The 58,601-nt window shown below is 36.2% G+C and overlaps 4 protein-coding genes across 11 annotated transcripts; 1 reads left to right on the top strand and 3 right to left on the bottom strand.

Moving 5' to 3' along the window:
* Positions 1 to 18,628: 18,628 nt before the first annotated feature.
* Positions 18,629 to 24,197, bottom strand: LOC121213570 (uncharacterized). Its single transcript, XM_041086360.1, has 7 exons — positions 23,960 to 24,197; positions 23,172 to 23,503; positions 22,973 to 23,108; positions 22,381 to 22,924; positions 18,968 to 19,043; positions 18,769 to 18,840; positions 18,629 to 18,676 (listed from the first exon to the last, which is right to left on the bottom strand). Exons 1-7 carry the CDS (start codon positions 24,195 to 24,197, stop codon positions 18,629 to 18,631), a joined length of 1,446 nt encoding a protein of 481 aa, XP_040942294.1.
* Positions 24,198 to 26,919: 2,722 nt separating this feature from the next.
* On the top strand, positions 26,920 to 29,647 carry LOC107921960 (uncharacterized). Of its 6 annotated transcripts, XR_001691160.2 has the most exons (8): positions 27,181 to 27,433; positions 27,539 to 27,785; positions 27,884 to 28,036; positions 28,337 to 28,442; positions 28,546 to 28,660; positions 29,000 to 29,159; positions 29,287 to 29,359; positions 29,441 to 29,647. XR_001691160.2 is itself a non-coding variant. In XM_016851753.2 (7 exons), the coding sequence occupies exons 1-7, from the start codon at positions 27,386 to 27,388 to the stop codon at positions 29,301 to 29,303; spliced, it is 846 nt and encodes a 281-aa protein (XP_016707242.1). In that variant the 5' UTR covers positions 26,920 to 27,385; the 3' UTR covers positions 29,304 to 29,647. The 6 variants fall into 6 exon arrangements, 5 of the variants coding, with proteins under 5 accessions (XP_016707242.1, XP_016707244.1, XP_016707243.1 ...); XM_016851753.2 differs by having other exon boundaries at positions 26,920 to 27,433; positions 29,287 to 29,647; XM_016851754.2 differs by having other exon boundaries at positions 27,178 to 27,433; positions 27,884 to 28,021; positions 29,287 to 29,647.
* A 732-nt stretch (positions 29,648 to 30,379) lies between these two features.
* Positions 30,380 to 32,808, bottom strand: LOC107921959 (5'-adenylylsulfate reductase-like 4). The gene is made up of 4 exons (XM_016851752.2): positions 32,611 to 32,808; positions 31,856 to 32,043; positions 31,650 to 31,774; positions 30,380 to 30,828 (listed from the first exon to the last, which is right to left on the bottom strand). The coding sequence occupies exons 1-4, from the start codon at positions 32,806 to 32,808 to the stop codon at positions 30,380 to 30,382; spliced, it is 960 nt and encodes a 319-aa protein (XP_016707241.1).
* A 1,520-nt stretch (positions 32,809 to 34,328) lies between these two features.
* On the bottom strand, positions 34,329 to 43,797 carry LOC107921958 (uncharacterized). Of its 3 annotated transcripts, none has more exons than XM_041086447.1 (7): positions 42,695 to 43,797; positions 39,033 to 39,174; positions 36,864 to 38,945; positions 36,434 to 36,571; positions 35,922 to 36,333; positions 34,791 to 34,886; positions 34,329 to 34,598 (listed from the first exon to the last, which is right to left on the bottom strand). In XM_041086447.1, the coding sequence occupies exons 1-5, from the start codon at positions 43,696 to 43,698 to the stop codon at positions 35,977 to 35,979; spliced, it is 3,723 nt and encodes a 1,240-aa protein (XP_040942381.1). In that variant the 5' UTR covers positions 43,699 to 43,797; the 3' UTR covers positions 34,329 to 34,598; positions 34,791 to 34,886; positions 35,922 to 35,976. The 3 variants fall into 3 exon arrangements, with proteins under 3 accessions (XP_040942381.1, XP_016707240.2, XP_040942380.1); XM_016851751.2 differs by having other exon boundaries at positions 34,329 to 34,886; positions 36,864 to 37,087; positions 37,166 to 38,945; XM_041086446.1 differs by having other exon boundaries at positions 34,329 to 34,886.
* Positions 43,798 to 58,601: the final 14,804 nt, after the last annotated feature.

Below are 58,601 nucleotides of genomic sequence, written 5' to 3'. Positions count from 1 at the left end.
TTCACAAGTAAATTTAAATAGTTCAGTTCAAGAATTACTATTACCTAAATGTACATTTTATTTTCCAAGGAAACTAAAAGAAATCATTATTTTCTCATTACTAACATACTTCCATAGCCACCTCACTTCCAACCGCCCCTCTAATCCGAATGCAATTTCTTAGCATTAAAGAATATTTAATTACTTCACACGGATGTTGATAATTTCGATCAACTTAATTGATTTATTGAGATTGCTTGTATAAATGTTATAATTTGATATGCATAAATATAAATTCAGAATCACTGAAATAAATGCTAAAATTCTAACATGTTGGGTCTGCTCAGATAGTAAATTAAGATCTAATAAGCACTTATGTAAGTGCTGAAATTTTAACATATATAGGTTGCTTCAGATAGCACTGAATAAGGCACATTAAACTTATGATCCTTTGACAACAACTCTCCATGTACAACTATTTCGAGCAGCATAAATAGGCCAATTTGTGACATTTAACATGCTAACGTTACCATGAATTGCCAAAAATTTTCATAGGACTTAATGTGGCACACACTAAATTTGTTATGTAACACCCGAACCCGAGACGACACCGGGTCGGACACGAGATGTTAACAAACTTTGAAAATTTTTCCAGACACTGCCAGTCTGAGTACTAGTCGCTTCAAAAATCATATCTTGAGTTTCACAACTCAAAAATCAGTTTTGTGATTTTTCCCTGAAACTAGACTCATGTCCCCACCTATGGATTTTTTTCTAGAATTTTTGGTCGGGCCAATTCGTACGTTTATTAGTCAAATCTCCCATGTTACAGGGGTCGACTACACTGACCTTTTCCCATTACGACTGGGATATCTCTCTGCACAGAGCTTCAATACTGATGCCGTTTGTTTCTATGGAAACTAGACTCAGAGAGGAATCCATACATATATGGTATGACCCCTAATTATCTCTGGTCAATTTATAGTGAATTTCCAAAGGCGGAACAGTGAATCCAGAAACTGTTCTGGCCTGTTCCCAAGACCCGATATCTCTTTCTGTACTGTTCCTATAATTTTTGTTACTTCATATGAAAGTAGATTCATCAAGGTTCGATTACATAATTTATTCACTATTTAATTCCACTCCTACGAATTCTTGTGATTTTTCCAATCCAACCACTGCTGCTATCAGCTTCTGTTTTCAAAGTGAACCTTACTAATTTGGGTTTCATGGACCAACTAGGGCCTTGTCATACATAAGCCCACATATGATCATACTTAGCCATTCTAGTGGCTGATCATTTGCTCAACATTCCATTCCAACATAGTTACATCATGAAACCATCTATACATTCATAAATACGAATGGTCTAATGCCATACTCCACTTCTACAAGCCATTTTCGCATGGCTGTACACTTATACATTTCATAAAGTACTCGAAAGACAACAATGGGTAGTCCTATACATGCCATAACAAATTCACCAAATAGTACCCAAAAGAGCCTTTGATAGTGTGGGCGACTTCGACTTCAAGATCCCGAGTCCGATAGCTGGAGAACCAAAATCTATAAACAGAGGAGCAATGTAACGAGTAAGCATTTATGCTTAGTAAGTTTGAGCAAGGAATTCCCAGCATAAACAATGAATATCACACATTTAGCTAAACGGAATATTTCATAATACGCAATTTATCGATATTAAACTTGCTTCACAACATTAACAACCCTTATGCACATACACAATAGACTAACTTAGCCGAAGGCCGATAGCTCGTTTATCAACTGAGCGAACATTTATTTGTAAGGGCTCGATTTAATTCAACACATACGTAACATATCCCCATATTGGGATGTTTTTTCGAGTATTCGCTGGAATTTTACAGCAAGCTCATTCGTTACCAATTCACGTACCTTCGGGATTTAACCGGATATAGCTCCTCGTTCAATGCCTTCGGGACATAGCCCGGTTTTAGTAACTCACCCATGCCTTCGGGACGTAACCCGGATTTAACAACTCGCCGAATGCCTTCGGGACTTAACCGCTTAATAACTCGCACGAATGCCCTCGGGACTTAACCCGGATTTGATCTCGCACAAAGGCTTCGGATCTTAGTCCGGATATATTCGCTTAGCACAAGCCTTCGGGACTTAGCCGGACAGCTTCAATTAATCATCACATTAACAATATTCATGGTACATTCATATTTCATTTTCGTTACGAAACCAAACAAGGCACATATTGTCTTGCACATTCGGCTCAATAGCCACACATAGAGCATGATTTAATCACATCGAAATTTAGCTCTCTTACTCAAGAACTTACCTCGGGTGTTGTCGAACGATTCCGCTAGCTATTCAACCACTTTTTCCTTCCCTTTATCGGTTTTATTTCCCCTTTGCTCTTGAGCTTAATCAAACAAATAATTGATTTCATCATTTAGGCATCAAAAGATGAACACAAGGCACTTAGCCCTATTTATACATTAGACATTAAGTCTACATGCAAAATCATGCATCAACACAAATATTAGCTAATTTCTTTGCCCTTGGCCGAATATGCATGTCCATTTTGGGTCGATTTCAACACTTAATACACATATACACACTAGTAAAGCATCCTCCCCTTTTCATCAATTTAACACATGCATTGCTCATTAACATGCAAAGTTACATTCGGCCTTAGCACACATCTTGCTAGCGATTCTTCTCCATTTAGCAACCAATGCACATATGTGCTCACACAAAAAAATGCTAAAAGGAGGTTCAAGAATCATCAAGCCATCATCACATGCATCATAACAAGCTTCATATTTTGCATGCAATGGCATTACACAACCTCCACCTAGGCCGAATCTTAACTCATCCTCATGCCTCATCACCACAACATCAAACATCAACCAAGAATGATTCATCCATGGTCAAGTGCCATTTCCATCACATAGCAAGATTTAGACCATGGGTTAGGTAGAACTCAAGCTAACAACTAAACATGCATGCCTCTCATGGAACATCATCAACATACCTTAGCCTAGCTACATGCATGGCCGAATCTCTTCACCTTCTTCTTCTTTCCTCCTTAAATTTTTGGCCAAGGATGAACCAAAGGATGAGAAATTTTTCTTTGTTTTCTTTCTAGTTTTTGGCAAGCATGAAGATGAGAAAGGATGAACAAAATTCCCCCTTTCTCTTCTTTAGCTCAGGCAATGGGGGGACAAACACTACACACACATTTTTTTTTCTTTTGTTTTCCATTTCTTTATTACCCATACTCCTTATTTATTCTTCCACTAACAAAACATGTTCATGACATGTTTTACCCATCCTTCCTTGTCATGGCCGGCCACTACTCATTAGGGGAGGGAATTTGACATGCAAGTCCCCCTTTGTCCACATGCACTAATAGGTCCTCACACATTGACCTATCACATTTTAGAATTTTCTCACATAAGTCCTATTGACTAAATTCACATGAAATCAACCAAATTGAAGCTTGAAATTTTCACACATTCATAATTACATATTCTACACATAAGTATCACATTCAAACATTTCGGTGACTCGGTTTAGCGGTCCCGAAACCACTTCCCGACTAGGGTCAACTTTGGGCTGTCACAACTCTCCCCACTTAAGAAATTTCGTCCCCGAAATCTTACCAGTAAATAGGTTTGGGTATCGTTCTTTCATCGAGCTCTCGGTCTCCCAAGTTGCTTCCTCGATCCCATGTTTGAGCCATAACACCTTTACTAGCGGAACTCTTTTGTTTCGCAACTCCTTCACTTCACGAGCTAGGATACGCATCGGTTCTTCTTCATAGCTCATGTCGACTTGAATTTCAACCTCTGATGGGCTAATTATATGCGATGGATCAGATCGATAGCGTCGAAGCATCGAAACATGAAAGACGTCATGAATCTTTCAAGCTCCGGGGGCAAAATCAATCTATACGCAACCGGACCAACTCGTTCGGAGATTTTGTACGGCCCAATGAATCTTGGGCTCAACTTGCCCTTACGGCCGAACCTGAGTATCTTTTTCCAAGGTGAAACCTTAAGGAACACTTTGTCTCCCACCTGATACTCGATGTCTTTTCGTTTCAAATCTGCGTACGATTTCTGACGATCCGTGGCTACCTTCAGACTTTCACGGATTACCTTTACTTTCTGTTCAGCATCTCTAATCAAATCAACTCCGAAAATTTTGCTTTCACCGAGCTCGGTCCAAAACAATGGTGTACGGCATTTACGACCGTACAAAGCCTCGTAAGGTGCCATCTTAATACTTGATTGAAAACTATTGTTGTAAGCGAATTCAATCAAAGGTAAATACCGTTCCCATGAACTACTGAACTCGAGGATGCAACATCTCAACATATCCTCAAGTATCTGAATTATCCTCTCGGATTGACCATCGGTTTGGGGGTGAAAAGCAGTGCTAAAATGCAGCTTGGTACCCAGAGCTTCTTGCAATTTCTTCCAAATCGTGAGGTGAATCTCGGATCTCTATCCGACACGATAGAAATAGGTACCCCGTGTAATCTCACAATTTGATAAACGTACAATTCAGCTAGTTTCTCCAATGAAAAATCCGTACGTACGGGGATGAAATGAGCCGACTTAGTCAGTCTATCAACAATAACCCATATCGCATCCTTCTTACTTGCTGACAAGGGCAGTCCGGACACAAAGTCCATTGTGACTCGATCCCATTTCCACTCGGGTATCATGATCGGCTGGAGTAATCCTGAAGGCACTTGATGTTCCGCTTTCACTTGTTGACATATTAAACATCTCGAAACAAAGTCAGAGATGTCCCGTTTCATACCATGCCACCAAAATTGACGTTTCAAATCATTGTACATTTTCGTACTCCCCGGGTGAATTGACATTCGGCTACAATGGGCTTCGTTCAGAATCATCGAAATGAGTTCCGAATTCCTTGGAACACACAAACGATTTCTGAACCTCAAACAATCATCATCATCAATTTGAAACTCCGATTCCTCGTTCGGAAAACACTTAGCCCGTTTTGCAACCAATTCATCATCGACTTTCTGAGCTTCACGAATTTGGTGAGTCAACAATGGTTTAGCTTTTAATTCAGCTACTAACACACTGTCTGGTAGAACAGACAAATGCACGTTCATCGCTCATAAAGCAAACAATGACTTCCGGCTTAAGGCGTCCGCAACCACGTTAGCCTTTCCCGGTGGTAATCAATGACAAGCTCGTAATCTTTCAACAACTCAAGCCAACGTCTTTGTCGCAGATTCAAGTCTCGTTGAGTCATCAAATATTTGAGACTTTTGTGATCCGAAAATACATGGCACTTCTCACCAAACAGATAATGTCGCCATATTTTTAAAGCAAACACGATGGCAGCTAGTTCGAGATCATGGGTCGGATAATTCCTCTCGTGTGGCTTCAATTGTCTCGACGCATAGGCCACGACTCGACCTTCTTGCATCAATACGCAACCCAACCCAAGTAGGGATGCGTCACTATAAATGACAAACTCTTTACCTGATTCGGGTTGCACCAAAATTGGAGCTTCAGTCAAATGAGTTTTCAGTTGGTCGAAACTTTTCTGACATTTCTCCGTCCACTCGAACTTAACATCCTTTTGAAGTAGCTTCGTCATTGGTGTGGCTATCATCGAGAAACCTTTCACAAATCGTCGGTAATAACCGGCGAGCCCCAAAAAGCTCCGAACTTCAGTAACATTTCTCGGAGGTTTCCAGTCAAGTATGGCTGAAATTTTATTCGGGTCAACTCGAATACCCGACGCGGATACCACATGACCCAAGAAGCTAACCTCTCTTAACCAGAACTCACACTTACTGAACTTAGCATATAACTGATTATCCCGCAAAATTTGCAGCACTAGCCTCAGATGCTCAGCATGTTCGGTCTCGTCTCTTGAATAGACCAAAATGTCATCAATGAACACCACTACGAACCGATCCAAATACGGTCTGAAGATCCGATTCATCAAATCCATAAATACTGCAGGGGCATTAGTGAGCCCAAACGGCATCACTAAGAATTCGTAGTGACCATATCTCGTTCTGAAGGCAGTTTTGGGAATATCTGAATCTCGGATTCGCAACTGATAATAGCCCGATCTCAAATCTATTTTTGAGAACACTGAGGCTCCCTTCAGTTGGTCGAACAAATCATCGATGCGCGGCAACGGATATTTGTTCTTTATCGTCACTTTATTCAGCTGACGATAGTCAATGCACAACCTCATGGTTCCGTCCTTCTTTTTCACGAACAATACTGGTGCACCCCAAGGTGAGAAACTTGGTCGAGCGAAACCTCTATCCGTCAGTTCTTGCAACTGAGCTTTCAACTCCTTTAACTCGGTTGGTGCCATACGATACGGAGCTATCGAAATCGGCGTAGTCCCAGGTACAAGCTCAATACCAAACTCTACCTCCCGAACAGGTGGTAAACCCGGTAATTCTTCCGGAAAAACATCCGGGTATTCACAAACCACCGGCACAGATTCGGGTTTCTTTTCTAATTCTTTGTCACCAAGTACATACGCAAGGTATGCTTCGCACCCTTTTCTTACATATTTCTATGCCAACATTGCTGATATTACAGCTGGCATCCCCTCTAAGTCCGCAGACTCAATTCGGACTACTTCGTTATTTGCGCATCTCAAATCAATAGTCTTGCTCTTGCAATTCACAATCGCATCATGCGCGGTCAACCAATCCAAACCAAGGATAACATCAAATTCATCAAACGGCAAGAGCATCAAGTTCGCCGGGAAAGCACTTTGTCGACAAGCACGTAACGACCCAAGGGATTTGACACCCGAATTACGAACTCAGTAGACTCAATAGGTAAAGTCTTACTGGATGCTAAGGTTTCACATATGTAAGAATGAGTAGAACCGGGGTCAATCAAAGCAATTACATTAGTATCAAAGAGGGTGAATGTACCGGTAATAACATCAGGCGAAGAAGCATCCTCGCGGGCACGTATAGCATAAGCTCTAGCAGGCGCACGGGCTTCGGATCTGGTTATATCATCTCTAGATCCTCTCTGACCACCACCAGCATTGCCCATATTTCCAGATGGTCTACCTCGAGCAGTGGTAGCACCCGGTCTCCCACTCTGATTTGCATTCTGCCCCGACAACCTCGGGCAATCTTTAATGAAGTGGTCCACTGATCCGCATTTGTAACAGGAGCGGTCAGGAAATCTACAACTCCCCGAATGCCATTTACCGCAATATCGGCATTTCGTCCTGTCTCGACGTTCATTCCCAACACTGGCGACCGAAGTGCCTCGTGTACCCACAGGGGGTCGATCACGATCTCGTCCAAAAAGGCCCGAAGTGCCTCTAAACTGGCCCGCATCATCTCGAAATCTCTTCGATGTCTGTTGAAGAGACCTCCCCGAGGATCTTTTACGAAACTCTCCAGTTCCCTCATCAACTCTTTGCTTTTCTTTTCTAAGCTCTTCGGCTTTACAAGCTCGTTCAACAAGTACCACGAACTCTTGTATTTCAAGAACGCCAACGAACATTTTTATATCTTCATTCAGCCCATCCTCGAAGCGTTTACACATAATAGCTTCGGACGAAACACATTCCCGAGCGTATTTGCTAAGTCTAACAAATTTTCGCTCGTAATCAGTAACCGACATGGAGCCTTGCTTAAGCTCAAGAAATTCCTTCCGTTTTTGATCAACAAATCTCTGACTGATATACTTTTTCCGAAACTCAGTTTGGAAAAACTCCCAAGTTACTTGCTCTCGGGGCACAATAGAAGTCAGAGTACTCCACCAATAGTAGGCAGAATCACGTAGCAAGGAGATAGCACACTTTAGGCATTCATCGGGTGTACAAGATAGCTCATCGAGTACCCGGATAGTGTTGTCCAGCCAAAATTCAGCTTGCTCGGCATCATCGCTATCCATAGCCTTAAATTCAGTAGCCCCATGTTTTCGGATTCTGTCAACTGGGGGCTTATTTGACCTTATTTGGTCCGTTACCAGTGGTATTGTAGGTGCGGGGGTAGTATTTGTCGGGAATGGAGGTTGTGGAACAGCCATATTAGTTCGAATGTATTGGTTAAACCAATCATTCATCACGCTATAGAATGCTTGTCTAGCTTCATCATTCTGATTACTAGCATTAGGTTGAGAGTCCGCCGGCACTGTCCCTTGTGCGGGAGCAGGCGCTACACTCTCAAGATCATCAGCTACTTCTCGGTCACGATCGGGATCCATTACCAAAATAAACACATTTACGATTGTCAGAAATCACCACACTATCAAGTAATCACATAAAATGGCATGTATAGCTAGACCCAAAACATTACGGTAGTCCTAGAATCGACTAAACCGTAGCTCTGATACCAATAAAATGTAACACCCCGAACCCGAGACCGACACCGGAGTCGGACACGAGATGTTAACAAACTTTGAAAAATTTTTCCAGACACTGCCCAGTCTGAGTACTAGTCGCTTCAAAAATCATATCTTGAGTTTCACAACTCAAAAATCAGTTTTGTGATTTTTCCCTGAAACTAGACTCATGTCCCCACCTATGGATTTTTTCTAGAATTTTTGGTCGGGCCAATTCGTACAGTTTATTAGTCAAATTCTCCCATGTTACAGGGGTCGACTACACTGACCTTTTCCCATTACGACTGGGATATCTCTCTGCACAGAGCTTCAATACTGATGCCGTTTGTTTCTATGGAAACTAGACTCAGAGAGGAATCCATACATATATGGTATGACCCCTAATTATCTCTGGTCAATTTATAGTGAATTTCCAAAGGCGGAACAGTGAATCCAGAAACTGTTCTGGCCCTGTTCCACAAGAACCCGAATATCTCTTTCTGTACTGTTCCTATAATTGTTTTGTTACTTCCATATGAAAGTAGATTCATCAAGGTTCGATTACATAATTTATTCACTATTTAATTCCACTCCTACGAATTCTTGTGATTTTTCCAATCCACACCACTGCTGCTATCAGCTTCTGTTTTCAAAGTGAACCTTACCTAATTTGGGGTTTCATGGACCAACTAGGGCCTTGTCATACATAAGCCCACATATGATCATACTTAGCCATTCTAGTGGCTGATCATTTGCTCAACACTTCCATTCCAACATAGTTACATCATGAAACCATCTATACATTCATAAATACGAATGGTCTAATGCCATACTCCACTTCTACAAGCCATTTTCGCATGGCTGTACACTTATACATTTCATAAAGTACTCGAAAGACAACAATGGGTAGTCCTATACATGCCATAACAAAATTCAACCAAAATAGTACCCAAAAGAGCCTTTGATAGTGTGGGCGACTTCGACTTCAAGATCCCGAGTCCGATAGCTGGAGAACCAAAAATCTATAAAACAGAGGAGCAATGTAACGAGTAAGCAATTTATGCTTAGTAAGTTTGAGCAAGGAATTCCAGCATAAACAATGAATATCACACATTTAGCTAAACGGAATATTTCATAATACGCAATTTATCGATATTAAACTTGCTTCACAACATTAACAACCCTTATGCACATACACAATAGACTAACTTAGCCGAAGGTCGATAGCTCGTTTATCAACTGAGCGAACATTTATTTGTAAGGGCTCGATTTAATTCAACACATACGTAACATATCCCCATATTGGGATGTTTTTCGAGTATTCGCTGGAATTTTACAGCAAGCTCATTCGTTACCAATTCACGTACCTTCGGGATTTAACCGGATATAGCTCCTCGTTCAAATGCCTTCGGGACATAGCCCGGTTTTAGTAACTCACACCATGCCTTCGGGACGTAACCCGGATTTAACAACTCGCACGAATGCCTTCGGGACTTAACCCGGCTTTAATAACTCGCACGAATGCCCTCGGGACTTAACCCGGATTTAGTATCTCGCACAAAGGCCTTCGGATCTTAGTCCGGATATATTCGCTTAGCACAAAGCCTTCGGGACTTAGCCCGGACAGCATTCAATTAATCATACACATCTAACAATAATTCATGGTACATTCATATTTCATTTTCGTTTACGAAACTCAAACACAAGGCACATATTGTCCTTGCACATTCGGCTCAATAGCCACACATAGAGCATGATTTAATCACATCGAAATTTAAGCTCTCTTACTCAAGAACTTACCTCGGGTGTTGTCGAACGATTCCGCTAGCTATTCAACCACTTTTTCCTTCCCTTTATCGGTTTTATTTCCCCTTTGCTCTTGAGCTTAATCAAACAAATAAATTGATTTCATCATTTAGGCATCAAAAGATGAACACAAGGCACTTAGCCCATATTTATACATTAGACATTAAAGTCTCATACATGCAAAAATCATGCATCAACACAACATATTAGCTAATTTCTTTGCCCTTGGCCGAATATGCATGTCCATTTTTGGGGTCGATTTCAACACTTAATACACACATATACACACTAGTAAAGCATCCTCCCCCTTTTCATCAATTTAACACATGCATTGCTCATTAACATGCAAAGTTACATTCGGCCTTAGCACACATCTTGCTAGCCGATTCTTCTCCATTTAGCAACCAATGCACATATGTGCTCACACAAAAAAAATGCTAAAAAGGAGGTTCAAGAATCATCAAGCCATCATCACATGCATCATTAACAAGCTTCATATTTTGCATGCAATGGCATTAACACAACCTCCACCTAGGCCGAATCTTAACTCATCCTCATGCCTCATCACCACAACATCAAACATCAACCAAGAATGATTCATCCATGGTCAAGTGCCATTTCCATCACATAGCAAGATTTAGACCATGGGTTAGGTAGAACTCAAGCTAACAACTAAAACATGCATGCCTCTCATGGAACATCATCAAACATACCTTAGCCTAGCTACATGCATGGCCGAATCTCTTCACCTTTCTTCTTCTTTCCTCCTTAAAATTTTTGGCCAAGGATGAACCAAAGGATGAGAAAATTTTTCTTTGTTTTTCTTTCTAGTTTTTGGCAAGCATGAAGATGAGAAAAGGATGAACAAAATTCCCCCCTTTCTCTTCTTTAGCTCACGGCAATGGGGGGACAAACACTACACACACATTTTTTTTTCTTTTGTTTTCCATTTCTTTATTACCCATACTCCTTATTTTATTCTTCCACTAACAAAACATGTTTCATGACATGTTTTACCCATCCTTCCTTGTCATGGCCGGCCACTACTCATTAGGGGAGGGAATTTGACATGCAAGTCCCCCCCTTTGTCCACATGCACTAATAGGTCCTCACACATTGACCTATCACATTTTAGAATTTTCTCACATAAGTCCTATTGACTAAATTCACATGAAATCAACCAAATTGAAGCTTGAAATTTTCACACATTCATAATTACATATTCTACACAATAAGTATCACATTCAAACATTTCGGTGACTCGGTTTAGCGGTCCCGAAACCACTTCCCGACTAGGGTCAACTTTGGGCTGTCACATGTTAAGCTGATACACATTCAATATATCTAAATTTGGACAACATTAAATCCAGAAATCATTCATGCAATACATATTTAATCTGTCCAAAACTCAGACAACATAGTGCAGTTGTTATTCAAGTCAAACCACATTCAATTCATTCAAATTTGGACAACATAAATGCAGTAGAAATTTATATTAGTTCATGAAGTTATGAAACATAAAAGAAAATCTCAAAGACTTACCAAAATTTACCCCTAAATCGATTCTAGCCTAATGTAATTTCCTTCATTTCTTGTTGCCACTTCCCTCTTCTCCCTTAGCGATTGGTTTCAAGGATTTGGCAACATCAAGTTTTTATCCCCTACATACTACCATGACCAATTTTTCTCCTCCCCATATTTTTTTGGATGATGAAGTGAAAGAAGATGAAGAGAAAATGAAATTGTTTTTGTGTCCCCCTTTTTCTTTTTTTTTTCTTTTACTATATTTATTTTCCATGTCAACACTCCCCATGCTTCATAATAATTATCATCATGTCATGCAAACCACCCTCATCTTAAATAACATTTTAAAATTTAAGGATATAATCATTATGTCTTCCACCATCTAACTGTGTAGTCTCAATTCAAGTATATAGTTGTAATCTAATTATTTTCCCCAACCGGCCACACAAAAATCCATCAATTAACTATAATACCCAATCCAACCCAAGTTTTTATAAATCGGTACACAATAAATGTCATAGGAGTAAATTCAAAATTTAAATCAATTAAGGTGGCTTCAGTTCAAAATTGAACAGACTCTATATAAAAAAATTCGAGCGTGACTTGATTTCGTTCCAAATTAAAATTTTAACTACTAAAAAAACTTAAACATGCTCAACAATGACTTTTAGAAACTCGTTAGGTCAAAATTCATGGGTTCGTTTTTTATTTGTTGAAAATGATGTCCCGATACCTCACTTTCCGACACTACCAACCTTAAGGTCTATACACTATACCTTAATTAATTTTCAATTCAATATAATCTTTTAAACCAAAATTCAATATAATTCAAAATAAACTCGTAAATATTAAATAGTATTATTCAATGTCTTACTGGTCAGAAATGGGTTCTAAAACCACCATTTTTGACACCACTAAAAATTGGGTTGTTACACCTTCGCTTTCTGTTAGCTTTAATTTTCAATTGTTTTAATATAGTAAACTTAATTACAAAATTCCTTAATGAAATTTGTATAAATTATTTCAATCTTATTCAAATATATTTTCAAGTGTTACAAACTCAAAAAAAAAAGTTTCTAAATGAATTAAACATTCTACAAAAGTTTTTAAGAACTTTCAAGTCCTTTAAAATGTTTCTAAGCCACATTTTTTAAGGTTCCGAGTCTTTCCTCAATACACAAGCATGTCTATCTTGAGATAGACCAACACCGAAGCTAAAAATTCTTTAAAGGAACCTGTCTCAAGACCAACCAACATCAAAGCTAAGGCAAATTATAGGGGAACCTTGTGTAACGCCCCAAACCCAACCCGATTCATTCGGTCCAGATTCAGGTGTTACTACACAAAACTCAATCATTAACAAAAACAATTTACAATTACTTATTTCTTTAAACATATTCTGTGGCATTTTATTTAAATTCTTATTACAAGAAAACAAGGGAAGTATTTAAAATATATTTGATTACATTTTCTCGATACATATTTTTATAAGGTAGGACTTCATTTAAGACAGATTCTAAGGGCATATTCCTAGAATACACCACAACTCCACTGTATACATAATAGCATACCCCGCCACAAACTTGGTGTGCTTTTGGCCTAGTCCCTCCAGGCAAAGTCTCCTCACTGATGCTTGAAAAGCAATAACAAACCCTATAAGTACAGAAGTACTTAGTGAGCTCATTATAGCAGTATCCTGATGGGTAGTTTGCAATCTAGTGTGAACCACTAAGAGCCAATTAATTCTACATCATTTATTTGATAGATACCACCACAGTTTGCCATTCTCTTAAGCATCATCTATCTTACTCTTGTCATACTCCATTTTCCTTATCTAACTAATTGAAGAATCCTTCCAAATGTTTCATAAATCTCTTGTCTCATAATAATCTCTTAACAATACATACCCTCAGAAACCACTTCCGATAATCCTTGCCTTAACTCATACTCTTGTCTTAAATAGTTGTTCACTGACATTTATCATAGGCGGATACATATATCTTTGGCGAATACTTACGCAGAATATAATATCATCAATTCATACCTAGACATACCCTGATTCGGTACCACACATATACGTATGGATAAATCACTGCATATACCACTCTAAGGTATTCCAAATTGTGATATATTAGAATCCCATAATTCAAGATTATATTATCTTAGATTCAGAATAGTTCTGAAAGAAGATACAATACCCCTCACTTTCCATATTCTCAGATCCTCATAACAGATACCCTTCTTAACATAAAGATACACATCTCTCTTTCGTAGAAACCTTTAAGATTTATTCACTCTTAACCTAAAACATATCTATGACTCGTCTTAGCCTTACTTAATACAAAACTAAGAGAATTTCATAATATATTACAATAGAGACAGATGTTCAGATCCATATCTTACAAGACATTCCTGACAGTTCACACTACATAGGCCTAACAGAACACGCCATATGAGCAATCACATAGAGTATCATTTTTACTGTCCCGGTGGACTTCACAAAGCACATCGGAGGCAAACAAATGATATATCGTACACGCAATAGTCTTTATTACAGAATACGCCACAAAGGTGAACCATACAGTGTACGTCACAAAGGCTATATATATACAGAGTATGCCACAAAGGCGATTCATCCAAAGTACAGCACAAAAGCTGTCAGAATGTCACATAGGCATCCCAAAAATGTTGTGTTTGCAATATGGATTTGCCTAAACTCATATTGAGTGAGGTTTTCCCATCATCACCCTAGTACACACAGAGAACCCTATTAGATAAACTGTCATTCATCAGTTCTTTTTCAAAATATGTCATGACCATTGACTTTTTCTTTTAGAGTTCCACAATAGAGTTCGTGTTTACAGTCCCAAAAGACTTCCTTATTTACCATCGCGGTAACTCGACTCACCTTACAACCTCTACGAACCAGATACATCCCAGACCTAAGATTTCATAAGTTCATGACACTCTTAATACATCCCATAGAACGTATTTTCAAAAAGACTAACTTATATCTTAATCTAATCATAACTGTATTCCTATAATTGTATAAGTATAATTTTCATACTATACTATCCATGATTTCCATATTTCAGATTGCTCACTTTCATATGGATATACTTCAGTATGAACAATATACATGCAAGAGTTAAAGTAAAGACTTACTTGATTCCTACTAACGACAATTCAAAACTCCAGATCTAGATATCCATTTCGAACCTGCAACAACCAGTACTTTCAGAACATCAAAACATGATTAAGAATTTAGCATGCAGAATAGTAGTACTTGCCCTTGAATGAAATAATCACTGATCATAACATAACCATAGCTTCTAGATTATCGATACAGAGATACATCTAGACTTAAGGAAGGTATCAGTAAATACCACTTAAGGAAAAGGAAAAGGAAAAGGAAGAAGAAGAAGAAAGAAGAATCCCTTTCAGAATACACTCTCACGTATATATTTGACTCAACTTGCTTAGTGGAATTTAACAAGTGATGAACATATCAGAACTTGCCTTCTTATTAGCCTACAATTTTCAAAAAAATTATAAATAAGTTCATGTCATCATACTTATTAGGCTAAGCTATACAGTTGGTTTCTAACCAAGTTACTTAAAGTCTAACTAGCACAACATTCCATACAAACCAGACGTACTCTACTTTTGGCGAATACTTATTTTATACTTCCTGATACGGATGATGGGGGAAACTGAATCATAAAGTTTGTCCAACTCGAGGATTTGACTTATACCTCTAGACGTTCGAAAAGAAACTTGGATTTTGACACAACCTGAAATGCAATTGAATCCAAGTTAGATAAAAAATTAAAATAAATAAATGACGTAAATAAAATATAACAATAAATTAAATATTAGAACAATAAAGAAGAAAATAAAGAAGATAGATGGAAAAGATAGAACGTGGTGTGTAGAAGTCCTAAGAAGCCTTAAAAACAAGAAAAATCCACAACCCCCTTCAAATGGCTCTAATTTTCCTTCAAAGAAAGAAAACTTGACTAGAAAAAGTTTAAAAATGATCCCCACAATATGAAAATATTCTAAAAACTCTTCTAAAAATTCTTGAAACAAAACTCAAAGAGAATTTATTAACTAAAAAAATAAGTTGTTGAATAATAATCAATTTGCTTTGTGTACAATGTAAAGGACTTTATATAGGCTAGCTAAATAAATCCAAATAAAAATATTAAGTATACTAGAATTTTAAATAACCTAAACAAGAAGTAGTTCAAAACTAAACTTTCTTCTTGACATAAAACTCCTAAATAACTTAAAATATTTAATAATTATAAAAAATCTGGAATAAAAAATAATAAAATAATAATAACTGATAAATACAATATTGTGCTCATATATAATAAAAATTAAGCCTAAAACCCGAACCCAATATGATTTAAACTCAAATGAAAAGCCCGAAAATTGTAAGTCCTGTCATAATCCCATCCAGAAATTTTGCTCGTGTAGTCTCCATTAAAATTGTCATAACCTGAGCTCCCGAACTCAAAATTGAGTGATTCATAGTGTGTTTCGAAGCTAAGAGATATATATTCGAACGTCATGAATGCATATTAACCAAAAAAAAAGTTTGGATCTCATCCAAAAAGTCATTGCAAGTCTGTTGCTTCCCCAAACATAAAAACTGGCAACTTTGGTGAATGGAATTTAATAAATTTCACCTATTTCGTGAATGTATCATTCCTCGTTTTCTCAAAAATATTCATCCTCACATATTTCCTTTGATCAAATCTTGGTTTGATTTGCTTGGCCTTTGATCTTATTGTTGGGCCTTGAGGTAGTATAAGTCCATCACATCCATGGGTCTGAAATTGGGCCTTAAGACTCATATCAGGCCGAGAGATAATAACTAGTTAATTAATAGTTAACTAGACAAAACCCGAGTTCTGAAGTTAATTAGGATCACTGAATTGAGTTAAGCTCCTGCCTATTTTATCATATTATTTTCGATTGTTAAAATGATTGATTTTTAGTTTAAATAATTTTTAGGTTAATTAGATTAATTAATGTTTGTTTGATTTTTCGTAATATAATTTTAAATCATTACTATTTAGACTTATTAATGTAGAGAATTAATTTCGATTTAATTCAACCTCCCTTGGGTACGATCCTCATAAAACTTCCCGGAGTGTTTCGTTATAACATTCTTCTATATTACAATTTGACATGTATACTTATAGACACTATTGTTTAATTATTTATTTATTTTGCTGCAATATTTCAAGACCAAACATTCGCACGTGTAGAGGCGGTCACTAAAACTTGCGATACATATAATTCGAGAATAAAAAAATGTTAGATCTCATAATAACATGTAAAATCTCTGATTAATCGTGCGTATAACCCTAATGGCATGCCATGTCATACATATCCTAACCTTTTACTAAGGTCACTTGGGAATTATTTCCGTAAAAAAATGTTAAAACCAATTCTTGTACATAATTTCACTTCTTATTTTTAAGATAGATAATCAGTTGATACATGCACAGATGGGGTGAAATTTATTAAATTCCATTCACCGAAGTTGTCAAATTTTGAGTTTGGGAAATCAGTAGACTTGCGATGATTTTTTTGGATGGGATCTAGTCATTTCTAACACCCCACACCCGGCCTAAATGTTATGGCTGAATATGGTGTGTCACATTGAAGTGTCTCTCAAAATTTAGACTTGTTGAGAAAACTCGTTTCTTAAGTTTGGAAACCTCTTTAGTAATGTTTAACGGAACACTTAACCAAATGTTTGCCTTATTAACTGCTATTATTATATCAAGTTGATTTAAAACGCGGAAGCATTTGAAAACTCTAACGTTTAAAGTTCGTGTATTTGAAAACAGTAATTATTTTAAAAATTCGTTTTCACCTAACTAGCACTATAAAGTATGTAAGCAAAAGCCCAATTAAAATTTAAAACCAAAATTAAAGGTCTTATTACAAAACGAAACCCAACTTATAATTTAAAGTAAAATAAAAGCAAGTGTGAACAGCAGCAGTTGTGTGGCCACCTCCGAGTCCCTCGCTGCACCGAATCGCTTAAGACTGAGGATTACCTGCATAGTTAAGAGGAGAGGGTGAGCTTATGAAACTCAGTGTGAAATCCCCTATCAGTCAATCAGTATACAACATGCAGTAGCAGTCTGGTCCTGAGCCCTATACAACAACAGTGTGGGCCTTAGCCCAATACAGTAATAGTACAATACAGTAATGCAACCCATCCCAATCCAGCCAACACACCACTCTGTACCACCAACACACCATGTGAGGATAAAATCGACCCACCCAGCCAACATACAAATATCGCAGTAAAGCTGCCAGTAACAGTAATGCAGCAAAGCTGCCAGTAACAGTATATGTGGCAAAGCCACCAGTACAGTATACTTACCCTATATCAATAACCCAACCCCGTGCAGTATGTCATGTCATAAATCATACGTGTATGCAGTATGTCATACTCAGTAACAGTCATATATATATCATAGAGCAAATCGGTCTTACACATATTTCAACTTTACCCTTCAGGGGTATTTCAGTCATTTTACCCTGCGAGGGTATTTCAGTTATTTTACCCTTCGAGGGTTTTTCGATCATTCCACCCTGCGAGGGTATTTCGGTCATTTTACCCTTTGAGGGTATTTTGGTCATTTTACCCTTCGGGGGTATTTCGATCATTTTACCCTTCGAGGGTATTTCGGTCACTTTATCCTTCAGGGGTATTTCAGTCATTTTACCCTTCGAGGATATTTCAGTCATTTTAGGCCCATTACGGCCTAAGCCCATGAAAACACTCATGAACGCCTATACAATCTAACATCGTATTTCGTGGCCTCGATTTACCACACGAGCATTCGCACGTCCATATGGTCTCAGCGTCGACTTTTTTAGCTTTCCGGCTTTTGTCGATTTGCAGTTGAGAGAATGTGTGATTACACACCTGTTTGTGAAAGCGTATAAGATCCACGAATACCCAAAATCTGCATTCATACAAGTTTTTCATTAGTTACAATCAATAGGGTTAGTCTCCTTCTTTTGCATCCTTAACCAAAAAAAATAAACTAATACTTGCCTCAACTGACAAAAGTGGCTTAGCCCACCTAAACCATTGACGAAAGTTGACTGCAATCTTCTTGACAGATAACTGTATTGCAAACGGATTCATTAAACAAGATTGTTAAATCATGTGGTTGAAATCCTCACATGATAATTTATAGAACCACAGGAACATTCAGCCTACACCTAGAAAGAAGGCTAGCCTACCTACTTACCTTGATCGAGTGATGAAAGAGAGATTTCGACAACTGTAAAACACATAAAACTCCTTCACTCTTCGAGGAAAATGAACTATCAGAGAACAGTTGTCAAGTCGAAACAGAATTGAATAGATGAAGAGGGAGAGAAAGGCAGTATTTGGCCAAAAGAGAAGAAGAAAGAAAGGCAATATTCGGCCACAAAAAAAGAGGAAATAACTAAAGGCTATTCGACCAAAACAAAAAGGGCATAAAGGGAAAAGAAAAAAAACAAAACGAACAAACCCGAGAGGTACTTTGAAGTCTTTGCAAGATTCGGAACCAAAAGAAAAAGGAGAAAACAAAAAATACTCACCTACCGAGGCAGACAGAGAGAAAAATAAAATAAAATAAAAACCACAAGCTCCTCAAAAGTTGAAAATGACCCCAAAACTCCCCCTAGCCGAATTCTCAAAGTTGAATTACCCCCAAACGGCACAACAGTCCCCCTTCTCAAATTCCTTGATTTTCTCCTAAAAACTCTCCCATTATCCTTCATTGATTCACTCCACATATTTCTCCTTTACTCCCTGTATGACCAATTCAAACTCCATTTAGCAGTGTTCTAGTCCAACTCCACCACCTACCCAGCTCAAGCAGCAAAATAAATACTCCCATGTGCAACCCAAGACTTGAACCTCTAACCTCACAGTTACACTACACGCCACCTTGCCACTAGACCACAAACTATTTTTATGTCATAAAACCAGCACTAATATTTATAAGGCTTATATGCCCATGTCCAGATTCATTTAAGAGCAAAACTAAAAATTCTGTAAAAGCCAATACTTGAACCCAAGCTCCTCAAACACCCCCATACACACCCAAATCACTTAACCATAGAAGCAAACAAGCAATTTGTGTCAAAACATGCAAAAATTAAAGACTTAAATTTTTTGGGCTTTACAACTCTACCCCTTTTAACGAAATTTTAGCCTCAAAATTTACCTGGTCAGAATAGGTGAGGGTGTTGCATCAACTCTTCGGGTTCCCACGTGGCTTCTTCTGAATTGTGATTACGCCAAAGCACTTTGACTAGAGGAATAGACTTCTTCCACAGTACTTTAACCTCACGGTCCAAAATCTGCAATGGCTCCTCCTCGAAAGTCAGATCTGGTCTAACCTCGATCTCTTCAACTAGCACTATGTGTGTGGGATCAGAGTGATAACACCTTAACATGGAGACGTGGAACACATCATGAATCTGGTCTAATTCTGAAGGCAACTCAAGTTGATAGGCGACCGGTTCCACACGCTTCAGTATACGATAAGGCCCAATAAACCTAGGGCTAAGCTTACCCTTCTGCCCAAACCTTAGTATCTTTTTCCATGGGGAGACCTTAAGAAAAACGTAGTCCCCCACAAAAAATCAATCTCTCGGCGTTTAAAATCTGCGTAAGACTTTTGCCTATCAAATGCTTCCTTCAATTGGTCCCGAATTAGTTTTACCTTCGCTTCGGTATTAGAAACCAACTCTGGCCCCAGAACTCGCCGCTCGCCTAAGTCAGTCCAACAGGTAGGAGTACGACACCTACAACCATATAAAGCTTCCTGCGGTGCCATTTGAATACTAGACTGATAGCTATTATTATAAGCAAACTCTGCTAGCGGCAAATAATCTTCCCAGTTGCCCCGGAAATCCATTACACAACACCTTAACATATCCTCCAATATTTGAATCACCCTCTCTGACTGACTATCTGTCTGGGGATTAAGCGCAGTACTAAAGTCCAGTCTAGAAGCCCAAGCCTCGTGTAATTTCTTCCAAAACTGAGACGTAAAGCGAGGATCTCTTTCTGATATAATAGAAACCGATAGCTCATGCAGTCTTACAATCTCAGACACATATAGTTTAGCCAGCTTCTGCAAGAAATAATCAATACGAACTGGTATGAAATGAGCAGATTTCGTCAATCGATCTACAATAACCCATACTGAATCCTTCTAGGTAGACGTTAAGGGCAGCCCACTCACAAAATCCATTGTTATTCTCTCCCACTTCCAAAGTGTAATCTTAACTAGATATAATAACCCTGAAGGTAACTGATGTTCAACCTTCACTTGTTGACAAGTTAAACACTTACCCACAAACCCAATATAACCCACAAACCCAATATAACAAGCTGAGACGAGCAAACATCGCTCTTAAATCAGATACAGCCCTACGGCTCAGTGCTTCAGCTACCACGTTAGCCTTACCAAGATGGTATTCAATCGAGCAATTATAGTCTTTAAGTCGCTCTATCCATCTTCGCTGCCTAGGATTCAACTCATTTATGAGTGAGGAGGTACTTAAGACTCTTCTGATCCGTGTAGATAGTACACTTCTCACCGTAGAGATAATGCCTCCAAATTTTTAGTGCAAATACCACTGTGGCTAACTCCAAGTTATGAGTAGGGTAATTCGCCTCGTGAGGCTTAAGTTGACGAGACGCATAAGCAATCACTTTACCCTCCTACATCAGCACACAACCCAAACCAACGTGTGATGTATCACTGTAGACAATGAATTCTTTCCTAGACTCTGGCTGTATTAAGACAGGGGCCTCAATCAGAACTTTCTTCAGTTTCTCAAAAATTTCTTGCTGCTTATTAGTCCAGTTAAACGGTACCCCTTTACGCAACAACTTAGTCAGAAGGGCAGCAATTAAGGAAAACCCCTCAACAGAATTTTTGTAACACCCTGCCAGACCTGGAAAGAATCGAATTTCAAATACGGTCTTAGGTGGTTTCCAATCCAGTATGGCTTCAATTTTTCGAGAATCAACCCTAATCCCCTTTGCATATACCACGTGACCCAAAAATGTCACTTTTCGTAACCAAAATTCATACTTGCTAAACTTAGCATATAGTTGTTTCTCCCTTAAAATCTGTAGAACAATTCAGAGATGTGTATCATGATCATCTTCAGTTCTCGAGTACACCAAGATATCGTCTATAAATACCACCACGAACCGATCCAAGTAGGGTTAGAATACTCAGTTCATCAGGTCCATGAAAGCTACTGATGCATTCGTCAGCTCAAACGGCATCACTAGGAACTCGTAATGACCATAACGAGTCCTAAACCCAATCTTATACACATCAGCATCCTTAACTCTCAACTGATGGCACCCAGAATGAATATCTATTTTGGAGAAAATTGAAGCTCCTTGCAACTGATCAAATAAATCATTTATCATCGGTAAAGGATACTTATTCTTGATAGTCAGTTTATTCAATTGCTGATAGTTGATACACATGCGCATGGTTCCATCGTTTTTCTTTACGAACAACACTGGTGCTCCCCACGGGACACACTAGGTCAAATGAATCACCGATCCAACAGTTCTTGGATTTGAGCTTTTAACTCCACTAGCTCCTTCGGTGCCATCCTATAAGGGGTGATGGACACTGAAGCCGTTCCTGGTAGGAGCTCAATTCCAAATTCAACCTCGCGGCTCGGAGGCAACCTAGGGAGCTTATCAAGAAAAACATCGAAAAAATCCTTAACAATTCTGACATCCCTAACAGAAAGACCCTTAGAAACAGATGCACCAATATAAGCTAGAAACGTTTCACAACCCTTGCGAACCAGTTTTTCGACACTTAAAGCAGAGATCACATTAGACAGAAAATCTCTTTGCTCCCCAATCACAACCACCTCATCATCCTCAATAGCCTTTAACACCATACGCTTAGCAGCACAATCCAAACTTGCACAGTGTTTAACCAACCAATCCATCCCCAAGATTAGGTCGAATTCACCAAACGGTAGCTCCATTAAATCCGCTAGAAATATAATTTCTTGAACCTCTAGGGGTACATCTCTGAACAACTTGTCTACCCTTACCGATTGCCCCAGTGGACTCAACACCGTCATCTTGTTAACAGTACTTTCACACATGATACCCAAGGTGCCAGACACAGTGCATGCAATGTATGAATGTGTAGACCCTATATCAATTAAAGCAGTGTAAGATACATTATGAATTAGGAACGTACCAGTTATAACATCTAGAGCGTCACCATCCTCACGGTGACGAGCAGCACAGACCAGTGTTAGCTGTCTTGCCTCACTGTTACCAATACCTCTGCCAAATGTTCCACGAATTTGTCCCACACCATTACCACCTCTAACCTGCCCATAGCCTCTCGGTGGTTGCTGACCACCTCTAACTAGCTAAACAAAACTCTGACCTACAGCTTGCATCTGAGTAGGCATCTGAGGACAATCCTTAACCTGATGCTCCTTAGACCCACATCTAAAACATGCCCCAATCTTCTTCCAACACTCTCCCAGATGATATCTCCCACAATCAGTACGAGACTGAGGTCTTGCAACAGAAACCCCAGCTCCGACTGGCCCATCAAACCTGGCCTTCTTTTTAGGCCTTTTAGAAGAACTTGAGGGCTCTAAATCCCTCTTAAACCTGCCCCTATCTTTCTCACAGTTCTGACGCTCAGAGCGTTTCACATCCTCGGCGATTTCCACCTTTTCAACTAGGGCAGCAAAATCTTGCTCCCTCTGCGGAGCTATCAAGACTCACAACTCATCCCGAAGACCGTCCTCAAATCGTACACATCATTCATATTAAGTCGCCACTATCTCACGAGCATAACGACTCAGTCGCAGAAACTCTACCTCATACTCAGCCACAGTTTTATTCCCCTAGATCAAAATCAAAAATTTCTTTCTTTGGGCATCCACATAACTTGCGCCCACATACTTTCCTTGAAAAGCTGACTTAAAGCAATCTCATGTTAATCGATCGGCCTGAGTACCTTCTCTCATAGTAAGCCACCACTAATAGGCCTCATCTCTCAGTAAAGACACTGCTTCTTTAAGCTTTTGCTCAGAAGTGCAATAAAGGTCATCCATTATTCTCTCCATGGCTTCCAACCAATATTCAACCACATTACGAGCTACACTAAAAATGCCCCTAAAAATTTCTACTCCATTCGACCGGAGTCATTCTGAAATTGACCCACGGCCCACAGCACCGTTACTAGTCCTTACAACCCTTTTCAGAATATGGAGCATAGCTTGGGATAGTACATCATCCCCAGCCGCTCGATCGAATGATCCCGTCTCAGTCACTGGTGAAGCTAGTACCTCTCTAGCCTCAACATTAGGCATGAGGCCTGATACCGAAGACCCAGCCCTAGCACTTCCTCGCCCTCTACCGCGGCCACCCGTACCCCTTCTGTGAGTACCCCTAGTGCTCATATCGACTAACGTATTATCTGTTTTAAGAAGTTTTATGTATTAGTGAGTAATCCATGTAATTATTAATAGATATCTTATGAAAAGCAGTAGTCGTGGTTTTGTTTTCTCAAATCAAGAGTCTCCCTACAGTTTCCAATTGTCCTACAGTCTCAGTTTACTCTAACTAAAGAGTTTCTGTACAGTCCTGCAATCTATGGTAGTCTCTTAGTGAATTTTAGTTCAAACAGTCTACAGTATAAAGAAAACTTACGGATTCAGCGCTAGAGACTCGGTGTGCCACACTTGTAAACCTTTTAAAACACTTTTCAAAACACTTACGGATAAGGCCTTTGAGGGATTAAATTTTTTTAAAAAAAAGGCTTTAGATTTCCTTATTTAAAACTGCTAAACACGAATTTTCAAAATTAACAACTATTTTCAAAAAACACTTAAAAATAGACGTTTTTACATTTCAAACTTTAGTAGCTTCCGCGATTGGAATAACCTAAAGTATCAATGCCAGACATTAAGTAAACATTTTTGACGAGATGATTTGCTAAACTCGAGCAAAAAGATTTAAACATAGAAATGAACCTTTAACGACAAACTCAGTTTTGATTGACGTTTTGATGTGACACACCAGATTCGGCCATAACGTTTGGGCCAGGTTTGAGGTGTTACAATAAATATTAAATTAAATTTAATATTAAATCTTATTAAATTAATAGAATATTTATCTACAAGATAAACATTAAATTAAATTAAATATTAAGATAATCACTTTAATGTTAAATTAAAAATTATTATTAAGATAAGTATTAAATTAGATTAAATATTAAATCTATTAAAATAATATTATTTTTGGAACAGTTAATCTGAAATTAAATTCTCTGGTTGAGTCCCAAGATGAGCGTAATTTTTCCACTGCTCAACCACCGAAGAACCATCACCATCGATCATTTTTCAGTCATCGGATTGCTGCCGTCATAGCTGCTGGCACCTCGAGTTAGTTCGGTTTTTGTCGGTTCGATTCGGGACAATGATGGCCTGACTCGTCTGGTCCAGCTACCGATTGGACCGTTGGCCCGGTTTTACATACTAGGCCCAGTTCGACTAGTTTTTGGGTCTTAGTCTCAATTTTGGGCTCCCGAACCCAATTTATTTATTCATCATTCAAATACATAGAAAACAATTACATATTTACTACAATATAAGCACATTTCCCAATAGTTTTAAACTTAATTAATCTAATTAATCTTTCTTAATTAAGCTTTTTAATCATGTTTTAATATTTAAACCACCATCATCCACTAACACATATTTATAAATGGTTTAATTTCCATTTTGGACCTTTCACTAATTACAATTTAAGTCCCTAAGTTTTTGACCAATTAAAAACATATAGCGATTGGACATTTTCAATTTAATCCCTATACCCTAATTAAGAAATTAATAGAAAAATTGAAGGACCAAACATTAATATTCCTTTATACCAACTCAATATTTACGGATCTGATTTACAAAAAAGAGTTTTGAAACTGCATTTTTCGGCACCACTGAAAAGTGAGCTGTTACAACTCTAGTCTAACATTCCACTATAGCAATGCCTATCGATAGGGGTGTGCAAAATTCAGGTAAAACCGAAAAAATTTTGTTAACCGAATTTTTTCGGTCGAGGGTCGGTTAATTATATTTTGATTTTTCGGTTAACAGTTAATTCGGTTCGAAACCAGTCGGTTAACCGAATTTTTTCGGTTTAACCGAAAAAATTAATAAATAAAATTATAATATATAAATAGGCCCACTATTCACCTAAACCCAATCCAAACCCAAGTATCCAACCCAACCCAACCCAACCCAATCATCAAAATTACAAATAATTTAATAAATAAAAATAAAATTCTAAAACTAAAACTAAAATTAAAGTCTAAAAGTCTAAACAAATAATTAAATAAATACAAATAAAATTCAAAGACTTATGTAATGTTTTTAACTATGTAGTGATTCAATTCGGTTAATTCGGTTAATTCAGGTAATTCGGGTAATTCAGTTAATTCGGGTAATTCGGTTAATTCAATTAATTTGGTTAACTTTTAACCAAAAATAAAAAAACATATAATTTTTGGTTAATTCGGTTAACCGACCAAATTAACCGAAAAAATTTCGATTCAGTTAATTTTTTTGAAAAAATTTCGGTTCGGTTAACGGTTAAAAATTTTAAAAGGTCGGTTAATTCGGTTAATGTTATTTCGGGTCGATTAAACGACTCCAATATCAGTGTCACAAATTTTATCATTGCTATAATAATAACTCTAATTCGTCTACTCATCTTTGCCCAAATAACCTATTTCACATGTTTAAAATGAAAACATTATATAGAAAAATAAGTACTCATTATCTAAATTTAAACAACGACACTTACTTGAACTAATTTACTTGGTTGAGTCCATTTTTAAACTTTAAAACTTTAACATCAATAATGACCTCCTTGTGAAAACAATCTGCTTGAAATTTAACTATGGAAACCTCTACACATAATTGTCTTCAGTTTATAGAAAATTCTACCACTGAATATAAAACATAATTTCAAAATGTTAAAAAAGATTGAACATGACAAGTCGGAAAAACGTTTTTGACAAGAATCATTTTTTTGAAAAGTTATTAAAAATAATATTATTATCTGTCACGGAAAAGATTGGATAGGATGTTTGAATTTTATATTGAGATTTTCAAATTTAGGGTTAGGGTGAGTCATAGGGGACACATTTAGCCGGAACAAAAACTCTTCCATAGATGTTTTTGTATTCTTTATCTAAAAATGACATATTTTCCTGAAATTAAAAAAAAAACCTAAAATCCTAATTTTGATTTAAAAATGACATATTTGCCTAATTCTCCCCAAAGAAAAAACTAATTTTAATATTAGATTATTGAAAGATTTTGAATAAAAAACTACAACAAAAGTAATTAATTAATATTATTAAAACAATTAAAAACTCGCCAAAAGCGAGTAATTTATCTAATTTTATTTTCTGAAAATCTCGTTTTCTACTTTCCTCGATCCTTCGATTTTCTCACCAACCAAACAACATCACTGTTTAGGGTTTTTGTTTTTACTATTATCTTCCTCCAAACCCAAGCGAGAATTTTCCCTCTTTTCTTCACAACCATACAGATCACAACTACCCCTCTTTCGTTCTTAATGTAAAATGTCAAATCTCGGTGACGATTTCTCTCAGTTCGATATATCAAAAGAGGTACTTTTTTTTTGTTTTTGCTTCAATTTGTGTCAATACTGTCATATTTTAGATATTCAATTTGTTACAAAAATTGTTTCTTTTTCTTAATTTTGTTTTTGGCAGGAAAAAGACAAACTTGTTGCAGAAGTAGTTCGTTACATATTGTTCAAAACACATCAAAATTCAGGATGTCCAATTAAAAGGGAAGAACTCTCTCAATTAGTCACTAAAAACTATCGTCACCGTTCGCTTCCTGCTTATATCATTAACGAGGCTAAAGTCAAACTCTCCACCATTTTTGGTTACGAATTAAGGGAACTTCAAAGATCACGTCCTTCTTCCACAAGCCACTCCCGATTGTCTCAACAGAGTAGCAATTTTTTTGCCACCCTTTGTTTGGATTTTGACAAGTTTATATCAGATTTTACTCTTGACTTCATAATTTCAATGGTGTTTATTGTTTTTAAGGTGGAGTTGATGCCAAATCCTATGTTATCATAAGCCAGTTACCAGCTGAGGTGTATAAGAAATATGTTGAGGATGTTAATACATCTCATCTTACTGGTTTTACTTTTGTTGCGATCAGTATTGTGCAGCTTGCCGGAGGTAAAATTGCTGAAGGTACATTTTATTCATATATATATTAACCTTAAAATTTTGGTATTAACTTTTGAAGCCAAACTTGCTGTACGTATATGGCATCTTCTTTTTCTTTGTTTATATATTTGTAGATATGCTTAGTAGGGTGTCCTGTTCATCTGTCAGCCAAGTGAATTTATCTAGTTGAAAGTTGTCATCGATTTGTCACATGTTTAATAGTGTTCTCTTGATGAATTATGGGGTGAATTTGTTTTTCTTTTTCAATTTTTTGCGCATTTCTTTTGTTTTTAGATTTCCACACAAACTACTACTCTTGTGCAGATAATCTTTGGCTTCATTTGAAGAGAATGGGATTGCATGAAACTGATGAAAACCACCCAGTTCTTGGTAATGTGAAGCAGGTATTGGAGACGCTTGTACAGCAAAGGTTAGGGTCTTCCTGATTGTTTGTTGTTCATAATGCCTTCTACTTTCATCAGCCAACTGAATTTGATAGTTCCTTAATGGCTGTTCCTGTATTCTTTTTGTAGATATTTGCAGAAAGACAAGGTCAGTGGCCCTGAAGGTACTACTTTGTTTTATGAGCTTGCTGAGAGAGCTCTAGATGGAACCGTAAGTGAGAGGATTAAGCAATACATATCACAGGTATTGATGGCAAATACTATGTTTGGTCTTTATGGATAATATTTACTTATGCGTTGCGAGTTCTTTTTAAATGCTTTTACATTGCCTTCTTGATCAGGCACTGCTTTTTCTGTCTGATACTTTCCATGTAAATTTGATTTGGGAAAGGTCCATGAATACAGCTGCTAATGGAGCTTTTCCTCTCCATTAGTAATTATAATTGTGTATGTTATAGGTGTTGATTAGGTACAAATTTATCATTAATAATTTGTCTTCGTGTATGGTCATGTACACATTCATGCAACTGTTTCAAATACTGATTTGGAATGATAGATTCAGGTCTTGCTTTCATTTTTGCAGCAATGTTTTCTTTGGTTCTGGGAAAGTTGCATGAACATAATACTGCTACTAGAGCTTTCCCACATAATTGGTAGTTTGCGAACCTGTGTTTACTTTTATTCTGGACCATGGACCTTCATTTACAGCAAACCTACAATTCTGGGAAAGCAAGTGACGTATGGTAGAATCATGAATATTTTATAATGCATTTTCATGTTCATTTAACTTTTCTATGCTACACTCGCAAACTCAAGTTTACATTATCATTATTGATGGCACTGATCTTTAGGGATGCCTTATTTTGGCAGATTGTAAAGAAAGATGATGCCACCGTGGATATCTTATAATTGCTTGATGCTAGCTATTAGCGAGTAATTGGAGGTAGATGTTTGAGTTCTTGTTTCATGGCTGATTCATGTGCAAATGAAGCTCAGTTCCTCATTGGATGTTTTTCTTGTACAGAAGGTTTAGGAGCCTTTCTAGTCATTTAGGTGCTGCTGCATTTGCTATTGTTTTTTTGTTCATTGCTAGCCTCGTATCCTCCTGCTATTTATGTATCTCCGTGAGCGTGACATCAGTTCTTGGGATTCTAATGGGATCGGTTTAAAGCAATTGTTCAAACAGGAAATACCGATTCATTTTAATTAGACAGTATCTATATTACCTTGAGATTACCTGTGCTCAAGTGGATGACACTTTGCTGTTTATACCATATCGCGAATCCTCTTTATCCGGAGTAAGATTTTGCGTTGCTTCTAATCACGGAAAGGTGAATCATTCCATCAGAAGCTATGCAACTGAGCAAGATGGTAGCCTATTATGGTCGGGGATGACAACTGCATCAAATGGACCTCAATCTGATGCTCAAATTCATGTATTCAAATCTGTCCCGTACAAAAGTTTATCCAATACGTAAGGTTTTTTATGTTCAATCCTGATTGAGAAAATATTTATCAGATCATATATCAAGGCATTCAAAAGACCGCTCAACTCCCGAACAAGTAAACAAGTACACACCACACTTCCAAGTAACTAGTCAAGATTTTGCAGCTCCAAATGATAATAATATAAGACAGAACACGAAGGTTTACCATTATTTAACAAAACGTGGCAAACATGCTTCAAATGAGCCAAAAATGGCTTATACAATCGATACATTGCTGTACTTGGTTAACCTATTCACAAAGTTGCAGCGCCGTTTTTTGGTGTAAAGACGTATTCTAAATAATATTGACAAATGAAACTTTACTAGTTCAGGGTCAACATGCCATAATTCAAATTAACACCAAAGTTGGTGTATTAAAAAGTCATGTAACAAAAGGGCTCCTGCTTCCATGAGATTGCGGCCAAAGATTTCATAGGAAACAAAATATACCTTTATATCCCACACCATCTAAGGAGTTAGCGACATCCAGTTATTGGCACAACACGATTTGTGTTGGCGTCACCAATTGAAACGGTAGCAAGGGATTTAGAGGCCCATGCTCTAGCATTCATTGCGCCTTGCAAGTTGCTTCTCTTGCAAGGTTCCTTCAGGGAATTAAACAGCTGGATTGCTCGTTTCAGATAGGCCAAAGGATGTTCCAGCAAAGTCCCCAGTTTAACATTTCGAATCAGCCGTCTCCATGTTAACTGAGCAAATACAAGAAAAGTAGGATACAATAGGTAAAGCAATCTAAAAAGCACAAAAGTGGTGGCCAGAGCCAAGTATGTCTCTTGTCGAAGTAAATTCTCCGGAGATCTTGCCCACGAGAATGGGCAGCTTTCCTGCTCAGTGCTATTATGCTTCTCTTGATTTGACAAGTGTCCAATTTTTTCCAATGATGTTTTATCCAGAGAGTTCTTAATGCCTACAGCAACGGAACATACTCATTAGAAAATTAAACAGGGGCAATAAGTATAAGAAAGGGAAAAAAAGATACCAGCTAAGATACTGGCAAAGGAAAGAGGTATGACATGCTTTTCATAGCCTCCACTGTAGAAGATTAATAAACACCGAACTTTTTTTTCAATTGAACTCCCTATCTTGGAAATGAATGCATCACAAATTAACATTACTTGGTGGGGAGCATTTTCAGGTGGGAAACAAAGAGCAGGAAGGGATTGGAAATTTGTTAAAACCCAAGCAAAGACGACAACTTGAGGATATGTTTATTTGGCATGTAGGATCATAGATCCTATATGTAATGTGATAATACACGATTTTATTGTCAGTCAACTTATTTTATCTCCATTTGCATCATCCTACTCATGTAGGATTATAGTCTTAAGAAGAGGACTGCTATGATCCCAATAGGATGAATTTATGAGGGGATGAGATGCTACATTTTAGTTTTACATAAGTCAAAACTAAGACGAAATGAGGAAAATTTATTGCTCAAAGCTATCTAATCACTCTTATCCCATCAAAGCCATAACCTTATGCACTCAAAACACACAAACACACACCCAGAGAGAAAAAAAAAGGAAAAAAAGAAGAAGCATGATCGAGCAACCAGACAGGTAAATACCACAACATACTAGCTAGGACCAGAAAGCATTATTAACAATAAGTAACATAAAAAGCAGAGATCGAAGGATGAAAAATGATCTCTATTAAATCTACTGCATAAACCAACTCAATGAAATACAGATATCACAAAATTCAGAAGTTGCAGAACAAAGGCCTTACCAGTGACATCACTATAGAATGCCCCAAGAGATTCAAAAGATCGGTTTCCATGATAACGTGCACGCATCGTAGAATTTAAAAGGAAAAGTGTAGGAAACCCATGAACGCCATACTTTGAGAGTATGCTGAAGAAATCAAAATCCACTGTTTAGTTTATATATACTAGTACCATGCAAATACCAAATAGAAGTTATACATTTGCAAACCTTGGTCTGACAGATGATTCTTCAATGGCAAAATGGGGAATGCACGGATAGGAAGAAGAAAGGATATTGAAGCTTGGTCTAAAAGACCTTGAAAAGGGGCACCAAGATGCATAGAAAAGCACTGCTACATATCCATGACCGTTCCTATATACCATGTTAAGTGCCTTTTGCATCGAAACCTCATCTCCCTTCACCGCAACAAAGAAAAAGTATAATTAAAAAATTGCAGAAACAAAAAATTGATCAGAATTCAATGCAATTTCAAACATGAACTTATTTCAGAAATGTTAGTTCCTTTAAACCCAATGCTATGAACTGGTAGAAATTTAAAAAAAAAAACAAAAATAAAAGCTTAAAGAAATTTAAGATAAGTATATTTCCAATTTCACCACGAACATTTGTAAGATTATTGAGAACTAATCTAGCGAATTTATATAAAAATGGAGAATTGAACGATTTTTCTTTTCTTTTTTTTAATAATCAATGAATATGTTTCTCAGCTCATACATGATAATAGGGTATTTTCTCTAATTTGAAGCAAAATTTACTCTGACAAGCACCCGAAATGAAAAAACCCAAAATCCATTCCTTTTTTTCTACTGCATATATTCAAGGGGAAAACAACTTTTGACTAACCCTAATTAAAAATGCAGCATAAACATAGCCTAAAAAGATATAATTTTCAAAAGGAAGGGGTAAAATGAATAAGATAAAAAGGGAAAGAGAAGCAAATGAAAGACAGAATCTCATGGTACCTCGGTAACGCCAACGAAAACGATAGATTGAGTACGAGCAGAGGTAATAGGACAATAGGAGTCTCTGAAGTCAAAGATCGCGTCGGAAACGGAGACCTTGGGACATAACGGAACCCTTAAAGGGACGAAGACGGCGCACGTTAGCCTCCACCAGAAAACCAGTATTAGCATCCTCGTTTGCGATGCCTTCGTACCCATCAACTACCGACAATGGTTTGCCGATTGACACGATTTTTTTTTAAAAAAAATGTTTTAAGGCTGGCCAATTTATAATTATTGTTTTTTTATATAAATTTTTAAAAACCCTAAAAAGTGATTTCACATATTCAATCGGAGAAAGGAGAAAATAGGGAGGAAAAGTTGTTACATAGTATATATACATACATATATCACGGAGGAGATAAGTTATAATGTATTTAATGACATTTTGGGTATTATGGGCGAACTTCAATTTGGAAGGATCGAACTATAAAAGAGTTGAGTTAAGCGAAAGCTGGTCTTCTGGTCATAGAGTAAAAAAATTCCAATAAATAAATTAATGTTAGTGCGCTTTTGGTCCTTAATTTTTTAATCGAAGAAATACTTCAAGGTAAATTTGTCACTATACTAATGACGTACCTGATAAACAAGAAATAACTCAATACATTTTCTTATTGAAATATTGACAAAGAAGATTTACTTTCGTGAATTGTCGTTTATAATTACTAGTATATTAATAAATAAAGAAATTGCTTTTTTTAATGAAACAAAGAAATAAATTGTTGAAAGTCTGACTGACAACTTGGATAGTTTACATTTTCGTTGGATTTGGCTTATTTCTCAAGTACAATACAATTTTTTTTTTTTGTAAAGTAAAATTTAGGACCACAAGGATTGAATGAAAAAAAATCACTATTTCAGTGAATAAAACCATAAAAATTGGTTTGACATTACAAATTCAAATGTTCATTAAATTATTAAATTTTGACGAAAATTCAAATACGAAATCCAATTCGATTTTGTTTCAAATGGTATTTAGATTTTAAAATCTATAACTATTTTCGGATGCTCAAATGAGATCGATTTACATATTAGTACAATAAAAATAAATTTTATACTAGTATAGGAACTCAATACTTCGATGTAGAATCCTTTCTTACCAAGAAACCAAATATTTAAGGTAAAAAAAGCATTCAATGGATGTCACCATCTAATAAAGATTTTTTTATTCCAGTAATAATATTTAAATAGGAAACGATTTAAAACAAATTTGAACGTTAACAAAACAATCAGATTCAAGTAATAATAATAATACAAATATTAAAGCTGCTAACATCTCTACTAAAAATCCAAGCTTATATACAATCAATCATAAAATTAAGGTTATATGAACCCGTATTCAAGACCACAATCCTTTATTTTTCCCTTTAAAATATCAATTCTCCTACCATTACCATTACCAATAGCAATAATTAATTTTGTTTTCAAGTAGGGTTAAAATTATTATCAACAATCAAAGGGGTAATCCTACCAGAAACATATTAACAAGAAAAGCTATGGGAATGTTTTAGAAATTGTGTTCCAAATCCCTTTTAATACCTGCATTTTCATGATATGATAACATTTGTACCACGCCAAACATCAAAAGTTTGAAACTCTCAAAATTCATAAAAATGGCATGATAGTGCAAATAAAACATCTGAAAGCAGAAAAGAAAATGCCATAGAAGGATGGAGAGATATCTGAAAACTATGAAAACTGAAAATACAACAGCATAAGAATTTTCACAACTACTCTTACAAGAAATCATCAAACAAATCCGAGGGGAGAGAGGAGGGGGAAGGTCCCTAATGCTAAATGCTAATCTGTCTGAACCCTAGTTTAGACTAACACAGCAATGGTAAAAACAAAATGCAGGGAGTCAGTTTGTGATATACATACAAATGAACCAAGCCCCAAGCAGCATAATTGTCAAAAAAGAGTAATTGCCGCACGAAACATTCAAATGCCTAAAAGTACAACAGAAGCTAAGGTTATGCGTCTCGGTTATTGCCCAAGTCAGTGTGTAATGATTTCTCAATTCTTGTGCTGGAAATGAAGAACTAACACAAGATTCTTGAAAATCAAATGTCAACTGATAAACTAGATGATTTGGACCAAGTGAAAAGGTTCAATAGTGAAAGGCAAAACAGAAGTCGTACCAGAACTGCAAACTCTGCCTCCTGAAATTAGAGAGGACGATAATTTGATCAACCTATAAGCACTAGTTCAGCCTTCCAATTTGTTTCAGCTGCTGCCTGCAAAAGTTTTTGAAGCCATTAGCATACCTATATTTATCTACCATCTGTAACGATAATAATCGTCTGTTTTTCAGTAGGGTTAGAAGCATCAAGGTGAGAGGGAATAAAGTTGTTCAGCAAGTGCCGATAGAAAGAAGCAAGCAATAAAAAGAGCTGCCATTCGCTTCATTTTCCATGCTCTCAAAAAAATAAAATGAAAGAGATGAGCATATAGACTGGGAAAGGCATGGACATACAAAAAGCTCTGAACCAAATTCCAATATAGTGTCTATTTGATAGAATGATAACTTTGAGTGGACCCCATACAGTATCTTGTAGGAATGCCAAACACTTCTTTTGCAGATATGAATAGCCCTTTTTCTGAGCAACTCCAACTTTTTCAAGTTACTATTGCAAATTGAAAATTTGAGCAAGTGACTAGAACATCAAATCACACCATTTGAAAGGAAAGGACCACAGCACATTATAGGCTAAAGAAATACATGATGTCAGATGTAGGGACTTTTCAAAAATCATACAAGAGAATACAATGTAACTTCTTTTAATCAAATTTTTTTCTGGCACAGCAGTTTGTGTCCAATTTGGGTACGGTAATTTGTAAAGATTATATTGTATATTACACCATAGCACAGCCCAAGCTTCAAAATAACCTTGAACGGTATCATCTAGATTGAATCCCACTGAAAGATGCTGAAAGCTCTAGCAAGGTTTATTCCATACAATACTTACAGCAGAGGCCTTACTAGTTGTACTTCAGAGTAAAATTCACACACACACACAAAAATAAAAAAAAAGATATCAGAAAAATTTACACTAATTTATGTAGGGTCTTGTTTTATTTCCATTAATCATGTAGAGGTTATAATATTTAACCATAATCAACTTGAATTATGTCACCTTGAGTTGGGAACTATATCAAATGCTAGCAGTTGTAGTGTCCTTTAGAGAATAGTACATACATACCAATCAATCCATGCAATCACAAAAACTTGCCTTATATCTGAATAATAGCTTGGTTGATGTGGAAGTTACCTTGTATCATAGACTTGGGAATCACACATGCTGGTATGCTTGTAAACATGCTATTTTACATAAAATCATGGTTCCTAGAGAACCTAGCCCGACAGTTGGCACACATAACCATTGTGCTTCTCTGTGCTGCGATGTCAACAGCCTCATTATAAAACTGATTTCCACACCAGGAGCACAAGGTAGTGACCTGATGTCTGCCAGCTATTTTAGGCAACAGCGGCAAAGCATCCTTTCCAAGCCACACAGAGTCAAACTTTAATGCCATCTCTGAACCATATGATGGTACCTTGGAGTTTCCTGAACGAGAACTTGGTTGAGCAGTCATAAAACTATATTCCATATGTTCCAAGTTATCTGATAAACCTGATTCATTGCTGCACTTCCCACTAATGTTGAACATTTCACTTTGACCCTGTCCATTATGACAAAATTGCAGTCAAATTTCATCAAGCAAACTACCACTAATTCATTTTTAAGCATTTATTTACAGCCTCTCAATTATACGATGATACCTTCGAGTTCCCTGAACAAGAACTTGGTTGAGCAGTCAGAAAATTATATTCCATATGTTCTATGCTACCAGATTGCAGCCCTTCAAAACCTGCTATACTGCTGCACTTTCCACTAATGTCGAACATTTCAGTTTCACCCTATCCATTACAACAAAATTGCAGTAAAAATTCATTAAGCAAACTAACACTAACTTATTTATTTAAAAGCTTAACTTAGTGGGCAAATATAAATTATTTATTTGCTTTCTACTGAGATAGACGTCAGCGTTCAGCCATGACCTTCACTTTAAAAACTTAAGTTCAAGATCCCACACCTTGAAAAATCTAGCAATTGAACATAACATACAACCCTCGACACGAAATAGCAGTTTCTTGCTTTTTTTGCATTATATCAGAGCTTATAAGAGAGAATGAGAGATCATATCTGTACCTTATGTGACATCCAATCAAATGTGGGGTAATAACCAGATGATGTCAACAATTGAGATGAAGTATCAGCCAAACCACTCAGCAGAACATTTCCTTCATTACTTTTCCATGTGAGCCCAGTCATGGAATCCTCAATGGGTCGTGCATGATTGGAATAACCAATCATTATTTCATTATTCCTTGCATTTTGAAAATCTTGTAACCTAGACCCATCATGAGCTGTGCCTGCATGAACCATGTTCAAATTATTTGCAACATGTGTTTGTTCACTACTGGATAGACCGAAGAAATCCTCAAAAGCACCTTTATTTTGCTTTGGTTCAAGAACAGCACCACTGCTAATACCAGGTACATTATTTTTACCAGAAATTTTTTCCCTATTTCCAGAAAAATGTGGGGAGCAACTTTCCTGAACAGTGCCTGTCAAAGCAAATGCGCCTACTCTAGCATAAGCATTTCCAACAATGGAGCTTCCCCCTTTGTGTTTAGGTTCCTCTTTCGTAAAGAAAGAAACTTTGTTCATACTAGTTTCATAGTTGCTGTTTTGCTGATTACCATATTGTTGATAGAGAATGCTCTCAGACCCTTTATCCTGTTTATACTCCGGTGTGCAAGTATGTGTTTTCTTATATGAAGATGGGCCAAATAGACGATCTTTAGTCTTTTCATGTTTGAAACTAGCTAGGATGTTAGGATCCACTCCACTGTTACGGCTGTTCACACCCGGACTTAATCCTCTATAATTTTGGGCTCCATCAAGCTCAGACACCTCTACCGTCCGGCTGAAGGCCTTAAATGCATTATTGTCAGAAGGAAATATTTGCTCCCTGCCATGTGAAGTAAGCAAGACCGTTTCACTTTTCTCTTGTGAGGGTTTTTTCATGGGGAGATGGCTTTGAAAACAAATGGTAGGGTCAATGTTAGCAGATTCATTGACCATAATAGATTCCGGATCATCTAAAGTGCCAGAAACAAGAATCAAACTATTGTTGATGACACATGTTTGATCACCTTTAGACGAATTTAAACCACATCCAGAACCTCTTTCATGTGTAGAATCTGTAGTAACAGAAGCCCCTTTCAAATGATCTACAAGATTAACTCTTTGTTTGTTGCCAGAAGGAATAAGTGAACAACCTTCACTGTAATTTCCCTGTACAGTATCAATTCTGACATTAGACAGCTCTGTGCTAGTATCAGCACAACCAGCTTTTGGGTCATCCCTTGTAGCTTTATCCTTCAAATCAACTTCCATCCCTTTCAAAAAGCTAGGAAAATGTCCATCCTCGGTATTTTCATCAGTAAACATATTTCCCTTAGCATTTGGAGCAAGGAAACTAGTGTTCGAAGCCATCTCTCTCTTCTTCTCCTCCATTGAATTAACAGCAAATCCAACATCAATTTTATCTGAAGGTCGGGAAATCCCTTCTTTGTCAGACGTAAACAAGATGTTTTCAGAACCCAAACAAACATTAAGATCAGCAGCTGCAGTAGCATCAGTGATGTCCCCTTTATTATCAGTTACAAAACAGAATTTACTTTTTGTATCACAGTTTCTGTCAGCTAACACTTTTTCATTCATGTTAACCTTATCCTGTTCATCATTAGACAATAAACTGCCTTCATGATTGTATTTATCAGTAAACGTTTCAACCAGAGCGTTTTCATTAGATTCACTGCAGCGAAAACCAGGTCCTATTTCATTACTGCCAGCAGAATTTAATGGCTGAACGGTGTTTTGCTCTCCAACTGAACCTTCAACTTTCTTCATATTGTTCTCCATGTGGATCCCAAGATGGCTACTGTAGCAGTTCCTTTCTTCAAACAGTTGGTGACAAAACTGGCACTCATATTTTCCATTTTTTATTTTTACCTCCTCATTAGCTGGGGTACCATGTCCAGAACTCATTGCTGATCCTTTGTGAGATGATAACAGGTGGCATATAAAATCATCTTGCAAATTAAAAGTCATGGTGCATTTGTGGCATTTTATCGTTTCAGCTCTCTGGACTTCCCTTGGACTCCCTATTTTTAGTAAGGGAGCTCGCGTCTCATTTTCAGAAGATCTACATGTAATTGGCAACTGTAGACAGCATTTAACATTCTCATCATCAACTGCATAATCAAGTGGAGATGAAGTGTAAATGATGAAACACAAGAAGAAACTTACATTTCCAGGTGTGGGTTTGACACCTAAATCAATGCCATTGTCAGCATGACTCAACGTTTCCACACTTGAACCTTTAAGTCCACCAAAGGAGAGCAAGTATGAAGAAACCTCCTTGCAGGACACAAACTGTTGGCCATTAGGGCTGGAAGGTACAGAATTAGGGAAAAGAGTGTAAGAAGGACACAACCAACAAAGTTAACAAAAAAGGAATTGAAAACTGAAAATCACAAGCAAGAAAGTTCTTGAATCCCACCTCCCTCCAGTCCTTATCTCCTGCCCTTTCTTCCCATTTTTTTAACTTTTTTTTTTTTTGTAGGGGTTGAGGGTAGGGGACTGATAAAGAAATGTAGCAATTGAAATAAAATCAATAGAAATGCAACAAGTCATGAGATAACTGCTAAACTATATATATATGAAACAGATCCTAAAGACAACGAACATTTCAATATTAATTGAATACAAGTTAGGAGTGCCGGAAACATAATCTACTTTAGCAAAAGCAACAAATAAATAGAATTACTCAAATTTGACTTTTATCTATTTCCTTTTTTTGTTAATAAGTCATCTAAATCTCTCTTAGTGGGTTTCATGTATTCAACAACTAATCTGATAACTAAAACCAATAAGGAAAAAAAAAGATCGTACTCTACCATCTAAACTCTGAAGATTCAAGAGCATTATATTAAAATTTCCACAAAATGCTATATGAAATTAACCCAAAAATAGATGAAAAAAATTTTAACATTTCAGAGCAAAAACACTAGATTATTCTCTACCAAAGAAACAAAAGAACAAAAATTCAACAAAAAAAAGGCTGGAGAGAACCAACCTTAGATGTAGGCATACTACGACGCATGCAGAAATTATGTGTATTATATTTAGCACAAAGAAAACAGGTGCAATGATGGCATTTCTAGAAGAAGGCTTTGGTCTACTCTGATTGGTCTAAAACAGGTGGTAAGAGATTATCCCTGGATTCTTCTCGATGATTTTAATGTCACTCTTTTGCCTCCAGACAGCTCGAACTATAATGGGAATTCAACTATTAGTTCTGATATGAAGGAGTTCAGAGATTGTCCGGATTCTCTTGAAGTTTTTTATTTTCCTTTTAATGGTCCATTATTTTCTTGGACAAATCTTCAAGATTGGAATTTCTTGGCTAAGAAGTTGGATAGGGTTCTGATTAATCATAGCTGGCTGTTTTGGCTTCCTCAATCTAGTGTTGAATTTCTTGCTCCTAGGTTTCTGATCACTGTTTAGCAGTTGCTTGGTTACAGAAGCAGCAATTCTCCCCAACTAAACCATTCAATTTTTCAATTTTTTGACTCAGCATAAGGATTTCATGACAATAGTTCAAGAATCGTGTGTCTTACCAGTGAGAGGCAATCCCATGTATGTTTCGTTTTCGAAGATGAAGAGACTAAAGAAGGAACTTATTGCTCTAAACAAACATTTGTATAGTGATATTTCTCAGAGAGTAAGGGAGGCTAGAAGTCGACTTGCAGCGGTGCAGTTAGCTGTTCTAACTAATCCACGCGTGACTCTAGTTGAGTCTCTACTCAGTTTGAATGAAGAACTGAAAGAGTTAGAGGAAGCTGAGAAGGATTTCCATAAGCAAAAAGCTAAACTGAAATGGCTTTGTGATGGGGATCATAATACCAGTATTTTCTACAGCTATGTGAAAAAAAAAGACAGTCAATTGATGTCCTTTTCGATGAAAATGGGATCAGGCTTGATACTTTTGAAAAGGTCGCAGAGAAGATTACAGGGTTTTAACAGAAGCTAATTGGCATTGAAGACATGAATGTTATTGGTGGTTCAGCTGAATTGTTTAGAGATCTTCTGCAATGTTCTGCAGACGAGGAAGCTAAGTTGATTAAAGGACATGGTAGGAATACCATTTTTGCTAGATGTGCACTCAAAATTGATTTGAAGAAGGCTTTAGATTCTTTGAATTGGAAATTTATTCTTGCTATCCTTGTTGCTATTGATTTGCCTAAACAGTTTGTTAAGTGGATTCAGGCTTGCTTCACTACCTCTAGATTCTCTATAGCCTTAAATGGTGGTTTGGTTGGTTATTTTAAAGGGGCTTGGGGTATTAGGCAAGGTGACCCATTGTCACTCTACCTTTTTGTTCTTTCTACGAATATTCTATCGAAGTTGTTGGATTTTGAGGCTAAGGAAGGTCTTCTTAGCTATCATCCTAAGTGCCATAGGATTCAATTAACTCATCTGTGTTTTGCAGACGATTTGCTAATCTTTTTAAAGGTAAAGTTGATTCTGTAGTGGGTATTTGGAGTGTCTTTGCAGACGATTTACTTCAGCTAAATGCAAGTAAAAGTGAAATCTTTGCAGATGGAGTGTCTCTTGAGGTGCTCGATTTTATTCAACATTTGACTGGCTTTAAAATTGGGCAGTTGCTGGTGCGTTATCTTGGTATCCCTCTAGTTACATGAAAGCTGTCTGAGAAGGATTGTTTTCCATTGTTGGAGAGGATCAGATTTAAGATCACAAGTTGGGCTGCAAAACTCAACAGTTGAGTTTTGCAAGGAGAATGCAATTGATTCAATCTGTTATTTTTCAGATGCAAAACCTTTGGTGCAAGCATTTCATTCTTCAAAAAGGGATTCTCAATCAAATCAACCAAATGTGTTCTTGTTTTTTTTTTTTTTTTTGGAAAGGCAAAGAGGATTCTACCAAGGGGGCAAGAGTGAGTTGGAAAAGGATTTGTTCTTCTAAAGTTGAGGGTGGTCTTGGGATGAAAGATCTTGAAAGTTGAAATAAAGCTTGTATTATCCAACTGATAAGAACTATCTTAGCAGGTCAGAGATCACGTTGGATTGCTTGGATTCAAGAGTATTTGCTTAAACGTTCCTCTTTAAGTCAAGTGCAGCTGAAATACAATACAAGTAGGAGCTGGAGGAAGATAATAAGGCCTAGGGAGGAGACTTTGGTTGTGCTCGGCAGCTCTGAGCTAAATGGGAGGTAGGTTACTATTTCCAGAATTTGGGATATAATCAGACCAAAGAATGAGAAGATTGCATGGCATATGATAGTTTGGTTTCCACTTCATATTCCCAAACATTCATTTATCTCTTGGATGGCTATCCTTGATCATCTCCCAACAAAAGATACGTTGATCGAGGGGGGAATGAGATGAAATCAGGGACCATTTCTTTGCTGAATATGCATTTGCAAAAATGATACAGGAGCAAGTTTTACTTCTATGCAATATTCAGAGGGTTATAATGTCTTGGCAACTTGAATTTAATTGGATGTGTAGCAGACTTAAAGGTAAATCTCTTATTACAGTTATCTTAAAATTGACATGGAATGTTTTATTTATGCTATTTGGAAAGAAAGGAATCGAAGGCAGTTTAGGCAACAGATATCCAGTGAGGAGGTGATTAATAGAAGTATTAAAGATCTGATCAGCTTCTGTGCTTAGCTTGAAACATTTGGGAATAAGTGGTATATTTTTTTTGTTTTGAATAGGTACAGGGTTATGTTGTTTTGATTGTTTTTACAGCATTGGTTGTTTCTTTGGATGAATATAAAACTTATCCCCCCCCCCAAAAAAAAAGGTAAACAGCGTTGATAAAATATGCAAGCTATGATTAACGAGAATATTAAAATAAAAGTAAAAGAAAGTAATGGAAAACCTTATATATCGGCTACAAGCTAACCAACAATGGCCGGCTCTCTTCTTCACAAAGAGCATAAGCTTCCACCCTTTTGGAAGCACATTCCCAAACCCAGCTGCGTCGATAATCCTCTTCTTCTGGCTTTTACTCGCCCATTCACCTTCTAAACCCTTCATAAACTCCAGCAGTTGCACCTCTGTAACAATCCCCTCAGTCCTCCTTCTCAACTCCTCTTCAATTCCCAGAATCGCCTCTACATTCACAAACGCTGCCTTCTCAATTTCGCTCTCAACTTTCTTTTCCTCGCTTGCAATCACTCTACTTTGACTCTCCTCCCTTCGTGGCCGCCCCCTCCTCCTCTTCCCTTCGTTACAACTGCTACTATTACCGGCATCCGCTGTCTCATTTGGCCTATCAAAGGTTTTCATTTCTTTATATTCCTCTATTGCTAAAGGCTCGCTCTCAATCAGCCAATTATCTTTCCCGTCCCTCCTTGGCCTCCCTCGCTTCCTTTTTCTTAAACTACTACTAACAATGTCCACCGGAATATTCTGCAAACCGGAATTCCCGTTTGGATATTCAATTTGAACCGGCACAAGATCCTTGTCATCGTACGGTTCGTCAGCTTCGGGGTTAGCAGGCAGCGAATCATCGATGTTGAAAAGTGATTTAAGCAGAGAGAGGGCGTTAGAGCTTTCTTCGTCAAGAGATTCAGGGTTTAGGTATAGTGAACGAGAAGGGAAGGGCTCGGAAGGAGGAGAGGAATGTTGGTGGTGTAGGTGGCTGCGGGGTGCGGCGAAGCGGAGGCGGAAGAAAGTTTGTTTGCGACTTCCGGCGGATTCGTTGAAAACGGAGCGGTCAATTTTGGGAGTGAAGAGTTCGGTTTCGGCATTGGAAGGGGAAGGAGAAGAGGAGCATAAAGCAAGGGAAAGGAGGTCGGGTTGAGAGAGGAGACGGAGGTCTACGACGGGGATAGATTCGATGTGGAGGTGATTGCGGTGGTCGACGGTGGCGGATGCCATCGAAAACAGAGGGAAAAAAAAAAGAGAGGAAAAAGCGGAAGTGTTCTCTCGATGCAACTGATTGGGATGGGATTTATTTACAGAGAGAGGGATTTGATTTAATTGCCCAACCAACTCTTGCCACGTCGAAATATAAACGGGACGGATCGGATTTAAACCGGGTTTTTACTTTTTACCCGAAACACTAGCCCAATCGCGGCCCCACCCTGAACTCTCAGTTTGGGCTCATCCAGGGGATTTAGCTAAGTTGTATCAGAATGTCCAATCCATTTTCAGTTGTATTAAATAGTTCCATATAATATTCCCAAAGTAAATCTTGTATAAACAAAATATATAAAACAAATTGAATTATTGGCACTGTTACAAATATTTTAGGCATAATGATTTATTTAAACCTTTAGTTTTACAAATAAATTTATTTTAGCTCTCTATTTAATTTTTTACCTTTTTAGCCTTTTAACTTATGTTTCTTTTTATCAAATCACCCCAAAATAGAAGGAAAAATTAATGCTTTTTTAATCTAGATGACACATTAGCATTTAATTAATTTTTTAAAATTTTAAAAATTTAAAAATTATATAAAAATTATTTTTAAAAATTAAAAACCATTAAAATGATTAAAAATATATAAAAATTAAAAAAACTATTTTTAATATTTTTGAATTTTAAAAAACTAATTAAATGCTGACATATCATCCACGTGTATGCCATTTCAGCAAAATTAGAAAAACGTTAACTTTTCCATCCATTTTGGGATGATTAGACAAAAATACAAGTTCAAGAACTAAAAGAGGCGAAAAATTAAATGGATGGCTAAAATGATTCTTTTTTTTTTTGTAAAATTGGAGGCCTAAAAAAATCACTATGCCAATACTTTAGTACTATAAAGTGCATGTCCATTAGAATAAAAAGTTTGATATAGTTTAGGTCATACTTTAGGGCTCTAATGTTCATTAGGAGCAGCATTTTATTTCATTTATACTTCTTATGTGTAACACCCCAAATTTTTCAATAAAGTAAGTGATATTGTTCTAGAACTTGATATAGTAAAATATAAAAGAGCATTTGAGGAGCATTATTATTAATGAACTTTTAAAAAATTATTTCGATTTTTAGAAAAGGGAAATTTAGAGAATAATTATGAAGATGTGATCTTGGTATAAAAAAGACTAAATTGTAAAATTATAAGTCATGGATGATAGAGTAAATTGATCATATTAAGGAAAATAAAAATCAATAATGATGGAGGAACATAAGGATGTGTTAGATTGAGTATTAATTTGATAAAAGTCACTTTAGGGATTAAATTGGAAAATTTGAATGAAAATGAGAGTTTAGGGACTAAATCATAAATTTTTAAATTTTATCAAAAAAGGTCATGAATGCAAAATTATGCATGGAAAACACATAATTAATGTTAGTAAGTATAAAATATAGAAAATTTGAAGGATTAAGTGCCTTGAATGGAATAAAGAATAATGATGAGGCAAAATGGGTAAAATGGTAATTTTTCTATGAAAGGATATTTTGTAAAAATTCGACCCAAGGAGCCTAATTAGCCCTTTGGTCGAATTTCCTACCATATTTCCACACTTAGACATTTTTTCATGTTAATTAGTTAGTTGATGGGTTGTCATGCTTAGGTGGCATACTTATCACATTCCTTAAATTTAGGAGATTAGTTAGGGTTTAAGAGGCTATAAATAAGGTGTGCCGCCTGTTGGATATGGTTCCCTGAGTGTAATATATTCTTTTGTAAATTTGTAATTTTTTTAACAAATTGGTTAATAAAACAAATTCATTGATATATTTTGTATAATTGTCCTCATGTGGGGTTTTGCACGCAAAGCAAAATGGAAGAAAATGTTGCTTATTGGTTGTCCAATGTTTAACTGACACTAAGCGATATTATGTGGTCGGATCATAATATAAAAAGACAACTTATATTAGTTGACGAACCTAAACATGCCCTTAGTCTAATTGGAAATGAGCAAACCAATTAAAAGACTAATATGTCGTCTATCAAATTCCAACTGGGGAGATTTTTTATTTTGGGCATCGGAGCAGATGACTCTTAGAATATAGAGGCATAGATGTGGCTGACTAGACTGATAGTACATCGGACTGGACCTAAGAAGAATAGATCTTGAATCCTTTTATAGGTTTATTCACTTGTGACGTTCATAGTGTGACATACCTAAATCTTAAGTGAATGACAGATTATGTATGGTTGACTCATACACTTTGATGTAAGTAAAAGTCTAAGTTCGAATAGATAAGGAACTGAAAGCTAGTGCGTTAGGTGTATGACTTCTGCAGTATGTAATGTCATTCACAACAGTAGAATTCATAGCTGAAGACATGGGTAAATGATATCCTCTTATTGGTATTACATGGTTGATGAAAAGTAAACGTGGCCACGGGTCATTCGTCTTTGTGATGAATGACTTGATTACTATTTAATAGTAATTGATTTTCATTAAAAATATATGTTGATAGCTCTAATATATAGAGTTATCTTTAGTACTTTTAAACTAATATTTAGTTGAGTTAAGAGGGGTGATAACTATTTAATAGCTATTTTGGCTATAATTCTATTAAGTATGTCATGTGGAAGGGTTTTACTAGAGTAATACATATTGGTCAATTTCCATGCTAGAATATGCAATTTTATCTTTGAAGGTAGCTATTGAAGTCCACTCAATGGCATAGCTATGCCGCAAGCAGCACTCACTAGCGGGGAGCTCGTAGTGTACAACTCGCCCGATGGATATAATATCAATTTATTGTTTGATGTATACTTGTTTTGCTAAGAGTAAAAAACGAGTACGTTAGAAGAGTATTTGTTTTTGGCTGTGTGTTTGGCGTATTTTGTGGGATTCGCCATGTGGCGAACTCCAAGTTTGGCAAATTTTAAGGTTTGGCGGGCGCTTCCATTAAGGTATCTACCAACCCCAAATGTTTGGGCGAACTCGCTAGTTCGCAGCTCGAGAAGTTTGTTTTCATGGTTAGCATATGTATGATGATGTGATAAGTGATGTTCGAGTTTAGTTGAGACCTAGTTAGAATTGAACTAGGATACTGTAGATGATTTGATACTTAATTTATTCTTCTTGAATTTATAAAATAATTGTGGGATCTACTGACTTTCCACTAAGTTTTGTTCTTGGGTGTCTCTTCTGTAAAAGGACATCATAATAGCATGTTTACATGTTTTACTTTGGCTTCTTCTTCTTCCTTGCATTTTCACTGAAACTTTAGAAATTCAAAGCTAACATCTTTAATAAGAAGCTCCAGTATTTAGCTGACACCGTTGTTAACACCAGATTACTAGTAATTTCTGGTAAACCCTTAGGTCATTATCGAAGGAATTTAAGTGTTTACAGGTAATGCATGCATAGGTTTTAGAATTGTTCTTGAGGAAGAAAACTTCCTGATTCTGGGTTGTATGCTACTGATTGGGTTTCATGTTATTGATTCATGCATGCATGTCAAATTTCTATAGTTTGATAATCTGATAGATGTGTTTGTCTCTCTTTTAGCTCAAGAAGTTAACAAATGTTCAAGCAACAAGGGTAATTAGACTTTCTGATGAGTTCTTTTTTATTCCATGTGTTGTAAATTCTATTGTTGTTTGAATTGTGTTAAGTAAGTGTTCTTTCTCAATGAAGTAAGTGTGGTTTTTAATCTTGTGGTATTCAACCAAAATTATAAATGTAGGTATGGTCTGTTATGTTTCAGTGTGTAACATCCTTCTTACTACACGAGCCAGTACCATCAATATGTGATATGTGAGATGTGATGATGATGAAGGGGAATATGCTTGTGATGCCTCCAACAGGATAGTTATATGGAAAACCGGACTGATAGATCACGAGAAAACATATGCGATTGCACAAAAATGATATGAGAAGTTAAGAGGGTATGTGTATATGATTATGACTAAACAATATGATTCTGACTCTGAATTCTAGGTACGAGGCTGACATAAGGATGTGTTGTGTATAAGTTATGGTTATGTTGACGGAGTGTAACCGCCTATGTGTCATGTTAAGTTGGTGTATCGAGTTTGTCTGCATTCTGTGAATGCCATTGGGTGTATTATGGTTATAGTGTTTGAACCACTCTAAAATATTGGTATCCTTATGATATTAAAGCTTTTTTATCAGTAGTATCATTGTACCTTAATTGTGTTTCTTTATGGAACTCACTAAGTTCGTTTGAACTTACTCTGTTATCCTTTCCTTCTCAAGCATGCTAATTAAAGAAAGTGATTATGTTGAAGGGACTACGTGAGAGAACTATTGATTGTCAGCCATCTGTTTAATTTTGTATCATGAATGACCTTTATGGGGGTGGCATGTTGACTTGTTTTGTAACCAACTTGTATAACAATTTACCATTTTTGTCAAGATAAGATTTTATGAGAATCTTTATAAACCTTTGATGTATGTGTATAATGTAATATATTTTGTTCTTAAATATTGTCTTATTGACATATACGTCAAATGGTTTTGAATGTTATTTTAACCGCCAATGATGCACTTGAAACTATTGTATGGGATTAAACCATATTAAGTTTGTTATAGTCTTTTAACTTATATAAGGCTTCTGCCAAATTTTTATTCTAAAAATGTTTCATTTGGTGTAACATTGATTTGATTGTTTCGTATTGTCATACTGAGGGTTACGCCAAGAACTTGATACTTTTATAAATTCTAAATATTTATTGTTAAATTCGTATGGTTTAAGTTGTGGCACTATCTACTCGGATTGGTTGATCTGGTCAGGTAGGAAGTGTTACAAGTTTTGGTATAAGAGTCAAGGTTGAATCGATTCTCAAAAAACCAAAGGCTAGGTCACGCCTCGCCATGTATGATACATCTCTGGCTTAGTCCCTGTATTTTAAGTTAATCTGATTTTTATTGCAGTTGTTAAAGAAAATATCTGAAGGATTAAGAGAAGCAATTGGTGAGGAGATTGAAAGCCATGTACCTCCTACTCAAGATCAAGCTCCCACAACTAATCTGAGTGCTGCTGGGAATACTTTTCGAAATGTCTTTTTCACTACAATGACTCAAATGTTTGATCAGTTCATAGAGACAACTCAAACACCCCAACCTTAACAACCTCAGCAACCACTACCAGAAATTGTATGGCCTGCACCTCCAGTACTAGCTACAAATAAATCTAAGGGTGATCTAGTAAGAGAAATAAGAAAAAGAGGCACCAAGGAATTTATGGCAGGCAAAGGTGATGACCCCACAGTGGCTGAACAATGGTTATCACATGTCTGTAGAGAATTGTATGAGTTAAAATGTACGCCGATGGACAACCTCGTTTGTGCAGTCTTCTTACTTGAGAGAAAGGAGTGTCAGTGGTGGGAAACACTGACTAGGAATTCTTTCTGGAGAAGTTTCGAGAAAGGTATGTGAATCAAATTGATCTTAAGTAGATGAAGAAAGAGTTATTATATCTCAAGCAATGACATATATCAGTGATGGAATATGAACGTAAGTTTGTTCGACTTAGCCGTTATGCAAAGGATATGTTTCAAACTGAGAAAGCCTTATGTAATAAGTTTGAATGGGATCTAAAAGATGAAATTCGCACCTAGGTGGTGGCATCTGAATGCCAGAGTTTGGCAACCATGACGGCTAAGGTTCATAAGATGGCGATGATAGTTCAAGAGAAGAGTAGAGCTTTTGATAGCGAAAGATTGAAGCATGGATTTTCTGGTCCACCATCCTCATCAAATTTCAAAAGGCCGAAGGATCTAAGTTTTTCGGCATCAAGGAGGGATTCACAACCTATGAGTTTCAGGTGAGATAGAGGTGGTAGACAAGCTATCTCGATTGCAAGTATGGGAGAATCCAGAGTAATGAGGAATTCTAGTTGTGAACACTATGGAAAAAAATCATAGAGGAGAATGTTGGAGACATACTAGAGCATGTATTGGATGTGGGCCTCTGAATGCATCAACTTAGAGACTGTCCCTCCAAGGTTGAGATAAGATCAGAAAAATATACACTTAGGCCCCAAAATTTTCAGTAAGAAGTGAGACCAAGTGTGGTGGCAAAGTCAGAATCAATTCAGGGACCTCCGAAAATGAGTTTCACCAAGCCCAGCTCTGGAGTGTCCACTAGAGCATATGTGATGAAAACTAAAGAGGATGTTGATTTTCCAGAAGTTATAATGAGTAAATTTTCTTTTCTTGGAAACAACATTCATGCATTAATAGACCCGAGGTTAACCCATTCGTATATTTGCACTAAAGTCATAGAAGGTTTGAGTTTTGAAGTTGATTATTTTGAGACAAATGTATTAGTAACCAACTCTCTTGGTCAAAGTACAATGGTTGATTGAGTAATTAAGAATTGTCCGTTGATGTATGGCGAGCACACCTTTTTCATGGATTTGTTGTTGTTAAGTTTTCAAAAGTTCGGTGCTATTCTTGGGTTAGATTGGTTGACTAGACATAATGATATAGTTGATTTTCATGCTAGAGGTGTACGTTTAATAATTGCAGAAGGCAAAAAAGTGTTAATGCCTGGCATACAGACCAGTTTGGCGGGTACAATAATTTCATAATATTCGTCAGAAAGTTGTTGCTTAAGGGTGCAAATGCTTATTTTGCATACATTATGGATTTGTCTGAATCAAGAAGGGATATCAGCCAAGTTCCAATTATGAATGAGTTTTCTGATGTGTTTTCGGGGGAACTTCCAAGGTTGCTGCTAGATAGAGAAGTGGAATTTTTAGTTGAGTTAGAGCCTAATGCTGCACCTATTTCTTATGCCCCTTATAGAATGGCGCTATTAGAACTGGAAGAGTTAAAGGCACAACTATAGAACTTGTTGGATAATGGGTTTATTTGACAAAGTGTTTCACCTTGGGGTGCACCAATTTTGTTTGTAAAAGAGGATGAGACACTTCGTCTATGCATTGATTACCGCCAACTAAACAAAGCAATTGTGAAAAATAAGCACCTATTGCCTTGAATCAAAGATTTGTTCGATTGGTTAAGAGGAGTTGCAATTTTCTCCAAAATTGATCTATATTTTAGCTATTATCAAGTGAAGATCAGAGGCAACGATGTTTCGAAAACTACATTCCGTTCACGGTATGGGCATTATGAGTTTTTGGTGATGCCCTTTGGCTAAACTAATGCACCAGCAATATTTATGGATTTGATGAATAAAGTGTTTCAGCCTTAATTAGATAAGTTTGTTACGGTTTTCATTGGTGATATTTTAGTCTACTCCAGAAACGAGGCTAATAATGATGAGCGCTTAAGGATTGTGCTAAGAACTCTGTGTGAGAACAAGTTGTATGCCAAGTTCAGAAAATGTGAATTTTTGTAACATCCCGAACCCGAGTCCATCGCCGGATCAGGGTTACTAGGCATTACCAAATAGATCACAGCTCAAAACAGACATTCATTTCAACTTGTGATTGTAAATTAACCCTATCAATACATTTAGCCCATTTAAATTTCAGATCTCAAATCATCCATACTCATCTCATTTGCGTTTAAAAAAAATTATTATCTAAGCTTAAACTATTATATAACGTATATCACGCATATTATAATTACTACGCAGTACCACCTAGCATATAAACTCCAACATATTCGGCCTAAATAACCTCAACAAATGGTCATGTATGAAATTTTTAAACTTCATAATCATGCACTCAAATTACAAATTTCATAATCAAGCCAAACCACATCTGTTTATTTATTCACCTCATGAACTATTCAAATAGCATACTAATCAAAATTTAAACATTCACACGGCCTAGTAACGTATATTTTTACACAAAAACCATCATTACAAAAAAAAAGACCAAATCCACCACTTCATTCATCATGCGATTATGCACTTATGATCACTTTATTTGAGCAAATTTCTTTCACCTATATTAAAACATATTATACCATCACGAACCTAATCATAGTAATTCAACCTTAAGTGATTACAATACTAGCATATACATTTACCTTCACTAATGAATATCCATATTCACGTACACATCAAATACTAACTCTCAAATTATTTCTAATATAAAATTTCCTCAAATTATAACACCATAACAAAACCATCAATCAAACAAACATAGAAAATGCCCATTCTTGCATTAGACAACCGAACTTATGTAATCAAAATTCCAACAAATATATATATCATTTTTACATTACTAAACTAAATTATACAAATATCCACCATTCAATATTTATTCCACAACTCATTTTTCCAAAATTAACTAACTATCAAACCAACTTTTTAATCTACCAATCAATTTTCCATACCGATTTGTAACCAACATCTCAATCATATATATAAATAAATAACCTACTTTCATAATAGTATCAAGTTCTAGCCATATATGCACAAACTTTAACATTATTACCAAAATATATAACCAAACACCATATATATATACCATGAAATCCACTTCTATAATAAACTATTGCCATGACCGAATATGCATAACATTAATATCAAAATTAAGCTATTTTAGCATGGCTAAATATCTACAATTCAAAACAAAGCATATCAAGCTAGACTATACATGCCATATGACATAGATACAAGCTTTCTTTCAAGGTACCAAAATAGATAGCGATGGTGTGATGATGTTTCTCAACGATCCCGAGCTCGAGCTAGCTTTCAAAAAAAAAATCTATAAAAGAACAAATACACATACAAAGTAACCTTGGAAAGCTTTGTAAGTCAGAAGTAATTAAATTAAAAAACGAACATTAATATGGTTATTACAAGTAGGCCGAATACTCCCAATCTCAAACACTTGTATTTATAATCACATTTAAATAATTAGTTCACAATATCATATTATACAACAACACCTACCTTTATTATCAAACTTTATATAAACTTAAACATACCTGAATCATTTAATTTGAACTCACATTCGGTTTTTATCGTACCATTCCCTTTGAACCGTTCAGAATCAAATAGGATACTCAGATAACTCGAAAAGCTCGTACAATGCCAACATCCCAGACGTGGTCTTACATGTAATCAAATATCGATGCCACTATCACAGACAAGGTCTTACACTAAATCATATACGATGCCAATATCCCAGACATGGTCTTACATGTAAATCTCAAATCGATGCCAACATCCCAGACGTGGTCTTACACAAGATCACATATCGGAATCCTATGTCATGACATATGTATCCTATTTATTCATATGGTTCGTACGGGGCTTTCGGACGTCGTAATTCGATCGAATCGAGCTTGTAATTAATTCTCCCATACTTATATCAAATTTGACATTTACCCAAATATATTTAATAATTCAATTCAGCACTTATAATTTATCTATATTCGAAATTAACAGCATAAATACATATGACTTACCTCGGACGAAGACAAACTGACCGGGACGACTATTCAACAACTTTTGATTTCCCCCGATCCAAATCTGATTTCTTCTTTTCTTGATCTAATAGATTCAAATTTTGCTGTTTAATAACACATTTCATTCAAATTTATTCCAAAAACATATAAATGGGAAATTTGCATTTTAGCCCCTAACATTTTACATTTTTCACAATTTAATCCCTATTTCACAAAACACAAAATACACATACTTTAAAAATATCCTAGCTTGGCCAAATATCCCTATAGCTCATATAAGCCCACATATTTCATTTATTTCACATTTTAGCCCTTCAATTTTTCATTTTCACAAATAAATCCCTAATTTGGATTTTTATCAAAAATTACTTAACAAAATTTAATAATCTATCAACAAATATTTATTTTTCATCATCAAATAACAAAACAACAATTTCTCATCAATTGCAATTCACAAAATACACAACCAATTCAAAAATTAGGACACGGGCTAGCTAGAATACGAAGCAACGATCTCAAAAACATGGAAATTATCAAAAACCAAGCAAAATACATACCAAATTTTAGCTTCCAAAGTGCCGAATGCTTAAAACACAAAATGTGTTCTTTGTTCTTCAACTTTCGGCAAAAACAAAGCGAAATGCATGGCATTTTGTGTTTTGTTTTATTTAATATTATGTTATTTACTAATTACTATTTTAACCTTAACTAATTCATTTAAAAATCCACTACCATATGTCCATAAAAGTCCACTCATACTTTCATTGGGATAATATCAACATAAGGACCCCACATTAGAAAAGCCTTAACAATAAAACACTTTAACAAATAGCTAGCCACTTTTGCATTTTACACGATTTAGTCTTTTTTCACAAATTGGCACACAAACGATAAAATTAATTCACAAAAATTTTACACATGTCAATTCACATACTATAAGTATGAAAAATAATATTAAAATATTTTTTTGACTCGGATTTGTGGTCCCGAAACCAATGTCCAACTAGGGTCTAAACTGGGCAGCTACAATTTTGGCTAAGAGAAGTTAATTTCTTTTGTCATGTTATTTCTACTGAAGGTATTATGGTAGATCCCGACAAAGTCAAAGTCGTGCTTGATTGGAATCGGCCAAAGAATGTTACTGAGGTACATAGTTTCTTGGGTCTAGAGGGTTATTATAGAAGGTTTGTAAAAGGGTTTGCTATGTTGGCAACACCTCTAACACATTTGTTAAGGAAGAAAGATAAGTTTGAATGGATAAATGTGTGTCATATGAGTTTTGATAAGTTAAAAGTTGTTCTAACAAAAGATCCAATCTTAGCCCAACCAGAACCTGATGTAGAGTATACAATTTATACAGATACATCCCTAAATTTGCTTCGATGTGTGCTTATATAGAGAGGAAAGGTTGTGGCATATGTATCTCACCAACTCAAGCATACGAAAGGAATTATACAACTCATGATTTAAAGTTGGCAGCAGTAGTTTTGGCACTTAAGATTTGGAGATACTACCTTTATGGGGAGAAGTGTCATATGTTTTCTGATCATATGTTTTCTGATCATAAGAGTTTGAAGTACCTTTATGGGGAAAGAAAACCCCGACTTTCTAGGCACTAATGCACCTTTTCATTTAATGGTATATCCATGTCCCATTGCATACTTGTTTTCTCTACAAAACAACATAAAGCAAAACCGCCGAAAGGTATTGACATTAGAGACATTTAGTGCCGGAGCAATTCAAGTGTATAAACATTGGATCCACATCTTTGTAATAGGAAACATTATTGCTTGATTAAAGAATGTGGGAATCTCTGTACCAGAGTGACATTTCCATTCACCCCTACCTTTTATTAAGTAATTTATAATGTTATCCATATTTATTTCTTTAAAATATTCTAAATCAATTTCTTCTACAAAATCATTTTCATAGTATGGAGCGTTATAAATTCGCAAATAACTCTAGAGGTGACTCTTACTTCATTCCCTCGTAGTGAGACCATTTCCCACGTGGCACCCTCTGGTCTCCTAGACTCGCAGTCCCATAAAGTTGCATAAAATTCCTGTATTCTAACAACCCGTTTTTTAGTGGTGTTAGAAATAGTGGTTTCGGGGCCACCAAATCTGACGAGAAAGTTCATAAATATTCTTATTTAATATTTACGAGTCAAGTATGGTTTTTAAAAAGGTATTTGATTTGATAAATTATGATTTATACGCGATTTATTAAGTTAAAGTGGTATGACCCTAAGGTTAAGTGGTTTTAGAAAATGAGGTATTGGGAGCTCGTTTCTATAAACCGAGTCATAAATATTTTTATAAATATTTAAAGAGTGTCATTAAGGTGGTATTAAAATTTCATTAAAAAATTTTAACGCTTAGTTAATTAATTAAAAAGGACTAAATTGTAAAAGACGTAAAATTTAATCATTGTTTGATTTGAAAGATTAAATGGTTAATTGAATAAAGGAAAAGGGACTTAAATGGTAATTAGACCATTCAAGGTGTTAGTGGACGATAATGAACATGAATTTGATGTTTTATTTAATTATTAACTAAGGTTAATATAGTAATTTGATAATTATATTAAATTAAAATAAAATAAAAGGTTAATTGGTTATCATCCTTTTAGTTTTCTTCATCATCAACCGAACCTCCATGGATGTTTGAGATGAAGCTTTCGGCCATGGACAAATTGCTTGCATGGTATGTGATTTTGGCTCCAATTTTAATAATTTTCATATTTTTGAGATTGTTGCAACTAGGTCCAATTAGCCCGAACCTTCGATTTTAAAAATGTTAAAGATTTTGAATATTTCCATTGATGAACCTTGTGATGTTAGATGTTAAATGATGAATTTGAGATATTAGTTGTTATTTAAAAGTATTTTATTAAGTGATTTTTGATGAATTTTTTGATTAGGGACTAAATTGTTAAAATGGTAAAAATGCAAGGATTTAATGTGAAATTGTTGCATGAATGGGCTGTTTTGATACCTTGAGCATTTGTCTAGACTCGATTTTGGGTAAAAATAGTTAATTTCCATGTTTTGTGATTAGGGATTAAATTAAATAAAAGTAAAACTTTAGGGGTAATTTTGTGAAAGTTTCAAAAATGACTAAATTGGATAAAATAAATTTTTTATTGTCTAAATTAATAGATTAAATGAAATAATTAATTTACATCAATATCGGGTGGAAAATCGAGGAAAATGAAAAATTACCAAAATGCCCTTAAACTTTGGTATTTTTGCAATGTAGCCAGGTAAGATTATATGAAGTATATTCTATATAATTTTGATTAAATTGAATTTTAATATGTGATTATATTGTAATTAAATCAATATATATATTAGTATGCAATTTACCATGTTATGAAACAACGTAAATCCAATGACGTATGACAATTATCGGGCCCCTTTTGAACCTTAGGAATTCGTAGGATATAAATGACATGTCATTAGGGTTTACATGATTCACTTGCTGGTCTTGAACGTCCTACCGATGGCTGAGGTTCGGCATGTGTTGTAGATACTCCACAGGTCGTGTGAGTAGTATTGTGTAACTACGTTCTGACTCACAACTCGTGTGAGTAGGCCCATTTTCACAGCTCGTGTGAGCATACATGTACAAAATTGATGGATTACAGTTATACGAGTTAGCACACTATGTGTGAGCTATCCCGGATATCCAACGGTATTCTAAATGGTTCAACGAGAATTATTCAAATAAGAAACAGTAAGAGAATGGTATGTATTATGACATGTACATATATGAACATCCTTGACATGATGATACATGAAATTTATATAGGTTAAGATGTGTTATAAACTCATGAGATACATGTGGTGGCTAAATGACTATTTATGTTAATGCACCTACGATTTATATATTGTATGCTAACATGTTTGGTGTAAATGCTTAGGCTTTGTCCAAGTTGTGGTTGGCTTATGCCACATTAAACTTATAAATTATGCATTGAAATGGTAAGTGCCTAAATGAAAATATGCTTGTGATTATGAAAGAGTGGTAAGGTTTAAATTGTGTAATTTCTTATGAAATGGTTTATCCTATGGTTAAGTCCAAAGGAGCTATGTTTAAATGCACTAGCTTGTGGATATGGTTGATGATATGCTTATGTCTTGTGTGTTATGCATATGAAATGGGTGTGGAAAGGTAATGAAATAGTAAGTTCATACTTGAAGAGTAAAATGATGAAAAAGGGAATAATGAGTTGAATTGATGTTGTTATTTAAGTTAAAGAAAGTAAATGCAATGGAAAGTAATTAAATACAAATGAAAGTAAGAAAATTTGGAAAGGGTTTAAAGTTTTATAAAATCTCATGATGCTAGGGATGATATGTATATGTGATGCTGTGGATTTATTCACTTTGTGAGTTGTTGAATATGGTTTCATGAATCTTGCGGTATTGGTATAAGATTATTCTTGACATGTATAAATTTCATAATTGAAATGGATTGATATGACTAAATTTTATACGAGCTTACTAAGCATTCATTGCTTACGTAGTTGTTTTTCCTTTACTTTTTAGATTATCGAAAGCTCGATTGGGTTGGAAGCTCGTCGGAGATCTATCACACTACCTGTACTGCCCCAAAAATTTAAGTCTTTAATTTTTTTGCATGATATGACACAAATTGCTTGTTTGCTTTAATGGTTAAGTGATTTGGGTGTGTATGGGAGTGTTTGAGAAGCTTCGGATCAAGTCTTGGCTCTGCAGAATTTTTAATTTTGCTCTTAAATGAATCCAAACACTGGCATATAGGCCTTATTAATAATAGTGCTTGTTTTATGACACACAAAGAGCCTATTAGTCCAGTGGTAGGTGGCGTGTGAAGTATTCTTGAGGTCTGAGGTTTGAGCCCTATGCTACATTGTAGAGTGTTTACTTTTATCACCTATGCTGTGAGGTGGGGGAGTTTGACTTAAATGCTGTGGAATTTGAAATGAGGGAGTGAATCATGGAAAGAATAGTGGGATTGTGATGTGGTGGAGTGATTTTAGGAGAAAATCGTGGAAGTTGGGGTGATGAGTAGTGTTTGTGCCGAATTTGGTCACTAAGCACTAAAATAATCAGTTTTGGGGTTTTAGGTTGTTTTCTCTCTGTCTGTTTCAGTTTCAGTCAGCTTTCTTTCACCTTTTTGCTTTTGGTGCCGAAGTTTTGCTAAGACTTTTAGCACCTCTCGGGTTTTTTCGTTTTCTTTTTTTGCTCTTCCCTTTAATTCCCTTTTTGTTTTGACCGAATAGCTCTTTGGTTCTCTCCTCTGCTGAATCCTCTTTTCTCTTCCCCTATTCTCTTTGTTGTTTCTTTTCTCTCCTCTACTTTCTCAAACCTTGACCGAATAGTGTTAAGTAGTTTCATGTTGCATCTTTCTTTCTGATTTGCTCTTCTATCTCTACCCCTTTTTGGTCAACTGTTTGTCGAATATTATTTTTCTCTCCCTTTTCATCTCTTCAATTTTGTTTTTGGCTTGAAAACTATTCTCTGACG

The sequence above is a fragment of the Gossypium hirsutum genome, chromosome D01 (assembly GCF_007990345.1).
Source record: "Gossypium hirsutum isolate 1008001.06 chromosome D01, Gossypium_hirsutum_v2.1, whole genome shotgun sequence".
Classification (NCBI taxonomy): domain Eukaryota; kingdom Viridiplantae; phylum Streptophyta; class Magnoliopsida; order Malvales; family Malvaceae; genus Gossypium; species Gossypium hirsutum.
The sequence above is the reverse complement of the archived record's forward strand: the minus strand, read 5'-3'. Positions and strand labels throughout refer to the sequence as shown.

Coding starts and splice junctions, on each gene's coding strand:
- LOC121213570 (XM_041086360.1), bottom strand. CDS start 24,197: ATGAGCACTAGGGGTACTCACAGAAGGGGTACGGGTGGCCGCGGTAGA. Junction 23,504..23,959: donor TAGTAACGGTGCTGTGGGCC/GTGGGTCAATTT, acceptor GAGTCTTGATAG/CTCCGCAGAGGGAGCAAGAT. Junction 19,044..22,380: donor CTACCAGGAACGGCTTCAGT/GTCCATCACCCC, acceptor GTTCTCTGATAG/TTCATTTTCCTCGAAGAGTG.
- LOC107921960 (XM_016851753.2), top strand. CDS start 27,386: ATGTCAAATCTCGGTGACGATTTCTCTCAGTTCGATATATCAAAAGAG. Junction 27,434..27,538: donor AGTTCGATATATCAAAAGAG/GTACTTTTTTTT, acceptor TGTTTTTGGCAG/GAAAAAGACAAACTTGTTGC. Junction 28,443..28,545: donor GAGACGCTTGTACAGCAAAG/GTTAGGGTCTTC, acceptor TTCTTTTTGTAG/ATATTTGCAGAAAGACAAGG.
- LOC107921959 (XM_016851752.2), bottom strand. CDS start 32,808: ATGGGTACGAAGGCATCGCAAACGAGGATGCTAATACTGGTTTTCTGG. Junction 32,044..32,610: donor TTTTCGTTGGCGTTACCGAG/GTACCATGAGAT, acceptor GTTGCGGTGAAG/GGAGATGAGGTTTCGATGCA. Junction 31,775..31,855: donor GAATCATCTGTCAGACCAAG/GTTTGCAAATGT, acceptor TGATTTCTTCAG/CATACTCTCAAAGTATGGCG.
- LOC107921958 (XM_041086446.1), bottom strand. CDS start 43,698: ATGGCATCCGCCACCGTCGACCACCGCAATCACCTCCACATCGAATCT. Junction 39,175..42,694: donor GCTTGTAGCCGATATATAAG/GTTTTCCATTAC, acceptor TGTACCTTCCAG/CCCTAATGGCCAACAGTTTG. Junction 38,946..39,032: donor TCAAACCCACACCTGGAAAT/GTAAGTTTCTTC, acceptor TGCTGTCTACAG/TTGCCAATTACATGTAGATC.